The sequence below is a fragment of the Primulina huaijiensis genome, chromosome 2 (genome assembly GCF_012295235.1).
Source record: "Primulina huaijiensis isolate GDHJ02 chromosome 2, ASM1229523v2, whole genome shotgun sequence".
Classification (NCBI taxonomy): Eukaryota; Viridiplantae; Streptophyta; class Magnoliopsida; order Lamiales; family Gesneriaceae; genus Primulina; species Primulina huaijiensis.
The window spans coordinates 5,256,208-5,326,881 of record NC_133307.1 but is presented as its reverse complement, the minus strand read 5'-3'; the positions used below and the strand labels follow the sequence as shown (position 1 = coordinate 5,326,881).

General features: G+C 35.3%; 2 protein-coding genes and 1 long non-coding RNA gene across 8 annotated transcripts; 2 read left to right on the top strand and 1 right to left on the bottom strand.

The window, feature by feature from the left end:
- Positions 1-10,308: 10,308 nt before the first annotated feature.
- LOC140991595 (uncharacterized) lies at positions 10,309-12,539 on the bottom strand. The gene is made up of 2 exons (XM_073461645.1): positions 11,561-12,539; positions 10,309-10,946 (listed from the first exon to the last, which is right to left on the bottom strand). The coding sequence occupies exons 1-2, from the start codon at positions 12,537-12,539 to the stop codon at positions 10,309-10,311; spliced, it is 1,617 nt and encodes a 538-aa protein (XP_073317746.1).
- A 28,135-nt stretch (positions 12,540-40,674) lies between these two features.
- LOC140965620 (rho GTPase-activating protein REN1-like) lies at positions 40,675-59,968 on the top strand. Of its 6 annotated transcripts, none has more exons than XM_073425761.1 (24): positions 40,675-40,913; positions 41,012-41,096; positions 41,197-41,268; positions 41,940-41,976; positions 42,651-42,727; positions 43,284-43,354; positions 43,471-43,549; positions 45,112-45,256; positions 45,731-45,847; positions 47,337-47,414; positions 48,000-48,055; positions 48,143-48,212; positions 49,232-49,316; positions 50,984-51,227; positions 52,243-52,446; positions 52,976-53,275; positions 53,495-53,544; positions 54,967-55,027; positions 55,133-55,216; positions 55,651-55,764; positions 55,838-56,007; positions 57,580-57,652; positions 58,141-58,350; positions 59,352-59,968. In XM_073425761.1, exons 2-24 carry the CDS (start codon positions 41,067-41,069, stop codon positions 59,658-59,660), a joined length of 2,736 nt encoding a protein of 911 aa, XP_073281862.1. In that variant the 5' UTR covers positions 40,675-40,913; positions 41,012-41,066; the 3' UTR covers positions 59,661-59,968. The 6 variants fall into 6 exon arrangements, with proteins under 6 accessions (XP_073281862.1, XP_073281878.1, XP_073281872.1 ...); XM_073425777.1 differs by having other exon boundaries at positions 40,676-40,913; positions 55,934-56,007; positions 57,583-57,652; positions 59,292-59,968; XM_073425771.1 differs by having other exon boundaries at positions 40,676-40,913; positions 55,934-56,007; positions 59,292-59,968.
- Positions 59,969-61,617: 1,649 nt separating this feature from the next.
- On the top strand, positions 61,618-65,087 carry LOC140959115 (uncharacterized). The gene is made up of 3 exons (XR_012171919.1): positions 61,618-61,835; positions 62,407-62,475; positions 64,874-65,087. It is a non-coding gene; the product is annotated as an uncharacterized lncRNA (long non-coding RNA).
- The last annotated feature ends 5,587 nt before the right edge of the window (positions 65,088-70,674 follow it).

Below are 70,674 nucleotides of genomic sequence, written 5' to 3'. Positions count from 1 at the left end.
ATCATTATACGTAACTTATATAGACACACACACATACACACACATTTAGAGATTTTAAAGGTTTTATTTATTGTGCTTTTCATAACTAATCTTTCACATATATATGGAATTGATGATTTTGTTTAGTAGATAATTTAATTCAAAAAAAAAAAGATGGGGAAAGAGAAAATCAATATTAGGGGTATTTTCGTCATTATAAAAATACATAAAATTAATCCACATTATTATAAGGAAATTCCTCAAACTCAAACTTAATTTGATCATAACTCTCTACACCTAAAAAACTTTGTCTAAACTTTGTAAAAAGATAAAACTAACAAGAACACCCTTATATGTTTTAATGATTGATTTTCCTGGGAGAAAATGGTATCAGAGCTCAGGTTCGAGATTAATTATTTACAGGATTTACTCCCAATCTTTGGAATATTTGAAGCAAAAAGATCTAACCAATGTTAGATATCAAGAAAACATGGGAACTTATCAAAGTCCTAACGTAAACTTATGATTCAAAATAACAAGTTCCAAGAAATAGTACTGAATTCCTCTAAACTTTTCATAGATCTTAGAGAAATTCAAAAGACAATACAAAATTATGGCAATATGTTGTATTATGTACCATAAAATGTGGAGAAAATCCTTGGAAACCAGGAAGAAATTTTTAGAATACTAAAGGATATCCGAACAAGAGTTCAAAACCTAGAACAACACCCAAGTTCTAGTAGAAGGACTTCAGAAAGAAGGTTACCACCATCATTGGGTACTGAACCCTTATTACATCAAAGAGGGAAGGCCAAAGTGATGCCAAAACCTTTAACTGAAGAAGAAAAATAATCAATCTAATTAAAACAGTCTCAGAAAAGAAATTAATATGATGACAACTTTAGAAAAGATTGGTCTAGAAGATCTCCAAGACCTTGCCGAATCTTTTGAAAATATCAAGGTTGTAGATCTAAAGATGAACACAACTGGGGTTGAACAACCCACCATGACCTGGTCATCTTCGCAAGAACCACCAAGAGAAAGTGTGGGATCTCAGAATATAAATATGAGAGAATCCCAACCAGACTTCTACACTAGTAGAGAATCACATCCAGCGGGAACAAAATCAAGGAAGAGTCAAATTCCTTTGCACCAAACACCCTATAAGAAATCTGTTTTAGAACCTATACATCCTTATGGGGTTATGCTTAACCTAGATGTATTAAACTTCAAAAACAGAGAATATCTCGTGGATGATTGGACATCCGCTATGAGAATCGCAGTAGGTACATTTGATCTCAACAGAGAAGGATTAATTAAACTTTTAGACTTCGGTAGAAACCAAAGAATCAGTCCTAACAGGAGGATCTCTTAGTGAAATAGCTGGAAGAATGCCTACATTTTTTGAAGCATAATTTATAGGGGTAGACTATTTTAACAATCAAGATACAGAGAAGAAAAATAAATATATTCAATATTTGTATAGTTTTGAATTACATGACATATGTTTAGTGGATGAATATATTATGTTATTCACTAAATATAGATATAATTTAGGGGTAGAAGAAGATATAGCAATGCAACTTTTCTTCGCCAAAATCCCAAGTCTTTGGAGAAACATGCTAATAAGGGAATATGTCCCTGGCAATCGAGATACGTTGGCACGAAGAGCCTCTTTTCTCAAAGGAAAATTGACAGAATGTTGTTATCTGACAACATTACAAAAGAATTACAAATGATTAAGGGATATTAACAAACATACTCTTTTGTGTTGTAAAAAAACGATCTTCTAACAATTATTGGAAGTAAACCACAAAGGTAGAAGAGGAAAAATTTTAGGACTCATCTTTTTGCCAGAAGTGGAAGAAGTTCTTGGAAACCAATAATAGTTTGGTCCAGACAAAAGGCCAGATCTTACAAAACTGTGCAAAGAAGTGGACCATCAAGAAGTAGGATATCATCTCAAGTATCGAGTACATCTCGAAGCACAGGAAGACCACCTACAAAGAAAACTTTCAGAAAAGCTCACACTCGAAATAATGAAAGTTTTAAGGATTGTAACTTCTGGACATGTGGAGCAAGAGGTCATATCTCAACCAACTGTCCAGAAAATGAAAAAAGAGGTATTCAACGCTTCGATCCAACCCCAGATATTGAAGAAGCAGTTTATTATCAAGATCTTATTCAAGTATAATGATTTGAGGATATTGCCTCAGACGAAAGTATATATATGAAGAAGAGGAAGTCTTAAGTAAGGAAGGATATGATGGAACATAATCAGAATCTGACTGAAGACGAGGTGTTTCGACACGAAACACATGAAGATTTATCTGGTTTCTTTAGACAGATAACAATATCCCATAACATGGTCCGAAGGATCATTAGAGAAAATCTTAGTCTTCAGAGGTATCAGGGATTCTCTGCAGGACAGGTAGAAAATTCTTAGGAAGTCTTGGCCTAAGAAATAGAAATCATCAACTAATCTATAAAGTTCCTAGAAGGAAAATGACAATTCCAATGAAACTTACAGAAATAGAATGGAGATGCAGCTAATTTTTTCTGAAGAAATTAAGGAGGAATTACAAAAGCTAAATATAGAAGTAGCACGAACCATGTCCTGGATATTTAAAGAAGGAATATATTCACCTATTGATATCGCTATATGTGATAAACGAATAGGTAACCTTCAAGATTTAGTACTGGGAACAATATCAGGAAATCTCTGTGCAGGAAAAATTGTAGGAGTAATTTATCTAAGAATTGCTTACAACCTGGCAGATCGAGTTTTCAGCCGAGCTTTGACGTTACATCAGAACTCAAAGAAAAAAGGCTGATGAAAGATGGTAATAGACCATACTATATTGCCTATCAAATTTCATATGCTCTATCAAATATACATCATTCAGTACTGTTCATTAGAAATGAGTTTATTGAAATACCTGAGATATTTGAAAAATTGGCTCAGACAATTTATCCATAAAGAGTTGAGTTTCCCTTAATACAGGAAACAAATATCCAGATACAAGACAAACCGATTCTACAGAGGAATAAAAGTCTTAGATTGGAATCAAGGAGACTATCTTTTCAAAGAGATAGAATTACGAGCTACGGGTGGGAAAAAACACATGTCCAAGAAACCCAACAGGCACTAAAAAACTTTTCGACAATAAGAAAGCTTAGATGTCCTGAAGGGTGGAAGGAAGTAAAAATAGTATTTGATATTACGAAACGAAGAAATCAATTTCCTTGTAATACCATATACTATTTAGAACAACCTATGATAGGAACTTACCAAGTAATAATCAACATCAAAGGAATTCCAGGAAAAAGACCAGATCGATTGGTTCTTGGACTAGAGTTTCTCGAGAAATATAAACCTTGGAAACGTCTAGAATATGGAATGGAGTTTATGGCTGAGGATATAATGTCAAAAATTCAATGACCACAAGCTCATTCTCGATATACATTCCAGTAGGAATGTTTATACGAACAATATAAAGCAAAATATTTTGCTGCTTATATTGATTCAGGAGCTGGAATCTGTACAGCAAAAAAGAGGAGTTTTTTCAAATAATTTGGAAAAATATTTACCTAAGATTGCTGGGAGAGATTTCTCTAAAAGGATTTAATCTTATGTAAAAGGATTAAAATGACAGAAGTCGTGATTGGAGGTGTTGAACAAACACCTTGGTATAAGGTAAAAACAACACCAATTTTTTTTTTTTATGATACAGGAGCTGACATTTTGTTCGGAAATAATTTCCTACAAATGTTTAAGTCCTACATGCAAGAAAATGAGAATAGACGATTAGTGTTCACAACACTTTGTAATCACAAAATCATAGTCCAAAGACTAAGAGAGGCATTTTACAGAAAATTGCCAATTCATTTTCGTAGCAAGCGTGGGGATGAAGAAAAACTTCTGAACCCAAAAATGAAATATTCTAGACGGTTTGGAGAAACAATGCTCCAATTAAGAACAGATAAGAATCTCCAACCAGAAGAAATAGAATGCCTCAAGATAGCTCTACATCAAAATGAGGTAGAGTTTGAATCAAGGGTATTATTAGAAGATGTCAAGAAGAGGATCAAAAAAAATTACAATGAAGATCCCTTGGTACGGTGGGATAAAAATCAACTCAAAGTCTGCCTTAAAATTAAGTAAGGTAAAGAGTATGAATTTGTCCGATGCAAGCCTATCTCGCTGAACATAGTTGATCAAAGAGATATGCAAATTATAATCAAAGAACATCTGGACCTTGGCTTGATCAAAGCAGGAATTTCACCATACAACAGCTCAGGATTTCTTGTAAGAAATCATGGTGAGATAAAAAAGAACAAACCCAGACTAGTTATTAATGACCAATAAATTAATAAGATTCTGGAGTTTGATGTGTATTTTATACCTAGTAGAGAACATCTAATTAGTTGCATACATAATACAAAGATATTCTATAAATTTGATTGTAAGTCTGGGTTTTATCAAATTCGGATGAATGAAGAAAGCAAGAAATTCACAGCTTTCTTCACACCACAAGGACCCTATATTTGGGAAGTATTATCAATGAGATTGACTAATTCACCCCAGATATTTCAAAGGAAAATAGATAATCTCTTTAAATATTATTTCAGATTTATATTTGTCTATATTGATGATGTTTTAATCGCATTTAAAAATATGGAGGAACATATTAAGCATTTAGAGATTTTCTCTATGGTTTGTAAAAAAAGACTTGTTCTATCTGAAAAAAAAGCAGTCATTGCCACAAGAAAGATTGAATTCATCGGAATAGAAATCGATGAGTCTGGAATAATTTTGCAAGATCATATAGTAGAAAAAGTGCAAAATTTTCCAAACGAACTAAAAGAAAACAAACAACTTCAAAGTTTTCTGGGATTTGTTAATTTTGCTGGGATGTTTATTAAAAACCTAGAAAAACAGAGGAAAGTGTTCAGTCCATTACTGAAAAAAGATTCAAAATTTATATGGACAAAAGAACACACACATGAACTTAGTCAACTAAAGGAGATTTGTAAAAATCTTTCGAAAATGGCTATTCCTCAAGATGAAGATAATCTGGCATTATATACAGATGCTAGTGATCATTGGTGGGCGGCTGTAACGTCTACCATTTTAAAAGTGCGGAAATATATATATATTTTTAAAAGCTCGCAATTACAAAATAACATTTAAAATGATCGTATTTATTGGAAAATAAAAATAGTGCATTTTAAAATAACCAACATCATCCAAACATCAAACGTAAACATAAACAAGAAAAATCGTAATACCACCAACGTATAAAAATTTTTAACTCCTCTCAAAAACTCATAATCAAATGTGGAAAAACACGCGGTACTCGGGTCATGTCACCGCACCAGAGCTGCATACTCAGAGTTCAACACCTCCAGTCTCCTCAGCATCAAACTCACCTGCATCACACACGCCTAGTGAATCTAAAGACTCAACACACCTGTACTATGAATAACAAGTACTTATACGTAGCACACAACATTGAAAAATAGCATAATCAACATACATTTCATGTCTGCAGTAAAATCGTATGCATAAACGTGACCTGTCAAAACATAGTAATAATCATAGCATGTATCATCATATCAACATATATGTGTCAATTTTCTTAATTTGAATTCCGTTCATTAGTTGTGACTTTCGTATCATCATGTTTGTCGATGGATTCATCTACGTGTAACCGTGGTACCCGGAGGCGAGGACATCAGCGACGGCATTACCCGCCCATTGAGTCCCGGCCTACATGTCATCGTGTCATTGTGTTAGTTAAAACTATATCACTTCCTTCAAAACGTGTCAGCATATTCATCACTTAAATAAAAGCATGCATATACGTAATTTTTCCTTTAGACCAAGTATACAACATATTTATCGTAATTAAGTAAAAATCATAAACGTGATGCACAAACATTTAAAATGTCATAAATTTGTGTTCAGGGCGCTGTCATGACAAAAATCTCACCCCGGGTGCAAAATGACCATTTTGCCCATGAAAACTCAAAAATTATCGTTTTACCCCTAGACCTCTAAAATTGACCCGAAACTTACCAAACTCCTTAAAATATCCTAAAACATATTTAAAAGCATTCTTAGATGTAAATTTGAGCCCCATACATAACTTAACCGGTCTCGGTGTTAACCCGAATCGACTTGAAACTTAACCAAAAACTTCCCAACTTTTAACCACACCTTAAAAACACTCAAAAGGTCCTAAAACCATCAAGACTCAGCCCCTAAACCATTCTGAAAGGACCTAAAAGTTGCTGTACATTTTCAGCTATTCTCTTATCAAACCTTCATTGTACCATTCGAACTCTACCCAGCCACTTAGGACCTGGACCAGACCATAAGGAGCCTACCAGCACCACGGACCCAGCCCCATGCACCAGAGAAATCGCGCTCCCACGCTAGCACCCCAAGAATGCCAACTCCGTCCTAGGGGCGGCACCAGTAGCACTCAGGTCTTCCTCAGCCACGGCTCAGACCCCACATGGTCTGGTCCAGGCCTTAGTTCGGTCCCTGCACGTTAAAACCCAATAACAGAGCCACCCTCAAAGAAAACCCTTCTCTTGGTCCTCCCCTTGCAGCGTCCAGCAAACACTCTAAACCCCATGACAGCTTCTTGACACCACTAGCAGCCCCTAAGCAATCAAGAACCGCAGCCCCTTGCACCAAAATTTCAGAAAATTGTGAACAACAATCATGAGATGCAAGAAAACACATAGGAACCGAAAATCTTTCATGGAAAGGCTTAGATCGAAAATTTTAATACACGACCAATCAACAACGTATAAACGTGTATGATGCGAGAAAGGATTATACAAAGCATGCTTTTGATGTATTTGCGTGAGAGGACCGAAGAACGAGTGCTTGAGACTATTATTCCTTCAAGAAATGAGCTTGGATGTGGCCTCCTTGATGGGGTTTTGCTGAAACCGAGAGTGTTCTGATAGGGAGAGGGTGTCGGCTGGTTGGGGAGGGATTAGGTTTAGGTGGTTAATTATGTATTAGTTAAATAGTTAACAAATAACCTAATGGGCTCTATAGTATCATCTAAAATTTTAAAAAAAGTTTTTAAGCCCAACAAGCTTAAAATTAGGCCCATTAAATCCAAACACACTCCCAAAAAATATTTCGTGTTGGTAAGTTCTTGAAATAATTAGTCGAACTCTCAAAACGTCCCCCGATTCGATAAAATTTGCGTACCGTTAAAAATAAAATCATGCGAGTAAAAATACTCAATAAAATCTCATTTCTGAAAAATACCGTTAAAACATCTTATATTAATTAATAAAATTAATCGTGTAATAACAATAATTTTCCCGATAATTCTCCGATCTCCGTTTCTCATTTAAGCGCGAAATGCATCTAGAAACCCTAATGCATGAACTTATTAAAAATTTCATGAAATAAATCCTATCATGTATGAATTATGCATCAAATACATAAAAATAATTAAACACATAATTTAAAATAAAACCATAGATTTCATGCATTCAGGTTACGTGAATTAAATTTCTGGACCTTATAACTCTCTCCCCTTAAACAAAATTTCGTCCTTGAAATTAGAACGTACCGAATAACTCCGGATAGTGACTCATCATCTCGGTCTTGGTCTCGGTCTCCCAAGTAGGCTTCTCCTCGGAATGATTCAACCACTTGACCTTGACCATCTGGATCACCTTGTTCTGAAGCCTCTTATCCTGCCTGTCCAGTATCTAGGTGGGTTTTACCTCAAATGATAGGTGCGGTGTCAGTTGAAGTAGCTCATAGTTAACCACATGCAAAGGATTAGACATGTACTTCCGCAGCATGGAGACGTGGAACACATTATGAACTCCCGTCAGATTCGGCAGTAAAGTGACTCTGTAAGCGAGTGTCCCAACTCTCTCTAGGATCTCAAATGGTCCGATGAATCTAGGGCTGAGCTTGTCCTTCTTCACGCACCTCATCACACTCTTCATCTGTGAGACCTTCACAAATACATGATCCCTACTGCAAACTCAAGATCTCACCGCCTCTAGTCAGCATAACTCTTCTGACGGCTCTATGCAGTCTTCATCCTGTCCCTAATCTTGGTCACTAAATCCGCTGTCTGTCTGACAATATCCGAACCCAACTCGGATCGCTCACCTACATCATCCTAATAAACTGGCGACCTACACTTTCTCCCGTACAGTGCCTCGTATGGTGCCATGCCTATTGATGCCTGATAACTGTTGTTGTATGTGAACTCCAAAAGAGGCAACTTCGCCTCCTAGCTGCCCTAGAAGTCGATCATGCATGCTCGGAGTAGGTCCTCCATAATCTAAATCACCCTCTCTGACTGACCTTCTGTCTGAGGATGGAAAGCGGTACTGAACAGTAACTTTGTACCCAATGCTTGGTGAAGACTCTTTCAGAATGCAGACGTTAACCTCGGATCCCTGTCTGACATGATGGACACTGGAATCCCATGCAGTCTGACTATCTCTCTGGTGTACAGCTCTGCGTACCGAGTCATGGTGAATGTCTTCTTGATCGGTAAAAAATGAGCTGATTTAGTGAGCCGATCAACAATTACCCAGATGACATTGAATCTTCCAGTAGTCCTCGGAAGCCCTGTCACAAAATCCATAGTAATATTCTCCCATTTACACTCGGGAATAGGGAGCGGTCTCAGCTTCCCTACAGGTCTCTGATGCTCTGCCTTAACCTGCTGACAAGTCAAACACTCGGAGACGAAACGTAGAATATCCCGCTTCATGTCCGACCACCAGTAAAGGGTCTGTAAATCTTTATACATCTTCGTACTCTCTAGATTGATGGAGTAGGGGGTGTTGTGGGCCTCACTCAAGATATCTGCTCGAATGGAATCACTGTCAGGAACCCATAGGCGGTCCCTATATCTGACTATGACGTCCACAACTGTATACAATCTCTGGCCCTTAGCCTCGTCCCTCTGTCACCACTTCTGTAACTGCTCGTCAGAAGTCTGCCCTGTCCAGATTCCGTCCCTCAGAGTCGGCTGTACTGTCAGAGTAGCAAGATTCTGGGCCTCGCCCCTGGCATAAACTGCAAGATCAAATCTCTGAATCTCAGCCTGTAGCGGTCTCTGCACTGACAGATGAGCAATCACTGCGTGCTTCCTGCTCAGAGCGTCTGCGACCACATTAGCCTTACCCGGATGGTAGCTAATGTCGCAGTCATAGTCCTTTACCAGCTCAAGCCACCTTCTCTGTCGCATATTCAGTTCCTTCTGTGTGAAGAAGTACATCAAGCTCTTATGATCGGTGAAAATCCTGCACTTCTCCCCATACAGATAGTGTCTCCAGATCTTCAGGGCAAATACCACTGCTGCTAGCTCAAGGTCATGAGTCGGATAATTCTTTTCATGAACCTTCAGCTGTCTGGACGCGTAGGCTATCACTCTATCCTGCTGATCAAAACCCCGCCCAACCCAAGCTTAGATGCATCTGTATAGACCACAAACTCTCCCTGTCTTAATGGCATAGCTAGTGCTGGTGCAGTGGTCAAAGCCTACTTCAGTCTGTCAAAGCTCTCCTGACACTCAGATCCCCAAAAAAACTTGGCATTCTTTTTTGTCAAGGCGGTCATAGGTACCGCAATAGAAGAGAAGCCCTGTATGAACTTTCTGTAGTAACCTGCCAATCCCAAGAAGCTACAGATTTCTGTCACACTCTTAGGAACTGGTCAATCTCTGACTGCCTCCACTTTGCTGGGGTCGGCCTCTATGCCATCCTGCGATACAATGTGGCCCAAGAACGCCACTCTATCCAGCCAGAACTCACATTTACTGAACTTGGCATACAGTCGTCTATCCTGTAGAGTCTGCAATACTATCCTCAGATGCTGACTGTGCTCTTCCCTGCTCTTCGAATAGATCAGAATAATATCGTCAATGAAGACAATGAGGAACTGATCTAGATATGACTGAAACACGTGATTCATGAGATCCATGAAAATCGCTGGCGCGTTCGTCAGACCGAAGGGCATCACCATAAACTCATAGTGCCCGTAACGCGTCCGGAAAGCTGTCTTATGCAATCTGACTCTCTCACTTTCAGCTAATGGTATCCGGATCGAAGGTCTATCTTGGAGAACACTGAGGCTCCTTGAAGCCGATCAAATAAGTCATTGATCCTAGGCAATGGATACTTATTCTTAACTGTGACCCTGTTCAGCTCTCGGTAGTCAATGCACAGTCGTATGCTGCCATCCTTCTTCTTAACAAATAGCACTGGTGCGCCCCAAGAAGAAAAACTAGGGCGAATGAAACTCTTATCCAACAGATCTTAAACCTGATCCTTGAGCTCCTTCATCTTTGTAGGCGCTAATCGGTAGGGTGCCTTAGATATTGGCATTGTCCCTGGCATGAGCTCAATAGAGAAGTCCACCTCTCTGTCTGGTTGAATGCCTGAAACAACGTCAGAGAACACACTGGAAAACTCACTGACCACATCCTCATCCTCCAGCCTCTGACTGGCTGCCTCTGTCACTGACACAATGCATGCTAAGAATGCTGGGCAGCCTCTCTTGATAAGCTTCCTCGCACACATGCAGGAAATGATGTGTGGCATCTGCTGATGTCTAGCTGCCTCAAAAACAAACGGCTTCCCACTGGGTGGTCTGACAGAAACTGACCTCTGTCGAAAATCTATGATTTCACCATGAGAAGATAGCCAATCCATATCCAATATGATGTCAAACTCTGGCAACAGTAGTACTATCAGATCTGCCTGTACTGCCTTCTGTTGCAATTTAAGCTCCAATCCTCTCACTATCTGGGAAGTGAACATCTGATCCCCGGATGGAATCGATACTCTGAACACTGAATCCATCGCTAATAGTATAATTCCTAGTCGCTTCATGAAAGATTCGGATATAAACGAATGCGTAGCCCCTGAATCTAGCAATGCATGTGTGGCTACACCTGCAATATATTCCTTCATGCGACAAAACATACAATCAAATCTAATAAAGTTGAACTTAAGGGATTTCTTATCGGCAATTAACCCAAAATCCTCGAACAATCACTGAATTAACCCAAACATTGATTCCCAAAATTTGAACTTGACCCTCAGAAAATCAGAAATTGCAAATTAACCCCTTAGAGTTTAGAAAATTGCACCATGGTCCTTCAAATTTTTGAAAAATGTAACATGACCTTATTCTCATTTTCGAATTTAAACCCCATAAATTTACAAAATTTCAAAAAGTTCACCAATAAATCCTCTAAATTTCAGAACTTTCGAAAATAGTCCCAAAATCTAAATTTTTAGCAATTAAGTCCTCAATTTACCAGTTAATACAATTGGGTCCCTAAATTTTCCTAAATCAAACCATTAAATTCTCCATCCTAACTAGGTAGAGCATGCATCCTTATTCCTTCTATGTTATCAATACCAAAAATAAATTATCAAGAAAGCATTAAATCCATGCAATCAAGGCGGTAAACATATAAAACTTAGGTATAAGGGTTACCGGTGATCAAAGTAGAATCTGGCTCCACCTCTGCCTCCTAGGCATGCATCAAATATGTCCTACTGGTAGTGGGACCCTTGTTCTGAGGGCAATCTGCAGCCTTGTGCCCCTCCTGTTTGCATACGAAGCATCTATAGGTGCCCCACATGCATTTGACATAGTGATATTTGTTACACTGCTTGCATGGCGGTCCTCCCTCCTGTCTAGGAGCCCCTGGTGCTTGAGGTGGTCTCTGCTGTCCTAGCCCCCTATTATGTCCCTGGAACTTCTGCTGCCTATGCTGTCTCAGTGGCCCCGTAAACTTCTTTTTCTGCGGCTGAGAACTAGACTGGGCCTGATGTCGCTTCCGCTGCATCTGAAAATCTATGTCTCGGAGCGCCTGCTCCACCTGGAAAGCACAGGAAGTGGCCTCATCATAGCTCGCCGGCCTCATCAACATCATATCCCGGCGTAGGGTAGGTCTCAGTCCATCCAAAAAGTGCCGCAGCTTTTGATCGGCATCTCTGGCAATAAGTGGCACGAAGTGGCATCCTCTGTCAAACTTGTGGATAAGCTCCGCCACAGACAAGTCCCCCTGGCGGAGACTCATGAACTCTCTCGTCAGGTAGCCCCTGACGTCAGCTGGAAAGTATTTCTCGTAGAACAACTCCTTGAACCTGGCCCATGTAAGGGTGGCCAAGTCCACAGCATGGGCAGCTCCCTCCCACCACAAGGACTCATCGTCTCTCAACATATAGATGGCGCACCTGGCCCGGTCGCCATCCCTCACCTGAAGATACTCAAAGTGTAGCTCCAGCGATCTGATCCACCCCTCAGTTATGAACGGATCAGTAGTACCCCCGAACTCCTTCGGATTGAGCCGACAGAACTGCTCAAAAACATCAGTGTGCTGGCGAGGCGCCTGCTGGGCCTGCTCCATGAGCCTCACTATCCCCTCAAGTACTCGGGTAGTGGGGTCCTCTGGTGGTGGTGGTGGAGGGCCCCTGCCACTCTCGGGGATATCATCCTGTCTGTCCGCCCTGGGCTCGCGTCTGGGAGGCATATCTGAATATAGTCCAATTTAAAACGTAACCTCTCATGTAATTTATCTAGTTTTTAAAACAATAAACCTTGAAGCGTAAAAGCAATTAAACATGTACAGTAAATCATGAAAGCATACATGTGACAACAGTAAATCATTTTAAACATTTAAAACATAAAAGCTTACAGACTTGAGGCTTGAAGACTGAGAGGCAGAAGCTGGCGGTGGCACAACCCTATACAGGACCCTTGCTCTGATACCAACTGTAACGTCTATCTTTTAAAAGTGCGGAAATATTTTTTTTAAAAGCTAGCTATTACAAAATAACATTTAAAATGATCGTATTTATTGGAAAATAAAAATAACGCAGTTTAAAATAACTAACATCAAACGTAAACATAAACGAGTAAAAATCTTAATATCACCAACGTATAAAAATGTTTAACTCCTCTAAAACTCATAATCAAATGTGGAAAAACACGCGATCCTCGGGTCATGTCACCGCACCAGAGCTACCTACTCAGATTTCAGCAACTCCAGTCTCCTCAGCATCAAACTCACCTGCAGCACACATGCCTAGTGAGTCTAAAGACTCAACAAACCTGTACCATGAATAACAAGTACATATACATAGCACACAGCAGTGAAAAATAGCATAATCAACATACATTTCATGTCTGCACTAAAATTGTATGTGTAAACATGATCTGTCAAAACATTGTAATAATCATAGCATGTATCATCGTATCAACATATACGTGTCAATTTTCTTAATTTGAATTCCGTTCATTAGCTGTGACTTTCGTATCATCATGTAAGTCGATGGATCCATCTACGTGTAACCGTGGTACCCGGCGGCGAGGACATCAGCGACGGCATTACCCGCCCACTGATTCCCGGCCTATATGTCATCGTGTCATCGTGTTAGTCACAACTAAATCACTTCCTTCAAAACTTGTCATCATATTCATCACTTAAATAAAAGCATGCATATACGTAATTTTTCCTTTAGACCAAGCATGCAACGTATTTATCGTAATTATGTAAAAATTATAAACGTGATGCATAAACATTTAAAATGTCATAAATTTGTGCTCAGGACGCTGCCATGACCAAAATCTCACCTCGGGTGCGAAATGACCATTTTACCCATGGAAACCCAAAAATTACCGTTTTACCCCTGGACCTCTAAAATTGACCCGAAGCTTACCAAACCCCTTAAAATGTCCCAAAACATATTTAAAAGCATTCTTAGACGTAAACTCGAGCCCCATACATAACATAACCGATTCGTTTTAAAACACAGACCTGGGTCCCAGTTTTAACCCGAATCGACTCGAAACTTAACCAAATACTTCCCAACTTTTTACCACACCTTAAAAACACTCAAAAGGTCCTCAAACCATCAAGACTCAGCCCCTAAACCTTTTTGAAAGGACCTAAAAGTTGCTGTACATTTTCAGCTATTCTCTTATCAAACCTTCATTGTACCATTCGAACTCTACCCGCCCTAAGCTCGCACTTGTCACGAGACCAGCCACTTACTACCTAGACCAAACCCTAAGGAGCCTACCAGCACCACGGACCCAGCCCCATGCACCAGAGAAATCACGCTCCCTCGCTAGCACCCCAAGAATGCCAACTCGCGGCCCCTCCTCCTAGCCCACGCTCGGTCTATCCCAGGGGCGGCACTAGCTGCACTCAGGCCTTCCTCAGCCATGGCTCAGACCCCACATGGTCTGGTCCAGGCCTTGTTTCGGCCCCTGCACGCTAAAACCCAATAACCGAGCCACCTTCAAAGAAACCCTTCTCCCGGTCCTCCCCTTGAAGTGTCCAGCAACCACTCTAAACCCCATGACAACATCTTGACACCACTAGTAGCCCCTAAGCAATCAAGAACCGCAGCCTTTTGCACCAAAATTTCCGAAAATTGTGAACAACAATCATGAGATGCAAGAAAACACATGGGAACCAAAAATCTTTCATGGAAAGGCTTAGATCGAAATTTTTAACACCTAACAAAATCAACAACATATAAACGTGTATGATGCAAGAAAGGATGATACAAAACATGACTTTGATGTATTTGCGTGAGAGGACCGAAGAACGAGTGCCAGAGACTATTATTCCTTCAAGATATGAGCTTGGCCGTGGCCTCCTTGATGGGGTTTTTCCTGAAACCGAGAGTGTTCTGATAGGGGAAGAGTGTCGGCTGGTTGGGGAGGGATTATGTTTAGGTTAAGGTTAATTATGTATTAGTTAAATAGTTAACAAATAACCTAATGGGCCCTATAATATTATTTAAAAGTTAAAAAAAGGTTTTTAAGCCCAAAAAGCTTAAAAGTAGGCCCATTAAATCCAAACAAACTCCCGAAAAATATTTCGTGTTGGTAAGTTATTGAAAATATTATCGGAACCCTCAAAACATCCCCCGATTCGATAAAATTTTCGTACCGTTAAAAATAAAATCCTGCGAGTAAAAATACCTAATAAAATCTCATTTATGAAAAATACCTTTAAAACATCTTATATTAATTAATAAAAATTAATCATGTAATAAAAATAATTTTCTTGATAATTCTCCGATCTCCGTTCCTCGTTCAAGCGCGAAATGCATCTAGAAACCTAATGCATGAACTTTTTAAAAATTTCATGAAATAAATCTTATCATTCATGAATTATGCATAAAATGCATAAAAATAATTAAACACATATTTTAAAATAAAACTCTAGATTGCATGCATTCAGGTTATGTGAATTAAATTTCAGGACCTTACAGCGGCAGTTTTAACCAAGCTCACACTAGAAGGAGAACAGCCATGCAGATATTACAGTGGACTTTTCTCAGATGCAGAAGACAAAAGATGGCATATCAACGAAAAATAATTTTATGCAGTAAAAAAAACTTTTGAAAAATGACCATTATTTTTACTTGCAAAGAAATCTACTTTAAAAGTTGATAACACACAGGAAAAGCTTTCTTGAGGAATAGAATCTAAACCCGAGTAGGCCCAATTATTAAAATAACAAGCGTTATGTCAAAATTATATTTTTGATATTGTGATTATTAAATCTTATAAAAATATTCTTGCAAATTTTTTAACAAGAGAAGGACAGCAGTGATATCGATGCCATCATAAAAATAGAGAGGTATTTGTGGGAACACCTTGAAATGCTTCAAAACGAGTTCAATAAGCTTGCCCTAAATGCAGAACTTGCGGGTAGTCTACAACAAGCCGATAATATAATTGTCTCTGATCGAATCACATGATGTTTACAAGCTTATACTCAGCTATGGCCTGTAATACAAAGGCCTATCCTCCAAAGCATTGAGAAGCCACTGGTTTCTCAAATAGAGAGTTTTCGAGTACATGAATCTATACCTGGAGCAAGGGATTCAAATACCCCTAGCATAAGTGTTAAGTCGAGATCATCTCCAAATGAGTCGGCTGAAACAAAAATTGAAACTCCAGATTCAAATTTCAAGATTTCAAGTCAACCCTTCACCTCGGGGATCAAAGAGGGAAAGATCAACCTAGACTTAATACAGACAAGTGAAAATCTAAAGTTGATACTAGTGAAGCTACAATTTCTCCATTTATCAACAAATGTGGGAAAAATTAAAAACAAGAGTAGGCATTAACCCCGCTACAATCAAGGTTGATGTTTTAAGAAAATATCTTAAGTTATGGATGAAACCAAATTCATATTCAAAGGAAGCAAAAGCCAAGTACGAATTCGGGGCTCTTGCCTCGGTTTATACTACATCACCTAGCTTCCCCGAAATTTCAGGACTACCTAAATGGATTCAGGAAGCGGTTCATGAAACATGAGCAAATAACGATTATTTGTCCAGAGAAGACATTCTGGAGCTATACTTTTTTATTACAGCACCAGAACCAGCATGAAAAGGCAGATGGGGCATGCTAACCAGTAAGATATAGCCTTTTGTGTGCAACACCGGCTCACTATCATCCCATGTAACCCCCGCTAGGTGGCAGAGATCCGTGATGGTCAAAGAATAGGGCATGCTAACTGTGGAGGTGCCCGAGCAGCCTGCAAGATCGAAGTCACGATCACTCCGCCTGCATCCACTGTCTTGCCGGTGATAATACGGTAAACCAACGCTGCCTTCATTTTCGCCACATCCAAAACACGCCTAAATTGCATCAATCGCGAGGCTACAAAATGATAAAGTTATATGCCTCCCTTATCATGGATGTCGCTGGGAATGTGACAGGGCCTCGTTGATCATTGAGCTTCCAAACAGTGCCCGACTCACAAAGTGTGGTGATGATTTCCTCATAGGGGTAGGCCTTTCTCATAAACATCGTGTACTCGTCGGTGTCATAGTTCGGCATCGAGTGCAACGAATTGATCTTTTTACTGTCGAAGGCAACCATCTGCCCCTGATATTCACGTGATAGTCCTCATGCTTATCCTTTAAATTAGCGTAGAATTCCCGAACAAGTGACATCACAGCGTCTGCAGGTGGCTTCACAAACTCATCCCAATTCAAATGCCGAGCAAGAACTAATGTCTCACAACTCGGGATGCTCTGATCCATGCCCTTTTCCTGCTGCATATTATTTTCTTGCAATTTTGTATAATTCTCAGTGGCAACAACATCCCAAAACCACCGTCTATCAAAACCAGCAGCACACGACTCAACATCTCCAGACTGACCATGCTTACTTTTCTTTTTCGGTGGCATGACTCACTCGAATAATAAGCCTCGCTCGATAACAAATTTCCTACAATAACGCCTCACACAACGATCCAACAATATAGTCACCACAATATCAAGATAATCTATCGATCACTCAAATCTAGCAATCCAAAAGAACAAAATCACTTAGGCAATTTATCGAACATGTTATGTGCACAAACTCAAGAACTCTATTCCTTCGAATTCAAAGCATGAAAATCGAGAATTACGACACCAAAGACGATCACCTTGTGATAGGATTGAAAGTTGCTTGCAATCGACCCTGGATCAACTCGTTTTTGGAAACTCTCGATGAAATATATACGCCAAAGGAGACCTTGAAAGTGAGATGTGGAGATATAGTAGCCTAGAGGATGATTTGTCTTGTTTATTGTAGTGTTTTGAGGGTAAAACTTGTGGAGGAGGAGCGATTTCCGTCGATGGCTTGAGAGGAGAGGCGCGGCGCGACGCTGCTCTTGTGTTGGGGTGGAATGTGTTTCTCGAAGTCCTCTTTTTTTTTCCTTGTATATCGACCTAGCGCCGCGGCGCTGCTTCTTCAGCCCTTAAGCACTGCAGCGCTAAGTGTACAGCGTCCAGGCGCTTATCCCTTCGAAAGTTTGGCGCCACGACGCTGATTTTTGGCGCTTAGGCGCTAGTTCCTCGGGTAATTGGCGCTGCGGCGCTTGAATTATAACGCCTAGGCGCTTGTCTTGCTCAAAAAGTGACTCTGCAACGCTGAATACATGGCACCTAGGCGCCTGTTCTTCCGGAGTTACGACATTTGAGCTCCATTCCACGCCTCTTTTCAGCTCTTACCTACATAATAGAACATATATCAATGTCTAATCTTCATATGTTTAATTTAATAAAATAAACACGCAAAAAATTATAATACTAAAAATAAATAACATAATGAAAGCATAAAAAAAATACTTATTGGGTTGCCTCCCAATAAGTGCCTGGCTTAACGTCGTCAGCCTGACTGTCACCAGCTTATTCAAGGTGGGTCATGTAATCTCTTGGATGCCTTGATTTCCACCCTATGACCTTCAACCTCCATGGTCAACCTTTCTTGTTTCACGTCAATTATGGCTCCAGCAGTAGCCAAGAATGGTCGTCCTAGAATGACATGAACATTTTGACAATTCTACATGTCGAGCACAACGAAATCTGCTGGAAGTCACAGTTTGTCGATCTGAATTTCTACATCTTCCACAAAACCCAACGGTACCTTGACCGATTTATCTGTCAGCTGTAAGATTAGTTCTGTGGGTTTCATTCTACTCAGTCCAAGTTTCTCGTAGAGAGAACTTGGCATTATATTCACGCTCGCTCCTGAATCACAAATCATTTTTCCCACAATTTGGCCCCCTATTGCACATGGTACAACGAATTCCCCGAGGTCTTGCAGCTTCTGTGGAAGATTTCTTTGTATCCCCTCATCACCTCCTTCGGTAAGTGCCACTTCTTCTTGATATGCAGATTGAATGGTGGTGTGTAAGTTATTGAGATCTTCAAAACCTTTTTTCTTTTGAAACTCAGCATTCAATTGTATAAATCTTTGGGGGTAGAGAAGTAAAGAAATATCAATGCACTTATCTAAATCATAACTCTTACCTTTCTTATTTCAGATTCCTTTGCTTGGTGTTGGCTTATCTTCCCGGATGGACGTGGTATCAACCTTTTTCTCTTCTCTTTCTACCATTCCAATCTCCTCAAGATGTATGAAAATTGCGTTTACCTCTCTCAGATTTGGGTCTGCAGTCTTTGGTACCGTGCCTGACGGTTGAGACGTGAGTTGCCTCGTTATCTGCCCAACATGCGACTCAAGGATTTTCAAAGAAGCACCAATATTTGCCATGTGGGTCTCTAGGATATCAAGACTATTCTATATCCTAGCCATCCTCTTACCATAATCAGCAACAAATGCCCCAACTAAATCCTCAAATGATGGCTTCCCTTCCCCATTTGATATATTGAACCTCGGTGGAGGATTCAACATATTCATATTATTTGCGTAAGAAAAATTCTCATGGTTTCTTAAACCAGAATGATAAGTATTTCGGGGAGGGTTACCTCGATATCCTCCATAGCCACCAAAATTCTTGTTGTTGATGTATTGAGCTTCTTCATAAAGATGTGATTCTTCAACAACAACCGGTGCACCTTCACCCTCTGTTGTGTTCACATTATTTATAGCAGCTATCTGCGTAGTCAATGCAGATACTTGCGCAGTCAATGATGTAATAAGATCCACATCATAAACTCCAGTTGCCCTCTTTAATCCTAACCTTTCAGACGGCCACTGGTAGCTATTAATAGTCATCTGTTCAAGCAAGTCATAAGCTTGATCGGGAGATTTGGCAAAGATCGTGCCACCAGCAGCTGCGTCCACAGTTCCTCGTGTTTGCCCATTCAAACAGTTGTAGAATAATTCAATATGTACCCAGTCTTCAAAACCATGATTCGGGCACCTTCTCAGCAACTCATTATACCTTTCCCATGCCTCATACAATTGCTCAAAGTCAGTATGCCTAAAAGTGATGATCTCGATCTTCAACTGTGCAGACTTCGCAGGGGGAAAATATTTAGCAAGGAACTTTGTTGCCAACTACTGTCATGTCGTGATGCTCCCCAAGAGAAGCTATTGGAGCCATCCTCTTGCTTGGTCCCTGAGAGAAAACGAAAACAAACGCAGTCTAATAATATCATCAGGAACATTATTAAACTTTCCAGGAAAGTCCTCAAATGAACGTGAGGATCAGCAGTGGCAATTCCCGCAAATTGGTTCAGCTGAACCATATTTATCAGTGCAGGCTTTAACTCAAAATTGTTGGCTTCTATAGTCCCCCGAGCAATTCCAGAATAATGTGCATTGATCACTGGTCTGAAGTGATCTCTGATAGGTATAGCTTCTGGCGGGTTACATCTCGCGTCCTCTCTGTTTTCAGTCATTGCTTGGATCTCTTCTCTTCTTGCTTTTCTTAATCTCCGTGCAGTTCTTTCGATCTCAAGATCAAAGATAAGCAAGTCAGAACTTTGCGATCTTCGCATGCACCGTCAAACAAGGAAATCAACAAATCAGTGATTACAAAATAAAATAAAAACAACTCTAAATTAAAATCTAGACTAATTGGTAACAATACTGATATAAATTTAGATTTGACACTCCCCGAAAATGGCACCAAAAACTTGTTGCGTATTTTCCGCTCGCTAGCGCATGGTTGTCAAGTTTTCATATATAAGAGTAAAGTATCGTTCCTACTAGGAGTGTATTAATAAACGTATACCAGTGCTTGTAATTAGAATAATCACGATTTTATCTAGAAGAATCAATAAAAGGTTTGGTCTATTTAACACGAATTAATTGCAAATAAATAGTAATAGAATCACCGAATTGAGAAAATATCAATGAGAGAAAATATCTAGATGAGTGATTTCTCTAAGTTTCCACGATAATTATTCCCGGTTGAGTTTATATTCATGAATTCTAATTATTTAATGGTCAAGGACACTTAATTATTTTATTCCTTCTTTTCCAAGTGACGAATAAATTGTATCATTCAAACTTCGATCCAAACATTCCTAATAAGAATCTAAGTTTAAATGATAAATGCAAACGATATTCTTACCTAGGTCTCGTTAAAGTTATACGCCTTCCGAACAATATAAAAATTCAACGATGTGTCTCTAATGATCTATAATCCTAGTCTATTTCCCGAGTTGTAGAATTAATCAGACAACAAACAATTTATCGCTAGTAAACTGAAGTCGAATAAAAACAAAGAAACAAAATTAAACAAAAAGAATTCAATCATATAAACAACCGAGTCAGAATTATCGTGTTCACAAAGCTATGTCATTCTCTAGACTTGAAAAGTTAGTTCATAATGGAATCTAAACAAAAACAGCACATGTTCGATAGTTTAGACATCTCAATACAAGAAATAAAAAGGCAAAATATTAGATGGCAAATCAAAAGTGGCGTCTCTGTCCCCAGAATCATCGTTCTTCGTCTTCATGATCAATCCTTGTGCTCCAAATCGTCTTCAATGTGTGCTTCGTGTCTTCTCTCACCTTTTCTCCCCAAAAAACGGCTGTCCCTATTGTGAAACCCTTTTCCTTCTTTTATCTTTTAGTACGGGCCTGTAGATTGAAACCCATTTGATGAGTCTCCGCGTGTGCTAGTGCCGCGGCGCTGCTGGTGTTTCGGCGCTGTGGCGTCGCGGTGCTTGATGGTCAGCACCTAGGCGCTTTTATCTCGGCATTGTAGCGCCGCAGCGCTTGATGGTCAGCATCGCGGTGCTTGTTCTGGCCCTTGAAGTCCTTGCACTGCAGCGCTTGATCCTTGGCACTGCGGCTCTTTTCCACCAACATTTTACGCTAAAAAACACCTATAATCGCCATCAACCATCCAATAGTTGTTTATCTCCTGCACGACACAAAAACAACAAATTCCAAGCGTAATTATGTCCGAAACTAGCATAATTCAAATGGATTCTCATATAAATTAAGTGCAATTCTTGCACTTATTAGATGACACAAGGTAGAATATTTTGAGGATGACAGGGTTCCAACAAGGTTCTTATCCATTTAGATATTTGAATATCCCTTTGGCTACTACTAAGCTCAGAATTTTGGACTATAGCCCTCTCAATGAAAATCTGAAGAGTAAAATTTATTCGTGGCCAAGAAACTCCCTTTCGTATGATGGGAGATTGGAGTCGATCAGAACTGCCCTTCAAAGGGCTCAATCTTATTGGATGTCGATTTTGCCAATCCCTGATGGATTGATTGACAAAATTTCCGGTCTATGTCCTAACTTCTTTTGGTCATCTAAGCACTCATACATTTCGTGGAAAAAGATGTGCATGCCTATTGAAGCTAGTGGTTTGAGTCTACTGGATCTAAAGGCTTGGAAAAAAACATTGCAAACAAAGGTGTTGTGGAAGATTCATTGGAAGAAAGACACCTTGTGTATCAAATGGGTGAATCACTTCTACTTTGATGATTTTTGGACATGGATACCAAAGAGAGATGATCGTCGTTATTGAAATGCTTGGTGAAGATTCGAAATGAATTGAGGAATGGAATGGATTCTGAGGTAGACGTAGTATATCACATGCGTATGTGGTTTGATTGCAATCAAGGAATTCAAAAAGCATATAACTGGTTCTTTCCCAATCAAATGATTTGGCCATGGAAGCCTCTGATTTGGAAAATGGGAATGCTTCCAAAGCACAGACTGGCCCTTTGGATGTTTGCTCATGGAAAATTCCACACTAAAGACAGTCAGCTTGTGTTCAAGATAAAACTTGTGTTCTTTGCAATCAGTTCAATGAATCGTTTGAACATTTGTTCTTCTCTTACCAAAGAACAAAAGAAGTATGGATTAAGGTCAATGGCTGGTTGGATGTGAAGAAATTAATGGGATCTTCTCATGCTATGCTTCGTGCGATGGTGGTAAAGGTGAGAATAACATCAGTCGATGCTGTCATTTACCATATTTGTGATATGAGGAACCAGAAATGGTTTGATTATGAACTTGTTGAGGAAGAGGCCATATTGAGAAAAATACAGATTCTTGTGTTTCGACTTTACATCTAATGATGTGGATGAGATTGCGGAGTTGATTTTGGTGGGAGGGTAGCTGGTTTGTGTTGTTTTCTAGTGAGCCTAGAGCTCCGGGGTATGCCCCGAGTAGATGTAGCTCGGATCCAGGCTTATGCATCATGTACTTGTGTTTATTATTTTGGGGTATTTTGTTTTGTTTTAATTTTGTTTAATAGATTGCAGATTGTAAGGGACACCACCAGACTTGGAGGCATTGCGTGCTTACAATGCTTCTCGAATCAACTAATTTTATAACAGCATGTAGCACGCTGTGGCAGCTACTTCCTCACACAACAACATAACAATACAACAAAAACGCAAAATAATATCCGTTGTCGTAGCTTCCAAAAAACCGTTGTAACTGACAGTGTTGTTGAAAGTGCGTTCAACGACAATAGTTTTAAACTGTTGTGTTTTAGTACCAACGACAACAGTTTCGCAACGGGATTAAACCATTGTCTTTTAGCGATGGAAGGCTTTTACCGTCGCTAATTAGCGGCGATTTATGATATACCGTCGCTAAAATTAGCGACGGTTTTTGACTAAGTCGTCGTTAATTAGCGACGGTTTAGACATAATCTGTCGCTAATTTTTTTAGTAAAATAAAAAAAATTACTTTTATAATTTAATAAATCTACCAAAAAAACTTACAATCTGACTAAACTAACAATATTCATGATCTTAACTAACACTTAGAAATTTACCAAGAATTGAAGCGACTTACCTTAAATCGAAAATAAATCGTCTAAGAAAGAAAAATTTATCGTAGATGTGAAGCGGTGTAGAGGAAAATAGACCGAAAACGTGAATATTTATAGACAATTTGCGACGGTGTTTGGTAAAACCGTCGCTAATGTTTATTAAACTGTCGCTATAACAAAATTAGCAACGGTTTTTGTTTAAACCGTCGCTATTTAAAAAATTGCGACGCTTTTAATAAAACCATCGCTAAATATAGCGACGGTTTAAGCAAAACCGTCGTTAAGTAGCGACAGTTCTCTAAAATCGTCGCTAATTAACAACGGTTCGCTAAAAACGTTGTCGTTTCTCCAAAAAAAACACACTAATCACAAACTGTTAGCTAAAACCGTTGTTGTTTTCCACTAATCAACAACGGTTTGCTAACACCGTTGTTGTTTTCCAAAAAAACACGCTAATCAACAATGGTTAGCTAAAACCGTTGTTGTTTGTCCAAAAAACACGCTAATCCACAACAATTTTCTAAACCCGTTGTCGTTTGTCCAAAAAACACGCTAATCAATAAAGGTTTTTGTTAAAACTGTTGTAACAAAAACCGTTGTTAAAATATAAATTATAACGGTTTTCCGATAAAACCGTTGTTGTTTGACAGTTGTTGAATAACAAATTTGTTGTAGTGTAACCTTCACTGGTTTTCCCACCTCACCTTGATGTGGGGGCTGCGATTGACACCTGCATAACATGTTGTTGTCTAAGTTAGAATTTACCATCGTATGATATGATTCAAAGTTCCAAGGTATGCCTTATGTAATTTTTACTTATTCGGGGTTTACCCTGGGTTTGGGCACTGTATTTATCTGTTAGAATTTGAGGGTTAGTTTATGCTTTCCCCTGGACTTGTCCAGTGTATTTGTACCAAAATATTTTTAGCCTGTTTGAAAGTTGATGGTTCATTTTTAAATGAGTTTGAAGTGGTGTTTAGATCAAGTATGTTTTTGGGCATTGTAATATTGTTTCGTAGCCTGGTATTGTGAGGTTGATATTTTGTTATGAGAGGAGAATGAGATGGAAGAGGGGCTGAAGTAATTACTTGTAAAGATCTAAATGCATCCAAGGTTTAAGGCATATAATATAAGAAGAAGATGTTGATGTTGCATTGTTGCTGTTCGAGGGCTGGGAGTTGGTGGTATAGGAGTCATTGTATGAGCTGGAAAGAGATTTGTGAAGTGAGGAATGTGGCAGATTTGGAGAATGTGGGGAGCCAAGTTTAGTGGTGAAAGACTATCGGTGGCAAGCTCCTTACTATATAAGTAGGAAATATTCACATGCTATTTGTGTGACCATATGTTTGAGAAAGGAAAGTTTGAAATGGGAGTGGGACTACTAATTTTATTTTGAAAAGGAAAATAATTTTCTATAAAGATTACATGTTTAGAAGTGAAGATTTTATTTGAGATATATATCATCAAAAATATATATGCATGGTGGGAACTATATAGCCAACGAAAACACACGGCCGAGATCGTGGTTCGAGTAAATAGCCAATGAAAACAAAAGGTCGAGATCGTGGTTCGAGTTTATTATATGTGTATGGTCTTAACCATGGGTAACAAAGATAACCAAATATTTTTAAGTGTTGAATAATTTGGTGTCTCCCTAAAAAAATGTGAGAAAGGAGATTTAATTTTTGTAACAGGGTGATGAATACAATGGGTTTTTTTAAAAGTTTACAGCAAATTTTATAATAGTTTAATGAAATAAAGTTAGAAAAAATGGATTTGTGAAAGTAATGTGTCACGTCTCTTCAAGAGGCGTGACTTACATTTTTTTTAAATGCAAGTCATGCCGTGACTTGCTTAATATTGTTTTTTTAAAAAAGCAAGTCACGCCATTGACTTGCTTAATAATTTTTTTTTTTAAAGTAAGTCACGCCAATTGAATAGGCGTGACTTGCTTAATTTTTTTAAAAAAATATTTGCTGGACGCGGAGGAACTCTGTCATGTGATAGACTAACGACCCACTACAATCAATAATGCATACATCTTTCTTATCTTTTACAAAGAAGACGTTAAAAAAAATTACTTAAAATTCGCGTTGATGTGATGTATCACCGATCAGTACTAATATGGCGTGTTTTTTATCTGAAAATTTCTTATATATCATTTGCCTTCGTTACAAATGTATTATTTTTCTGCTTCTATCGTTCTTCATTTCTCTGGATTTAAATGTATCGTTAGTGTTTATTCCTGTGGTTTTTCATTCGATGTTTGATCAAGTAATTACACTCCAGCACATGAGGTTTGTTTGCTTTAAATTAAGTTTGTTCTTCAATGTTTGATTAAAACAGTTAATTTATTTATTTGTGCTTGTATATTTGCAGATAAAATTTTGATTTTTGAACTTCTATTTGAGGTAAGTGTTGTTATAAATTAATTTACTTGATTATTCTAATAAAAATTATGAATTTATCATAACCTTACGTTTCGATTTTATGATTAAAATATTCAATTATGTTTCTATGTATTATTAGTTATTCTTATTATTTTATATTATGCAAATGATAATAACAATACTTAAAATTATAATAATTATTATTGTTGTTGTTTTATATAGGTAGAATATAAAAAAATTAGTATAACAATTAAATTTTTTTACACAAATAATATAAATGCTTTTATTATAAATATTGTTAATTTTGTTTTTTAAGTACTTAAATACAAATAAATATTACAATTAATTTCATTTCTTATTATTTTATTTGACATGCGTAGTATCAAAACTTATTATTATAAAAATATTATTTAATTATCATTAACTTGTAAGATGCAAATAAGAAATATAATTTTTTATTTTAGAATAACAATAATACTAATAATTGTAATTATTATTATTTTTTTTGTTTTATTTAGGTATATTATAAAAAAATAAGTATTATAGTTGATTGATTTTACACAAGTAATATAAAATCTATTATTATAAATATTTTTTTGTTCTTAATTTATTAAATAAAAATAAGTGGTATGATTTTATTATTAACTTTATTCGTATTTAATATGACCGTTTATTTATTTTACAGAACTAATATAAAATTTATGTTGGGGATCGATATAGAGTTTAGAGAGGGGTTGAATAAACTATCTCCTTTGTTAATCTCTTTTTAAAGGGTGCTAAAATCCTGTTAGAGATTGTAGCTGATCTTGTTCAAATATATAACCAACAAATCACAAAATAGTGCGGAAACGATCTGATGGTTTGAGGGGTGAAAAAGATCAAAACAGTAGGCAGGAGACAATAGTTGTTTCTGGAAGTTCAAAGATAAAATCTTCTACGTCTCCTCTTTTTTCTGTTTCCAGAAGGTATCACTAAAAGACTTTAGATTTTACAGTACAACACTTGTACACACCCACTTCAGCAGGACTTACCCTTTGCCTACTGAAACTCTTACTTCTCAACACAATGTAAGTAACTACAACAAGGTTCTGGAAAAGAATCTTTTCCATATTACAAACTCTTCTCAACAAGATATAAATAATGTGAATAGCTTTTGAGGAGTGTTAGAAACAGCATCACAAGATGATCTAAATAGATCAGATATATGATATGAAGCATGTGCTACTTTTCTGTATATTGAGCTTGAATAAGATAAGTAGTTCTGAGTGCTCAAATCGATGTTTGTATAATAGAGAATGTGTTCGTTGTTGAGTCCAGGTGGGGTAACGTATAAACGTCGTTGATCTTGTGTATTTATAGAAGTATTGATTCCAACGTCTATAAAAAACGGCTTCTCAGACTTCTGAAAAAATCTACTTTAATACCTGAAAAGGGTCCTGCAGAAAGCTTTGATACAGTCAGTCTTGTTTTCATACTAAAACTGGTAAGTCGTAATAAATAACTTCGTATGGCATTAATAGTGCAATTAATGCTAGTACTAGGTACAGTAACGGTAACATTTAAGATTAGTTCCGTTTGCACAAAAGATGTTAAGTTACTCTAGTTTAGACTGAGTTCTGCTTCTGGTTTCCTAACTCTTTGAAGCTTAGTTCTGCTTCTGGTTTAGTGAGATGAAGACTTCTGCTTTTATATTGCCTGCTGATTTTAACTAATGATCTGCTGGTTATGATTCTCATTGTCACAATTTAAGTCTAACAATTTATTATTTTTTTAAAAAAATCTTTTAAAAAAGTATACATTTAAATGATTTTACTATTAATTTTGTTTGCCTATTTAGTATGAAATTGATTATCATAATTATTTTTATTATTATTAGATTATTAAATAAAAATTATTACTATTATTATTGATAGTAGTAGTATAGTAAAACAAATTTAGCATTATCATCATCATTATTATAATTAATCCTAATAAAAATGAAAGCATATGTAAATTAATTTTAGAGTGTATTATTTTATGATATTCCACATTTTGTTATTCAATTGTAATTTAAAAAAATTTATTATCACATTTTTATTTTGTGTGACCAATTGAATTTTTTTTTATAGGAATGGACAGTGTGCCGATGCTTTTATTCGTAGGTGGTAATGTTATTATAGGACATCATACTGTAAAATATAGTACCACTGCGTTGAGGGCAACACGAATACCAAGATCTATTAATTTGCATAAATTGAAAGAAATAGTGTACCGTCTGACAAATATTGAAAGTTCAAAATTTAAATTTAAATTGTCAACAAAATATTCCTACATGGATAAGTCACATTGTGTAGAAGTGCATCTGGACATCAATGATGACAATAATTTACAATTTATGCTGGATTCTATTAACGAAATGCGGTGTATTGAATTGTCTATCAAAACGGATTTCATCGAGCATAATGTACATGTTGAGGTTCCTGAATCATACATTTCATGTATAACTGAAGGGTTCAATTCGATGGGATTTAATGATGAAGCTGGTACTTCCGCTGCTGTTTTTTCCGAACCAATAGAAGAAAATCGATTTAATTCGGATGATTGGACTGGGGGATGGGATCGGTATATTACTGACACCGTAGAAGAAAATGTTAGTTGGCCGATTTCCGCACGAGGATGGGATTCTAGTGCAAAAAGATGGTACTCAGTTGACACAAATCATGCAGGTTTCAATTGTTCACTGAGTGCACATCCTACTGGATCGGGTCATGTATTGACACCTGTTGTACTTGATGAACAAATATCACGTGAGTTGTCATTAGATGTTCACCTTGACGCCACTGAAATATTTACTGAACCTGATACACCTACAAGTGAAACAGATGAAGATGAGCATGAAGACGAAAAATGCCACATTTGCTGATATTGGTCCATCTCATACCGACACCAATGATCATATGCATGCATATCATTTTGAAGGCATTTCAAGTCTTGAACACCGACCCGATGCATTACCATTATCTGTCCCGCCTGTTGGTGTATCTTTATATGACGTACATCAATTCTTTAGTACAATATATGATGTGCAATGCCCTAATTCTATTGGAATTCCATTTGCATCGAATTTGAGTTATTACAACGCAGATAGAGGAGAACTTTGCACAAACATGGTTTTTAAAGATAAAAAGCATTTGATAGCAGCATTTTAGGACTTTTCAATTAGAATTTCTTGACGTGAATATCAAGTTGTGGAGAGTACAAAGACTTTGTAGAAAGTTAGTTGTAAAAATAAACATTCAAATATCAACTGTAGGTGGGGTCTTCGTGCATCGTTAAAATAAAATTGGGGTATTTCAAGATCACGAATATGGTGGTTTACATACATGTATTTCTAGCCAGGTGGGGTTAGACCACCATAACTTGGACAAAAATATGATAACAAAAACACTTGTTGGTATTGTTCGGTGTGATTCTTCATATGGGATTAAATATGTTATCCAACTTGTGAAAGATTGATAAAATTATCAAATCTCATATGGTAAGGCACGGTACAGTTTAAAGCGGGCGGCGAAAAATGTATATGGTACATGGGATTGTTGCCTCGCCAACTCGAAGGTGGAAAGTATGAGTTTCTCGGCGCCATCTTTCGACAAGAGCAGTTATCAAATGATTATCGAAACAAAATCACTGCAGTAGAGGATGCCGTAAAAACCCATTTCTTGTAGACATAACCGAACACGATGGTGTATTAAATCACTTTTCGACAATTCCCAAATTAAATTATCTGATCTACGTACTCTTAGGGTGTTATCCAAGTTGTTAGACGTAATAAAACTAGATATATGTGTTTGTTGCTGATAAAGAACAGTACCATCAACAGATCCGGCATGTAATGACATCCTATAATTAATAACAAGAATAATAATATATCATTATCTAGCACAATATTCTCTAAAAATAATAACTACAAAATCAATTAACAAAACAATTATAATATATAAACATTAAATATAAGTAAACTAATTTTCAAAAAATTAAAAATTATATATTCATAATCTACGAGTTTTAGAAATACAAAATTCTTTTAATAATAAAAATTTATATACATATCTCGATTAAAAATCAAACAACAATTTTTGAATAATGCAATTTATTTAACACATGCATTATTATTTATAAAAATAATAATGCAAATTATTATTATTTTTTGGAAAAAATAATAATGGAATCACGCTTACTTGGTAGGCGTGACTTCCTTTTTGAAAATAATAACGTCACGCCAACTCACTTGGCGTAATACATTTTCATTTCATCACCAAATTATTACAATTAATACAATAAACCAATTAAAAAAAAATTATTGTATCTCATAATTATATGGGATAGTGTATTTTTTTCAAATAAATTATAAAACGTGATATTTTATTTTTAAACAGAAAACTACATGATTTTTATCTTCAAAATAATCTTTTATATTAATTGTGAAACAAATATATACATAAACAAATAAATTTAAAATTATTATTATCGTACTATACAATTATATAATTATTATAAAACAATAATAATAACTGAAAAAGATAGAATATAATATAAATTTTTTTAAAAAAATAATAATAAAAATGAAACTTTATCATAATAAATGATTTGGAAATTTCTTTATAAAAATTAGTAATAACTAAAAAATTACGTAATTTAATTAAAATTATAAAAAAATTAAATAACACGACAAAATTATTCAAACATAAATAATAATTTCATTTATAAATTTAATATTTAACATAAATAATTTATGTTAGTATACATACCTTAATATAAGTTGGAAAAAAATGTACCTGGAAAAAAAAAAAATCAAATTAATAAAAATTTACAGGAAGTGAAAAAATAAATTCAAACATTTACGAGAACTTACCGATGAAAAATATGAAAGGAATGAATGAAGTGAGACAATGAAGTATTCAATTTATAGAACAAAATATATTATATTATAATGAATTCGAAATTATTAAACCTATGTTGTTGCAATTTTTAATGCATGTGCCTGTTGCAGCTTTTAATGCATGTGCTTGTTGCAGCTTTTATTTCATGTTCTGAGGCGTACAACTTTAAAATAATTAAAGCAAGTCATTTATATTATAATTTTTTTAAAAAAAGGTAGATGCAAGTCACGCCTATTCAATTGACGTGACTTACTTTTAAAAATTTTAAAAAAATTATTAAGCAAGTCACGCCATATGAGATTGCATGACTTGCTTTTAAAAAAAATTGTAAGTCATGCCTCTTCAATGACACATTACTTTGACAAACTCAGTTTTTCTTACTTTATTTTATTAAATTATTAGAAAATTTGCTGTAAACGGTTAAAAAGCCCTGAATACAATTGATGAGATAACAGCTGCTTTAAAAGAAATAGACAATATTTGAGTGGCATAGCAACGTGATGCAGAAAGCTAAGCGAAGTTTCAAACATATGACGATGTTTGCGCTCAGCTGTACCAACATGCACAAGAGTATGACATAGTAATGATAATTATCAAAGTAGATGAGAGGTGCAGGTCCCCAACCATCTTGAAAAGTACTTCTAAAGGTTTAGAAGAAGAAAACGAAGAAATGCCAAAAAGAAGTTCATGAATTTTATTACACAGACAATTATTACAAAAATTAGGAGAGAAATTAAGTTTAGATAATGGTAGTTTATAAGAAGCGTTAATTTTTAGAGTAGGTGTCTAGCGAGCCAACTTGTGACTTGAACTTTATTGACTCTCATATTATAACAATTTTTATTCTAATAATATTTTACGATTTTACCTAATTATGGTGAAGATATCTTATGAGATCAAATGAGTTAATAGTACAAGGAATCTCTGACAGAGTAAAACACGTGCATTTTGGAAAGATGTTTCCTCGGTTGCACATATAATGTCACTTTTATTACTCAAAGATATTTCACATTCTTATCAAATTCATATAAAACTCTAGATATACCAATGGTTGCAGATTCGATTGGAATATATGAGTTGAAGGGACCGTAATGTACGCTAACTTAACTTAAGGTTCTTGCAGGTACTATCAGTTATACATAGGAGATTAGGGGGCAATATTACTAGATGCTCTTACCATGATCTGATAGGTGTAATCATACTTAAGTTCTGACGTTCTTGATCAAGAGGTTAATGAAAAGAATGAGGTTAATTAGGGTAAGTTCGGATAAGAATAAATGTTATTCTGAATCACATGAAGTTATGAACTCACGGCTAGCTGCATCCCTGAACTATTGAGGATCACACAAATATTGGATCATGTGTTCTCGTTGAGATAATCAAGTTCAAGTAGTTGAGTTTGACGACTGTTTTAATAAAGGAGTTCACAAAACTGACAGCTTCCAAAAATAAATCAATAAATATTTTGATACTTGAAATTTTCATTTTTCATTATATGAATGAGATTTGTACCATCGACACATCAGCAATGTAAATTTAGAATCCATTGATTAAATAATAATATTAGTAGTGATGACTATTAAGTGCAAAATTATCATAAAATATTCTAGAAGAGTTAATTAATTGAATGATTAAATAAAATTTATTTGATTTATATATATATATATATATATATATATATATTGAATTATCAAAAGTAGGTAATGATTTAATTATGTATTGTATTTTCAAGAGTCGAATATATATACATAAGAAATTTTAAAAAATGAAAACAAAGTGTCATGATCCAAGTAAGATTCCTAATTTGATTAAGAATCAATCAAAACTTATAAATATATCATGAAGGGTCATATGAAATAAGACAAGTTTTTACACACATTTTTGCAGCATTTTCCTCTCTCTCCATCATAAGAAAAATTCTGGCCACCCCTCTAATTTCACAAGAAATTTTCAGCCACCACCGAGGGCCACCCTATTGCCGCCGCAACACAACCAAATTTGTAAAATTCCCGCGATCCAGTCTCGACGCAAAATTCGTGTGGACTTCTAGTAATGTCTATACGAGGAACAAAACTTCTGATCGTGGATTTGATTAGGAGATTGAAGAAAATTTGTTGGTTATGAGAAAAAAGTAATCCAACGACAGTATTGTGGAGGATTCTAAAAGATGGATGACCAATTCGAACTGATATTTGGAACAGAGCGACCGGACTTGGTTGCCATGTGAGTTTAGTATATTGGTGAGAATGAGGATTTACCAGTCATTGAAATTGGCCACTCATAAACATTTACTCTATTCCGGCCTCGCACGAAGGATGCCCCCTTAGTTAGATCCTTCACAAAAAAGAAATCGGGAAAAATTCAATAGAAGTGTTATTGTCAGAGCAAAATTGAGAAACAGAAAGAAGATTTTTCTTGATTTTAGGAGCACACAAAACATTATTAAATTTTTGTTAGCCAAATTGCTAATAAAAAAATGTAGAAGTAGGGAATGAAAGTATATCGTAAAGATACAGATAGAGCGACATCTTCAGGAACCATCTTTATCTAATTATACTCAATATAACGATCTATAAATGAAGATTTTTCGAACCACTATCGATGAGTAAGTATATCCATTTTCGGTAGAGGGAATTCATCCTTTGGGCAGGCCTTGTTGAGGTCTAAGTAGTCGACAATCAAAAAAAATATATGAAAATGAGCATACTAATGAAAGTATGAATATCGTGTATAAAATAACAACAATAAAACAGTAAATCAAACCGAGTCCTGTACGAAATACAGTTTCTTTAAAACAGATTTGTCCCCTCCAACGGTGCTTCGAGGATCTCGACGGACAACTCTTTCCCGGGATACAACGGCAAAACTTTAAAGTAACTTAGCACGAAGTAACTACACAAGCGAACCGAAACCGTGCCTTCACTTAATCACCGAAATTTAACGGAGGCCGAAGGGAAAGCTGACAATATGAAATGCAAGAGAATGCTTGAAAGATATCTTGAGTGTTTGTAAAAATCATTTTTATGCATACAAAATGAGGAATTAATGAACACACTATTTATAAGCCCCAAAATGCATATCAAGAGTCATGCAAGATTAATTAACTCAATTAATCTTCCAATATAATTAACTTAAGAATATGAAAAGCCAAAAGTCTTCAATTAATTCAAGAATGTGGAAAGTCAAAAAACACTTCCACAATCATGAGCCACAATTAACTCAAGAATGTGGAGAGCCAAAAGACACTCTCACATTCATGAGACATAATTTTTATTCATACTCTAAATTTGATTCAAATTTTCAACAATCTCCCACATGAATGAAAATTGATACAAATCTTGGTGATAAGCGCTGCTGTTTTGAGCATATCCAATGAAAATGCAATCAACAGTTTTTTGTCTTATCTTTACTTTCTTCGGAGTGGGTACTGCAACCTTCGCAAGACACCCCCACACTCGCAAGTATTGGTAGGAAGGTCTTCTACCTTTCCATAACTCGTATGGACTTTTATCTTGCTTCTTTCGGGGCAACTTATTTAAAAGGTAATTTACTGTTAGAACAGCTTCCTCTCACATGTTCTGTGGTAAACCAAAACTTAATAACAACGCATTCATCTTTCAAGGTGCGATTCTTTCTCTCTACAGTGCCATTTTGCTGAGGAGAATAAGGTGCAGTTCTTTCATGTTTGATACCGTGTTGAGCACAAAACTCAGCAAATGGTGATTCATATTCACCTCCACGATCACTTCTTAGTACCTTAATTTTCTTGATAATTTGGTTTTCAACTCCACTCTTATATTGAAAAAATTTGTCAATAATTTCATCATTACTTTTAAGGAGATACACATAACAAAACTTTGTGATATCGTCAACAAAAGTAATAAAGTGTTTATTTCCCTCACGTGTTTGCACACCTTTTAAATCACATATATCACCGTGAATTAGATCAAATGGTTCACTATTTCTTTTTGTTGGAAGGAGAAAGTTTCTCCTTTACGAGCTTTGGCCGTGATCGACAACATTTGCCTTGGCAGCAACTAGAGATAACAATCGTCTTTTAGAACTCTTGTTGTCTTCCTCAATACGAAGTCGAACAATGAGTTCTTCAACATTCATCTCCTTTCGTTTGTATTTCAAATAGATTTCGAAATCCTTCCAGGCCGGTGGTAGCTTCTCAACAACAGCAGTCACTTGGAAATATTCGTTCAAAGTCATCCCCTCACTGTGAATCTCATGAAGAATCACTTGGATTTCTTGAACCTGCTGATCACCATTCACTACAAAAAATTTAACATACAATCACGCTCAAAAGAAAACGGTTTTTAAAAAACCGTTGTCTTTATGGGTCAACGACAACGGTTGACAACGATTTTAGCAAACCGTTGTCTATGGGCGTATTTTTTGGTTGCTAAAGACAACAGTTTTTGTTAAAACCGTTGTCGTATACCATATACGACAATGGTTTTAAACTGTTGTCTATTAGCGTGTTTTTTAGGACATACGACAACGGTGTTAGAAAACTGTTGTCGATTAGCGTGTTTTTTGGACAAACAACAACGTTTCATCAAAACCGTTACTTTATTTAGCAACGGTTTTGCTAAATCCGTCGCTAACTTTAGAGACGGTTTCAAAAACCGTCGCTAGTTTCCAATTAGCGACGGTTTTAATCAAAACCGTCGCTAAATTTAGCGACACTTTATAATCCGTTGCTATATTTAGCGACAGTTTTACTTAAAACCGTCGCGTATATAAAAATAGCGACGGTTTTACTAACACCGTCGCTACATATAGAGACGGATTACAACAACCGTCGCTAAATTTAGCGACCGTTTTTAAATACAACTGTCGCTATTTTAAATTTGCGACGGTTTATTGGAATAACTGTCGCTAATCGCGACTGTTTAACCAAAAAACCGTTGCAACGTGTCTATAAATATCAGTGTTTTCGTTCCATTTTCATTCACACCACTTCACAACATTTAAAATTTTTCTCTCTTACAATATTTTAATTTCGATTTAGCATAAATTTTTTTGTTTTATTTTTTGATAAATTTGTAAATGTTTAATTAAGTTCATGAATAATGTTAGGATTCTTGTCGAATTATAATTTTTTTTCGATTTGTTAAATTATTAAAAATATTTTTTTTTTATTTTACTGAAAACGTTAGCGACGGACTTTATGAATAAACTGTCGCTAATGTTAGCGAAGGGATGGAATATACCGTCGCTGATTTTAGCGACAGTATTTAAACCGTCGCTAAATAGTGACGGTGGTTTACATGATTTCCGTCGTTAATTAGCGACGGTTTTTAAAAAATCGTTGCAAATATTATTTGCGACGGATTTTCAAAAACTGTCGCCAATGTATCTACAACAACGGTTAAAAATCGTTGTCTTTGAGCGAACCCTTTAACCACAAGGGCTTTAACAACAGTTTTAAAATGGCTACGACAACGGTTAAAAACCGTTGTCATTTGGCATTATTTTGGTAGTGATTTTGTAGTTGATCATCTTGTAGTCCAAGAATTGACTAACGATAAATTTCTTGACCCAGACATCCTCGGTTTTGTGTCTCCGATCCAGAGACTCCCACAATTCCCGAGTCGTCTTCTTTTCACTATACATATTTTATAGCGAATCAGCAAACCATCCATTTTCTACACAAGAAATATGAGCGGTGACATGCATCAATAACACTAGTAGTCTGCTCATCTTCGTCAACCTCAGTTGGTTTGGGAGCATCCTCGGTGAGAAACCTGGCTAGATTCAAGACAGTTAGATGGAAAAACGTATTCTATTGCCACCTCATGAAATTTGAGCCATCAAATTTCTTTGCTGTATTAGCATGGCTCACAGGCACATCGACAACAAGAAGTTCATAATTAAGGACTATCTTTTAGCACATTCGAGTTATTCGAATCAGTAGTCATGTCTTCAAGAAACCATGTAATGAGTATAACAGAATCCGTTTTAAGATTGTTAGCCAAATTGATAATAACAAAAATATAGAAGTAGGGAACGAAAGCAATCTCGTAAAGATACAGACAGAGCGACATCTTCAGGAGCCATCTTTGTCTAATTATACTCAATATAACAATCTATAAATGAAAATTTTTCGAACCACTGTCAATGAGTAAGTATATTCATGTTCGACAGAGAGAATTCATTCTTTGGGCAAGCCTTGTTGATGTCTCGGTAGTCGACAATCAAAAATATATATGAAAATGAGCATACTAATGAAAGTATGAATATCATATATAAAATAACAACAATAAAACAGTAAATCAAATCGAGTCCCGTACGAAGTACAGTTTCATTAAAACAGATTTGTCCTCTCCGACGGTGCTTCGAGGATCTCGACGGACAACTGTTTCTCAGGATACAATGGCAAAACCTTGCAGCAACTTATCACGAAGTAACTACACCGTCGAACCGAAAACGTACCTTCACTTAATCACCGAAATTTAACGGAGGCCGAAGGGAAAGTTGACAATATGAAATGCAAGAGAATTCTTGAAAGATATCTTGAGTGTTTGTAAAAATCATTTTTATGCATACAAAATGATGAAATGAACACACTATTTATAAGCTCCAAAATGCATACCAAGAGTCATACAAGATTAATTAACTCAATTAATCTTTCAATATAATTAACTTAAGAATATGAAGAGCCAAAAGTCTTCAATTAACTAAAAAATGTGGAAAGTCAAAAAACACTTCCACAATCATGAGCCACAATCAACTCAAGAATGTGGAGAGCCAAAAGACACTCTCACATTCATGAGACATAATTTTTATTCAAACTCTAAATTTGATTCAAATTTCCACCAATTTAGAAGTCGAGTCACAAGATTTAATAGTAGGGAATCATGTATGAGAAATAGGAATATTATTACAATCTACAACCATTATATCTTCATCGTCACCATATTCAAAATGAATGTAGAGGTTTTGTAGATCTTAAGTGATATGATGGGAAGCTCTAGAGTAAAAAATAAAGCCTAGTTGATTACCCATAGTCTGTCGAGTGGTATGGTTTGCTTGTGGCTAATGGAGGGTGAGGGATGAGATCGATACACTTTTGCACCATCACCAGGTTGGCCACATCACTGGCAAATGAATCGGTATTGGCTATTATATATTGAATGGAGGTCTCCAATTATTATTTGATTGATCGGATATGAATCCTTGCTTTTGTGAGTTCTTGAGGTAGTTTCGGTTTCCACGGATTGGGGGCGTATTCCTTTGAAATTGAATTTCGGTGTTCCACTTGTGCCTGCTGTTGTTTGCTTCATAAGGAAACACATTGAAGTTGTTGTTTTTCCATTTCTCGTGTGATTTTCCTGTGTATACTGAGCCAAGATGGAAACGTTTTCTTTTGTTGGATTTGAGCACTAAAGACCACATCCATAGTCAAGTAGTTTTTCAACTTATTCTTCAAATGAAATGGGTGATTCTCTAGCACGTAGAGCGATCTTTATAATCATTCGTGAGACCATTGAGTGGATGAACTAAGATTTCTCCAGCACTTAATTCATGCCCAGTCATAGCAAGATCATCAATGATAGTTTCAATGGATTGCATGAACTCAGGATACATTTTTCCGTCTTGACTTACTTTTGTGAGAGGTTCAATGAGTCCAACCATGCGAGTATTAGATTTTTTGGCACAGGCAGCTTTGAGTTTGTTCCAAGCTTCCTCCGAATTTTCGCAACGTGAGACGAGAGTCCAGAAACAACAGTTAGGATGGCAAGGAGAAATAGTCAATCTTGACGGATCCAAGTTTTGTGCTCTGGATCATCATTTGGTAGGCATGGATGAGTTCCATCCACAAAACCCATGAGATCATACCAAAGGAGAAGATTCGTCATTTGCGAGTTCCAAATTGCATAGTTTCCTCATTTTGATAGTTTTTGAAGAATGAGTGCAGTTTTGTTGATAGAGAAAATTGGTGTGGGAGATAAGAATTTGTGTTAGTGGACATAACTTGATTCAGCCATGGTTGAGTATTAGGATTAAAAAAAAAGAAACTTAGGAAATTATAATAGAAATTTTATCTTGTTTATAAACAATTATAATAAATTTATACTAATAATAAATAAATATCACAAATAAGTAGCAAAAATAATAGTAGTATTAAAATGGTAACAATAATTTTATATAAGAACAATAAATATAAAAACTATATACTATTATTACTTGATTGATACCGATCACAAGAATAAAATAAATTTATTATTTCATTATCTCTCACATTTCATTTCCGAGGTTATTTCAATTTATTTTTTTATTTCATTCAAACGTATGAATCATGTCCTTAATATACTTAGGACTATGATACCATAAACGAACAACAAAAATATGGATTAAATTCTGTGTTGTACATCTCTTTATACAGTGGTGATTAAATAAATAAAATGAAAACCAATCTTAGAGACACAAATAATTGAATGTAAATATAATAAATTCAACATAAAATTGCTATAAACAGTATATTCGCAACCAAGAATCTGCCATGAACTGAGAGAATTATGGCTTTACATAAAGAGTAATAGATGGTGTTGACTTATCAATATGAATATAGATAATTTGAAAAGTTTTTTTTTAAAAAAATCTTTGATTCTCTATTTTTAGTGTTGTTAATTTGTTGGCAGAGACAAGTTGTTTCAATATGTGAGACGTTTTTTGTTTCAAAAGTTTGAACAAAATCATTAAAGAACACCATTGGATTGAAATAGATGCAGAAAATTTGAGAAAAGTTCACAACATTTGTGAAACAGGACTTCCAGCACCTAGGTGCCTAGCTCCAACGTGCATGGGCATTTGCCCAGGTAGTCTCTGGAGCGCTGGGGCGCCCAAGTACCTTCTTTTAATGTTTGATAATTTCTCAGACAGTTTGTGAGATTCTTTTATCTTAATCATGATTTATTAACATATAATCATATTTATTTTATAATCAACGGAAAACGAGTAAAAGTTTTCTTTGGACATGTAAAAATTTCGACAACCAACGAAGGATATATTGCCCGTCGAAGTTGCAGAGTTTGGTTGGAGAATTGGGAGAGAAATGACGATTGATAGACAGTATGTGCATGTCTTTTTTTATTTTTGGGTTAAAACTTCATCCGATTTGGTTTATTTCAACACTCGCATGCTATTAAACTCAAATATATATTTTAATATCATCTAAAAATCCGATATTTTCTAATATATTTTAAACACACAATTAACATATTTTACTTAAGTATTTAAACTTAGCACTTAAGTATGTGATTTTTATCTCCATTCGTATACATATTAGAGATCATTTGCATGCAACACGTACAAATGATCTCTAATATGCATATATGTGATTTTTATGTGTTGATTTTTGTATTATTTTTAATTTAATGCTTTCTTATAATAATTTTATATTAGGAAACATGAAAGATAACATCATTTAAAATTCAAAATTTTTGATTAAGATTAAAGAATATATTTTAGCAGTTTTAATTTTTTTTATTAAAATTGAGGACATGATAATAACCACTTAGGAAAAACACCAACATTTTCTTCCAATTTTACTCTTATATATACTAATATTATACTTTTGTTTTTTGTTTTGCTTTGTTTTTTTTTAAATTTTAACACATATTTTTAATTTTCAACAATTCAAATATCAACTTAGTTCATCTATAATTTATCAAATTTTACTTTAGTACATCGATAATGATAAAAAAAACCGTATAAACACATATCACGTTTGAAAAGTAACTAGTATATATTAATTGGCGATCAGCAGCAATTATTACATTGACATAAATGGCACGTGATGAAAATGTTGGCGTTGGTGGTCAAACGTGTAACAAATGCAACAGGCAAGAGCACTTATCCCCACGCTTGAACCTCGGCTTTCCGTTGTATCTTCGCTCCCTTCTCTACAAACAAACAAACACCCAAAAATATGCGTCAATTTTACGTCTCTCTCCCCAACACACGTGATCTTGAATTATTCTTCAGCATTCTTGATTTTCATGCTGCCCATTTCGTAAAATATTGATTTGATTATGTTATGCGCGAGAAAGGTGAATTTTTTCCCTTGTTTTGTTTGATCCGCGACGAATTTAAGCTCTTTGTTCTTGGGTTTGGATCTGATCAACGATTCGATGATACATTTTGGCAGGTTCCTTCAATGGGACACTGCTACTTTTGTAATGTGTTTCTTTCGTAATTAGGAAATGACAAACGTAAATGCCGATTCATCTCAGGTTCGTGCTCGATGATATATATCATTGCATGATCACTTCAAATTAGGATAATCATCTTAGTTTTCGTTTTGTAAAATGTGAATCTTGGGCGCTGTTTCAGGGGGAAGGTGGCATTAACGAGCCATCTCCGCCACCAGCACCACCGAGCCCCGCTTTTCATGGTGGCAGTAAGGTACATTTGTCGACAAATTGCAGTAGATAAATTTTGTGGCTTCCGATGCTTATCCTCAAAATTTAGTAGTGGGATTTCGTGGTATATCAAAGAGGACGCCTTACAATTTTATCGGCGTTGTGTATTTGCGCATGATTCAAGATATTTCAGCTTCTTATGGTAGTTTGAAATGGTAAACTTGTAAGAATAAGTGGAAAATATCCAAGCATTTGAATTGTGTATGGTCACAGAAGATTCAAGTTTTGTAGAAACACGAGTTGTAATGAAAAAAGAAACATATTTGGAAAAATCTGGGCGGTGAATCTTATAGTTAAATTGCATGAGAACTGATTTAGATGGTATGGACAAATTTAAAGGCAACGGTAATTGCCATACATAGCAGAATTTAAAGGCCCAGCCGTCCACGGTTAACCATGTACTTCAGAAAGAGGTTGCAGAGGCCTGAAGACGAGAAAGTATTTCACTTTTTGATGTTACAAAAGTGTCTCACATCAAAGAGTCAAGACAACATGCTCTATTGAACTTTCTGAGTCATTCCTTCCTAATATTCCCCCTAATTATCAAAATTGTTGTTTGACGTAATCTTTTATTTATAAGATCTTTAAACTTATGTTGATGCAATTATTGTAATAGACAGCTGATTCAAGCTTGATGTTGATATCATGCTGCAGGTCTATAAGAACGGCCCACTATTTTTATCCTCAAAAGGTCTGTTTGCTACTTGATTTGGTCCTTTTTCCTTTTCTGGAAAAACAGATGGCAATATATATACATGCTTCTTCTGGAAAAACAGATGGCAATATATATACATGCTTCTTTATCCCCTTGCATGTACGGGATCTGTTAAGAGACTTGCTGAATCCGAGTCATCTATTATATTGGGCTGTTTGATGGTGAATTTGGGTGCGCAGGTTTAATCCATGATAACATATATTATGCAGTATGTCTGTGTGTGCAGAAGCTTGAATGAAGCAGTGATTTTCGCGTGTTTCATGTGATTCTTTTGTAGAATATTTATAACATAAGCCTAATTGTTTGGCTTCCCATTCATCTGACGGATAAATTTGATATTCATTTTATTTCATTTACAAATATAAGTTCCTAATTTCCATACATCAACAGTTAGTGGCCCCTTCATTTCACCCATGAAATTTACATTTGCGGATTGACATTTTTACAAAATCCAGACAAGAAAAAATAATAAACACTTCTTTCTGGAGGACATGATATTCTTAGACTAAAATGCTTGTTATACAATGTTATACTAATCACCGTGCTATTATTGTTTAGTATTAAATGTGTAAAGAGACACATCATTTGTCAGAGCAAACGGTTTCTTCCTCATGTATTTACCCCATTAATTGTATTTACGCCATTAATAGGTATTGGATGGACATCATGGAAGAAAAGGTGGTTTATTTTAACTCAAACTTCCTTGGTCTTCTTCAGAACTGATCCAGTAAGTTGCCACTTTTTTTCAAAATCTCTTATATTTTAACACAGAGCTGGTCAACCAGATCTCTGTGACAGTTTTGAGTCAAATGTTACACATAGCTGTATTATGAGGTCTGATATTTTGATTGTTTTTCTGTTTCATATACCAATATTTATGTTTTACCGTTTGATGGCCTGAATGTTTTTTTTTAATGTATTATCATAGGTAGTAAATCTATAAGCTACTGTATGTTCATGTGGTGCAGTAAGAAATGAAGACGATAGCACACTTTTTAAAATATATTACAAAGAGAACTTTTTTGCAAAAGTATTTGATCAGAGATACGAGAAAAATTAACTGGCAAAGAAAAAAATTCTTATCCGAAGAAAATTTCTTTCATTTCATGAAATGTGCTGTATTCATGAAAATCTTTGAAGAAGTGTGAATTTCACAATAATAGATGCTGATTTGTTGATGGTTTTTTTTTTTATGGCTATACATTTAATTCACATTTAGTGCCATTTTTGAATTTTTATCCAAATTGCAAATGTTAAAGGTTTCTGGTTTAACTTTTTCTCAGAATGTGGTCCCTCAGAAAGGGAGTGAAGTCAATTTAACCCTTGGAGGAATTGACCTGAATAGTTCAGGCAGGTTGGCAATAAATACATTGATGTTAGAGTTTTGTGTTTCTGGTTGTATATCAACTGCGTCTTCCTACAATATCAATGGTTACAGTGGATGTTTGGCTTTTTTTATCCCACTCTCAGTGTTGTTGTCAAAGAAGATAAAAAATTGCTCACCGTACTCTTTCCTGATGGGCGCGATGGACGAGCGTTCACACTCAAGGTGCAATCCTGTTTAGATTTCTTTGTGTAACCAAAGCTTTGAATTAGTTGCTTTCATGCTATTTGTCTTCTGTGTTGAGTTTTATCATAAAACTCCATGCTTTGTTTTTCATTGGAATTCGGCACTCATTTAAATAGAAATTATGACTTGTGACAAGAGGTGTAAATGAGTCCGTGAAATTTCACGAGCTCGATTACAAAAAATTAGACTCGAGTTCAGCTAATGAGCTGGCTTTTAAGCTTAGATTATATCTGGAAAATTTGTTCATGAACATGTTAACGAGCTTAAATCATGAGTTTAGCTATGAACGTGAGCTCATGAACCCCAATCAATACAAATTACATATACATATATCATAGAATTTTAATTTTATATTATATTACTAAAATATAAAAATATTTAAGCATTGATTTTGAGCTCACAAACCTTGTGCGTTTAATTTTTGAGATTGAGCTAAAACATCCTTGGCTTGATTAGGATTGAATCAAGCTGGCTTGGTATATTTTACACCACTATTTGTAACATGGTTATATTTTGGGATGTGGATTCAGGATATTGGTGTTCGTTATAGCTATTGCTTTGGATTCTGCCATGGTCACACACTTTGAGTTTTTGTAATAACCATCTTCGTTGTGGTCCTCCATGACATACTCCTACTAGTGACACTGTTACTTTTTGCATGGTATTTGTGATGTTAATATTCGTTGTATCTAGTGCGATATCTTGATCACACAATTTTTGAAAAATTTAATATTTTAAAAACAATAACAACACTACTATCTTATATTTGTTTATTTTCTATAAACTTATTTTCCTATATTTTAGTTCAAATTTCACTTATCCCAAAATATACAACATTAGCACAATAAAATATATTTTACAATTTTTAAATACTCAAAATTTTATTTAGATGTTAATCATCAAACAAAATTTACAAGATTTGACGGCTAAAGTAAATATTTTTTTCATAAAAACAAAACCAAACTGACACATCCCTATCCATTATAATTTCAAAAAGTTATTTCCCTGAAAAAACACATTTGAAAACTCCAGAATATGGATGCAAGCGAGTCAAGCTACTCATGAGCGGCTCGATCAAACTCAACTCGAGCATGATTTGGCTGAGCTCGAGTAGCTCGACTCATCACTCATGTTGAGTAACATTCAAGGTTTAATTGTTTCGAAATACTCGAGTTACTGTATATAAAATTTTTTTTAGATGATATATAATTTAAGGGTATTTTTTTCAATATAAATGCAAAATTTAAACACAAAAATTAGAAGAACCTAAAATTTTCAAGCTCAAGCTCTATTATGCTACAAATACTTTAGAGCTTTTCAAGCACGAAATTCTGTAACTCGAAAACTTCACAGATCGAGCTTGAAATTGAATACTAGATCGAGTTCGAGTCGAGCTCGAGCCTACAAAAATCAAATCAGGTTGAGCTCGAGTAGTATCATGCACGAGCTCGACTTGACTCGGGTGCACCCTACTCCGGTAGCAAAACCAAATATACCTAAGCTTTTTATTTTTTCCATTTATTGGATTTTTTGTAACATAGGCAGAGACACTGGAAGATCTGCACGAGTGGAAGGCTGCTCTCGAGGAAGCTTTAAAAAATGCACCTAGTGCTGCTCTTGTTATCGGGCAAAATGGTAAACTCAAGAACGATCAGCCCAATGCAGCTGATGTTTCTTCAGAACAATGTAAGGTTCTTGATGCTTTGAACATTTGACTATGCTTTGAAATGAATTTCTTTTGCTTTAATACATCTCAAATATCTAGTTAGGTTTTTTAGGTTAAGTTCTACCAAATCACTTGCTGCTACTTTTTGTTATTTAGTCAGCTACAACATGTGATGCATCCTTAGGAACATGGAGACTAAAGAAAAGTTCCATCTTTTTCTTTAACCTTTCTAGCTGATGATTCTTTCTCCCCAGGAGCTTGAAATTCTCCAAATCTAGAGAGATTACCACCTTTTCCCTCTCCTAACCTATATTTTCTTGTCATTTCTTTTTTATCCGGTATGTGTTGTGGTGCGTTTACATGGGAGTATGTAGTAGAAATCAAGGGCGTTCTATTTTTTCAGTGTTTCACTTTTTGTTTGTTTTTTCTTCATAATGAAACTGATATAGGTCATTTTTTTCTCTCTCACTCGCTCTCTCTGTTTTTTTTGGCAGCTAAAGATAGACATGTTAAATCCTTGGTCATCGGTCGACCAATTTTACTTGCTCTAGAAGATATAGATGGCACTCCATCCTTTTTGGAAAAAGCTCTTAGATTTGTCGAGGAAAATGGTCAGTTTTTTTTATTTTTTATTGGGAAGATGCACATGGGATAACATGATTATTCTTGTTATGCTTCTTTACCAGTGTTTCCACATTAAAACCTCCTAATAAACAAGATCAAAGTTTTGAAAGAATTGTATATGCTACTGGGAAAAAAAGTAAGAGTGAGATTCATTTTTTAACAGATTGTAACATTCTTCTAGAAATTTCACTTCACGATTGTGAATTACAACAAAAGTATTTTTCTCGTGGATCATTCAAATTAAATCTACTTTAGTTCTCCTCCGAATGATGGAATATGGAGCTGGTCATCACAATGTGATGGTCCTAATTTGCATTTGAGAATAGTACTATGCTGTCAACTTTGTATTATAAATTATTATTTGGATCTCCTAGGGATGTCTTCACTATGGGGTGTATTATGCGGCTGTTATCTTTTACCAAATAACAATTGGAACAGTGTCGGAAAGAGGCAAATAGTAAATATCTGCAATGTTTTAACATGAAGACATCTAATTTTGTTTTCGAATGAGCGAAGGTAGGCTATTCTTTGTCATATCTCTACACCATATATGCAATAAAACTCATAAAATTTCCAATCCTTTGCTTGGGTTCTCTTTGGTTTCCATTGACCTTTTTATGGCTATGTTTGATAGAATTTCTCTTTCTTTCAGTTTTCTGCTTACCCTATATTCTCCATGTTACAAGGGCTATTCTCAGGTTGACAGCTGCAAGGCGAGATAATCCGTTTTTATATATGGAAAAAACTGGAAAAAAATGATAGAACAACACTCTTCTATGTGTTAAAAGAAAATTTCAACATTCATGTCATGTGGAATTGATTTAGATTTTTTCCCATTTGTCCATATGAAGGAAATTGAAATGTTTGCCAAATTCTTACCGACCTTTTTCCAAAAATATGACCTCTTCAATCCCGCTGTTCACTTCTGACATGTTTGCTCTCCCCTGAGAGTACTCTATCCACATCCTTGATTCTTTTCCTACAAATTCGGGGAAATTTAAATTAGCAATAATTATGAGCTCCTTTTTGTACTCAAAAGCCTAGTCTTTGAGTTTTTGCTAAGCTTATGTATCTGTCGAGGAGTCTGCAGCCCACTAGTTTGCATGAAACTCGCAGTGTCAGATAGATATAGGATGCATATGCAAGTGATTTCCCTTAAACATACTAACACTGTGCTTTCTTTTTTCTTTCTTTCTTTGTTTCCATTGTATGATCTAGTTTTCTTGGATTTGTCCGGTGACGGAATGTTTTTACTCTTCTCTCTTCTATATGGAATATTTATGTTTTTCGTATTGAATATAGTTCGGATCCTCTCCCTCGCTTAGCATGGTGTCTATTCTCATCTTTTTTACATCCCTAGCTTATATTATCTGTTTATTCTGTAGTATTTGTTTGTCTCTACAACTCATATACTTGACACCACTTTATCACTTTTCTGGTTTGTTTGGTCCTTTATCTTTGACAGTTTTTTGACAGGCGTTAAAACAGAAGGCATCTTGAGGCAAGCTGCTGATGTTGATGATGTGGAGCATCGAATAAGAGAGTTTGAAAAAGGTTGGTTTGTTTTAAAGCATAGTTTTGATCGTTTTGTATTTGATAATATATACAAATAAAAGCTACTTTGATTGTTTTGTGAAAGTCTCCTGGTTTGTTGATTAAGTCATCTAAGTCATCTAGAATATTATTCTGTACTTGATTGCTATGCATTCTCTCTCTATATTTTGTCACCATCACGTCATATTTAGTTGTCATAATCAAATCACCTAAATATTATTCAACAAACTATATTATGAATTCGTACTGTAAAATGCTATTTGGAAAACAAGGTTAATACATTTTCTTTCTAAGTATATTATGTAAGTGATAATGCAAATTATGCAGAAACAACAATTACTATATGTAAACAGATTTCTCTATCTTTAGACCTTATCAAAAGAGTATGGCCTTCACATGAAGGGGCACATTAGCACTAATAAGTACCAAACGTCGCACATGTTTATAGTGTAAGATATATTGGGGTGTTTTATCAATATATTTATATGAGATTTGTATTTACAAAGATTCAATTTATGTGCTTAAAATATGCTGCAAAGGGATCTATTTCCAGTAATCTGTAATATAACTTGAATCACTATTCAGGGAAATGTGAGTTTTCTCTGGACGAGGATCCACATGTTATTGCTGACTGCGTTAAGGTATTTTGTTAGAGAAACATATAACCTGTTTTGAAGACCTTTAGGTAATGTTTTAGGGGATGATTCCTTTTATTGATCTATTGCCAGTACGTTATTCGAGAGTTACCTTCATCGCCAGTTCCTGCATCTTGCTGCAAGGCCCTCCTTGAAGCATGCCGTAAGTTTGTTATGGTGTACTCTTTTTTATCATTGTATTTTGAATATGAGTACTAGAATAGAGAAGGAATATTTTTTGAATGAAAATGTTCGTATATATCTTGTTATGGAAGACTAACCTGCCTAATTAAATGCTTTCCCATTCAAAGATTGCATGGTAGACTCATTTCTCCAATTTGCTAGTGAAATATTATTAAGTCTGGCAAAACTGAGGTATCTTCGAGTTTTGAAATTGCGACCTTTTCACAAGCAGCATTTGTTTCATGAAGAGAGCATTCTATGAATTCAAATATTTTTTAAAAAACTTGTCGTATTTTGTGTATAGCTGGAGCGGAAATTTGGTATTTGAAGGAGAAAAATATATTTTCGGCTTGTTTGGTTTCGGCTTGTTAGTTTATGTTATTTTTATTCTTAATTTTCCTCAGGATAAAAACAAAAGTTAACATCTCATTTTCATTTGCATTTAATGTTATTTTCCCTTTTTTTCCGACTTCATCATTACTTTTAACTAAACTTTTGAATTTTTTAAAAAAATACTCTGTTAGTATATAAATACTCTCCTTCAAAATATAATGGTGTCAATTTTTCAAATAATCCAGTTTTGTTCCAACGTTCCATTGCAGGCTTGATATCTTTGTATTTGAAACATTGTGATATAATTGTACAATGCATCCGTGAAACAAATTACTTAGTATGGTTTAGTATATGGCTCTCTCATGTGAATTGCACTGAAGAAAAATTGCTTTTGTCTAGTTGGGACTTGATAATCTACATAATATTTTATTTGGGTTTGAACTAACAATAATTAGTCTTATTGTGTTAGCAATACTTGAGAACAAAAATTTTTCAGTTCATCACCTATCAATTCAATTCGGTGGAAAATTCCAAATGGTACATTCAAATTTGAATTATGAGAGTATTTTTATTAAAGAAACAGAGATTTTGAGTGTTGTTGCATGTGGAAAGTACCGCAGCGTAGATGCATTGATACTAATTCTTCCAAGCTATTATGATGACTAGGAACGGAGCGTGGGATGAGACTAAATGCTGTGCGTTTAGCAATATGTGAAACATTTCCGGAGCCCAATCGTCGCTTGTTACAAAGGTAATCCAATACGACCTCAAGACAATTGTTTCTATTTTAATTTTCTGATTCGTAATGATACTGGTTTGTGCGTGTTTGATGTATCTCATTTTTATTTAGTACTTAATCTTGCATTTTTATTAATTCTACTGTAGCTTCTGATTCTTTCAAATTTGTATGTTGTTATGATGATTATTGATTGGCAATGTATTTAATTCTAGATGTTCTTTCTTCTGAGCCATATCGTTGGATTATTGTATTCAATTTTTCAGTTGAAATTTTAAAATCATGAATCAATTATTTTAAAAATTTCTATCGCAAATTTACTATGTTTTGCTCTCGATGAAGTCATTTAATTTTCCTTTTGTCTTAACATGAATTATTTTTTCAAAAGAGAAATTAAAAGCAAATTCCAATGCAATCACATATTGCTTTAGTTCTTGAATTATTGCTTGTTTTGAAACACAAACAGCCCTCTGTGTGATTTTAGACAAATATTAAATCAAAACATGGGCGTTTTTCAGTTTTTGGATGGCTTTTTTCTTATTTCTTACATAAATTTCACCTTTCTCCATTGTCATTTTATTTTTATTTATTTCATATTTTTTTCAAACTCAATCGTACGATCATTTTGCAGAGTTAAAACGCAGAAGACATTGAAGAATAGTTTTGTTCACTTTTCTCATTTCCACTAACTATTATCTGTAGTACGAGCAATACATTTAATAAAAGTAATAATATCCTTAATTGCTAATTACAAGACTTTATATTGTCACTCCCTGAAATTATGTCCTAATTTATTCCTAAAAATACTGTTGATTTATTCACTGCCAGAATTACGTTTGTGAACACATTATTTTGATCCAATATCTTTCATAAACATTTAAATAATGACGATGGACATTTTGTGTCATCCCCATTCCTCCATAACTCCATTACACAGTAGAATGCGCAAGTGAAAAATTTAAGCAAGTTGTAAGGATCAAGTTAGTAACTAACATGCACAGTTGGATATCTAATATTTGGTTGTGGTTAGCATGATTAAAATTTTAGTTGTTTTGAGATGGAGTGCTATGCATAAGCAACCAACATCTTGAACCAACGGAATAAAGTGCTGTGTCTATTAACACATCTATTGAACCTATAGGAGACGCCTCTCAAATCCTAATGATATTGATATTAAACCGTGTTATGCTGTAGTGCTAAAGCATGATTATGATGCTTTATCTAGTTCTATGAAAGGAAAGTTTGAGCATGTTTAAGTGTTAGCTAAGGAACTTGTGCAATAATTATTTACTTGCAAGTCTGGCCTATGAACATATAAAGTATAACTAAGACATAGTCCAATAGACTACGTAAGTAACTACATATTTGTATTTGCTTTGCGAACTTGAAAACTAAGTTACTAGAAATTCTATTGCGCATCCTAGCAAATGATCAAATATTAATCTCATACTTGACGTGGGACATCATAATTGGATATCCAGTCTCTGTTGTTGTCTATGTAGTTGGAATTCATGTTGTACACGTACCCTAGGAGTTCAATTTTTTCATCCAACAGACTCCTGAGTTTAGCCATGGATATTAATGGGTGATTGAAGGCATTTTTGATGGTTTATATTAGACTTCTATCGTCGATATTTCATAAATTTTCTGCATTTCACACTGCTTTGTCACTTCTGTGTTAGAATTCTTATGATGATGCAAAAGGTGGCTTCTAACAAGGCTGTGAACAGAATGAGCACATCAGCTGTAGCAGCTTGCATGGCTCCCTTGCTTCTTCGCCCCCTTCTTGCTGGTGATTGTGATCTAGAAAATGATTTTGATGTGGGGGGTGATGGTTCTGTCCAACTTTTGCAAGCAGCTGCTGCGGCTAATCATGCACAGACCATTGTTATTACATTACTCGAGGAATACGATAATATCTTTGGGGTATGCTATGGTCATTTGCCTATTTATAACATTATTCGTGCTGTGTTTGCCTCTGCTATATTAAATATGGGGGTATTGATGCTGCCACTCTGCCTGTGAAATTTTTCATTAAATTTTGCATGAGTCTGTTTGTGCTTGTTTATTTTTGTTATCACATTGAAATTTTGCTTAGTATTTGTGTTCTAAAAGGATGCCCGAAATTCATAGTACTAGTCTCACTCTGAATGGTGTCCACATTACAGCAATTCTTAAAGCAACAAGTTACTTCAAGGGCCCTTAAGTTACATGATTGACCAACATAAGTTATTATATAAACAATTTACTTGTTGGTGTCAAACATTTTAGTTTCCCTTTAGCTGATCAGTTATCCAATCATCTAGTTATTCCATAACATTTGAGTCAATTTCAATCCGTAGACATGGCAGAAAGTTCAGATCATATGCATCCAACATTCATCTCATATAGTTTGGTTGAAATTGACTTGGTGTACGCCTGAGAGATCGAACTGGGTTGGCTACTAACTTTCTCACCTTCGGAATTCCACAGCTGCCACCATTGAAACCAGCAAACCAAATGACTGTTTACTGTTTAGATTCACGAGATCTTTAAACTGCACTTCAGTAATTTCTGTTGTTTTAAACATCACTCGACTTATTTGCATTTACTTGATTTTTTACATTATAAATATTGGTCAAAAGTGATTGTTTGCTGTGCAATATTCTATGGAGGAAGAAGCCTGAGATGGAGCAAACAGTTATTGCAAAATGACCTGGCTTTGAGACAGTTTAAATCTATATTATGTGCTCCTCATGAGCCAACTTTTGACACATTCTGTATCAATATCTTTATACCAGCCTATGGCAGTACTCTTCCATCAATAAAATAAATGGTTTAAAAGCGACAAGGCTTTTTACAATTTAATTATGCATATGGAATAAAGTAGTAAACTATCTTTTTATAGAATGCTTTTTCTTTGTAAGTTATTATGTGTTATTAACGCATAGAACTTTTGTAGGAATGTTCTGTAACCCCTGAACCCTATACTGATTCTGAAGAGAGTGGTAGTGAGAGTGAGGAAATTACAGATGATGATGAAGATAGCTTTGACGATGATGGGGATGATGCAACTGAAGACTCCCATGCAGATGCAGACGAAGATTTTGAGAATGAACTCAGTGCAACTAGTAGTGACACCTCTGAAAATGAATATCACAAAAAGGTAATACTTAGTTAACATCCATCTTCACCTTTCATTAACAAGGCACCACAACTATAGATAGCCACAAAGCCAACCATTTAAGCCAGCATCAAGTCTCCGAGTTTATGAAATTTAGTTGTTCGAAATAGTGGAACTTTTTTTCTGCGTCTCTTTTGTTGCTTTACCTTGTCATCTTCCATCATTTTGTCTCCGGTTATTTGTGAACTTCTCTTCCTTGGTGTACATGCTCAAGATCTCAGAACTGTAACAGTCTTGTGGTATTTTTTAGGTTTTACCTGGCAGTCTTTATTTCAAAGATATAAGTTCATTTTGTTCATGCTGTTTTCATTAAATGTATTTATGTCATTTTTTCAATATCCTGGTTTTCATTATTGCAAGCTCTTCCATTGTTAGGCTTAATTCCAGTATAATTTGAAATGTTTTTCGTGGCTACAGTTTCTTTTCTGTTTTACTTTGTAACTTTTTCCTCGTTCTCGTTTCTTATGCTCTATCAGTCGGTTTCAACGAATCTAATGACAGATATCTGAAGATGCAGATCTCTGGAAGTCACAGCTCAGGGTCCAAGTCTCATCAAGTAGATGATGTTCTTAAAGCCAGTCAAAATTACTTATCAAGTTCTTCTCAGAGTGAAATGCTTCAACATGGTTGCATAGAGAAAATTGATGAAGTTCAGAACCATTGTGATGATGATGCCAAAATTCAACTGAATGACTCCAATGAAATATTAGGAGCTTATCCTAGTGAATCATCAAGGTTGCAACACTCTTCTAAACCATCACATGAACCAGTTCGCAGCGTACGACGATCTGCTGTTTGGGGGCGCACACCTGTGAGTATATTGGTGCTTCTTTGTTGCATATATTGTGAAACTAAGTATGGCTGTGTTCCCCTTTTATCAGCCACAACCAAACTTATCTAGTTTTCGATAATCAGTCATTCAAAACGTGGTTCATTGATGCTTCCCTTTTTAAACTTTACACACACGTCATTGCGGCATTTTATGATCTTTGGTTATTTAGCAAAACTAACTTCATGAATTCGGGTTCAGGGAAAGAAGAACCTTTCCATGGAGTCTATTGACATTCCTTTTGAAGATGAGTAAGTCATAGGTTCATCCTCAATCAATATCTAAATTAAGCACATCCATTTCTCCTTTCAGTTTCCATAAATCCATGATCCTCTCTATTAGATGTGCTGGTGTTACCATTTCATTACTGATTTATTGCACAATCCTTCTTAACCATTTCCGAAGGAAGTAAGTTTGGAAGTCATTGTGCAACCATGTGAACTGGACTAACTGTTTAGATGATCTGATTGAATTTTGTTCTAGACTTGTTTTATTCATGTTTCTAGAGATTTCATATCAAAGTTAAATTCAAAATTTGTTGATTCTATTTAGAAGACAGTATCCATATGGTTTAAATTCCTTTGGTCATTTCAAGGTAGATTAATTGTAGACCACGACAGACTCCACAAAAAAAAAACCAAAGATTTTCGGTTCCATGTTCAGTGAGAAAAGTAACGTGCGAAAGTAATGATTTCTTTTACTTGGTTATACTTAAGAATTAAGAATAGAGGTTAAACTGATCATGTGACATGAATTAGTTTGAGCCTATTTATCATATAATTTCTCATTGAGAGATCTAGTTCTTTCTTACACGTTTGCCAGACCTTTTCTGTGTTAAATGTTGTCTAGAAATAGATGTGACATCTCAACTTTCTTTCAATCTGTCAAAATAACAAATTTATCTTCACGAAGAACGAATAAGTTTGTAAGATAGAAGCACAACGGTCATAAATTACTGAAATGACCTGAATTCTGCTTCCAACAATATTTTCTAATGAAGGTTTCCTTTCTCCCACAATTGAATAAATATAAAATAATTGAAGTTGAAGTTTATTAACCGAATCACTCAATCATAAGCTGTAAGGCATGAAAAAGGATAAATTAACAATTCTACCTTTAAAATTATGGCCTACCTTTTAAATTAACACCTTTTCTTTTAATTCTAGAATTTATAAGGCCTTTCCTGCAAATATTATTGGATCATTTTACTCCTATTCCAGCATATGATTGATTAGAACTGGTAGTTTTAGTTTTGGAACCATATTCTTTATTCTTAACACTATTTGTCAGCGAAGAGTCTGATCTGTCATCTCAGCCGTATGATGCTTCCAAATTATTGTACTAGGATATAAATCCTGGAATCCTGAGTCGCTTAAAATTTAGATGTCACTAGCTATAGCAGAATATTATGACTAACATGCATGCACTGACTAGAAGTGCGCAGTATTTCTCTTTTGCTTGAGGTACATCCCTTAATTCTTCTTGAGACTGATAGGGTCCATGCCAAACCTTCCATTCGAGGTACATAAAGCTTTATAGCAAGATGACAATTGAATCACATGCATCATATGCACTCTGTCCAAATTTTTCTACTGTCAGGAATCGTGCATTAGTTTCCTTGCATTGATGGAAATTTGTTTGAAATGATGCTCACATTAGCTTGTCATTTTTAGGGCTGAAATACAAAAGCTCGAGTCCATGAAATCTGATTTGCAGAACAAGATATCTAAGGAGGTATAATTTTTAAGTGTCTTCTCTCTTGAAGCATTCTTCTTCAAATTCAGTTTCAGGATTGAGCAATCTTTGAATTGTTGTTCACACACATCTTATTTGTTACAGGAAAAGGCAAACTTGCATCTGCAGGATGCCCTGGAGAAGCGAAAGCGTGATTTACACGAACGTCGTCTAGCTCTTGAGAAAGATGTAATTTCTGCACAAAGATTTTATAAATTTATTCATCTCGTTCAATCTTATTTCTTGACACAGATACACCAAGTATATTTATAATGTTATTGGGTGAAACTTGGGTTTTGATCTTCAAGGTGTTGCCCTTGGTCCTTGTGTAGTGGATATAAATTTGATTTTCTTCAGCCATCTTGCTGCAATTTTTAGCATGTTTTCTAGAACACATAGTTATGGAAAATTTGTGGGTTTATAGTTCTTGTAGTGCCTCTATTACGAAAAACTATTCCATCTCCTTTATTATCTGATGATTTAACAAGCATCACTTAACTTATTCTCTCTTTCCCTATATTAATCTTGCCTAAATTGTTATACACTTGTCACTTGTACTTTTAATATTTTTGTAGTTTCTTAGCCTTGTAACGCAGTAAGGACTCAAGGGAATTGCATTGCAGGTGGCAAGGCTACAAGAGCAGTTAAAGAAGGAGTTAGAGCTGAGGACAGCACTTGAAGCTGGACTCCGAATATCTGAACAACCTCATTCTGTTCCATCCATTGCTGATGAGAAGGTTAAGTGACTCTTGGTATATGATCATTACTTCTACCATATTCTGTAAGTAATCAACTTTGAATTTGCAATAGATTAAGGCAGAGCTGGATGAAATTGTTCTAACAGAGGCAGATATTTTAAGTTTAAAGCAGCGGGCTGCTGATCTTGAACTGCATCTTATTCAACAGCGTGAACAAAACTCTAGGATTGGGTATGATGTAGGGAATCAGCTCAATCAAAGTCCAAATGATCAGTCAAAGTTGTAAGAAATACTTTTGCTCTCTGCATTTCTTGTGCAAGATTGTTTCCTGTTAGCCTTCTTGCATCTGTCCTTTCTGATACCCAGTCCCTTGTTCAATACTACTGTACAAGAAAATAATCCAATGAAATCATTTCTTGATTGTTACATTTGGAGTCTTCAAGTCAAACTTGACACTCCCCCAATCCTGTTGTGATCACATGAAAATGTTTAGAATAAAAAAATATTGATATTATTATATTCTGAACCATGGTACCATAGCACTTTTGGACCTCAAGACAATTAACCTCCAACCATACGCCGTCCAATTCTGAATTATCACACATTTTGTATTGTGTTTATGCCAAGAAACCATTAATAACATGCTATGCATTTCCGAAATTTATAAAAAAACCAATATAAAAGTGAGTTTTAACTAATTTTTCCTTGAACTGAACTCTGTCTACTATTAAAACTGTTCAACTTATGATAAATAAACTAATAAATCATAAGTAACAATCAAGAATAGAATGTCCTTATATAACACAATGCTTGTATGATAAACCATGACATGTATATATACAAAAAATCTTTTGTCCAAAACACACTAATCATGTTTAAAACCACCCTTCATTACTCCTATTGGAAGCAGCCAAATATTTGTATCTGAAAGTAATCAAATAAGTCCAACATCCAGGTAATTCAAACTGGCTGAATCGAGTAGATCAATATAAATATTAAAGTTTTGCATAATCGGTTGGCATAAGCAACATCTCCCAAATTAGCAGTCGAACAACAGATGTGAATATTTGTTGAGAAATAACATGAAATATCGTTTACAATGAAAAAAATTCCATAATCCAACAAATTCGTATATCACTTTATATCTGTAGTGAAAAATGTCTTCTTCATAATACATAACCAGACATACATCACATTCCTCAGTTCAACTTTTGGAAGTACATTTTCAATACCAATTTTCCAAAGAAAGCCGGAAACATCATCAAACGTACCACACATTTTTTGTGTATGACTCGGTATGAGGTTCACCATATAGATTGCCATAACTAAAAAAAAGGTGGGTCTGCGTCCTATGCCAAGCTCTACTCCCTTTTCATAAGTATGAGACAAGTTTCATTGTTCACTGTTGTCCAATATCATAAACACATTACATGACAATCATAAAATACCTCTTCAAGAATGTTGGATGTTATCATTGATCAAAACAACTGGCACAACTACAGACATTAAGAAGTAATCAGGAAAACACATTCTCTTGCTGAATCTTCCACAACATTTATCAATAAGATTTGTTGATGGCATCAGGAGATATATTTCCTTGCTTGCACGTTCCATAATATAGTCAGATTAACGATGATATATTCCAAACTAAACCTTGATGGAAAGAACACACATGCACTCTCCCTCTCCCTCTCGTCCCTTTCTTCTGAGACAATGCACCTGCACCCTTGAATCCTTCCTTGGTTATTGGACAAGTTTTGAACAAGGTTTTGTTTATTTATTTACATAGAACAGCTACTTTGTGCTTTTGATTTATAAGTATGCAAGCCGTTTTTTCTTTTTATTGTCTTGCAGCAGGAAAAAGAAACAGTTAGATTTTGGAGCGTTAATTATCTCAGGTGCTCCAGATAATTCTTCAAGAAGTAAGGTACGCAACTTCACAGTGGCATGGAACTGTCGTGTCTTAACATTGATTCCATGGTATAGACATGTAAATCTAAGTTTGACTGGTACTAAGATTAGATTTTCTCTTATTACACTGAGTTACACTTGTGATTGTTGATTGCTCTTGCGATGTAATATTGAGTTTTAAGATGAATTAATATTCTTAACACTTAATTAATCTCTTCAATAAAAAGGTTATGATAAATCTTCGGTAAATTAATATTCTTGATTAAAGATAAATTAATATTATTAATACTTAATTAATCTCTTCAATAAAAAGGTTATGATAAATCTTCGGTAAATTAATATTCTTGATTAATCTCTCCTGTTAAAAAAAGCAATAACAAATCTTCTGTTGATACACTAGAACGAAGTAATTATCTTTTATCATTATCTTTATTTGGTGATGTTTGTGAGGATTCTTGCGAAGAAAATCTCAAAAAATTTCATAGATGTCTTTCTTATGTACAGCATGAGTACAACTTGGATAAGACAGACGGCTTCCAAGACAGGAAATTAGACTCTCCATCTTCCACAAGAAAATCATTGCCTCTGATTCCGCAAGCAGACTCCTTTCGAAATCCAAAAGCCACTGGAGCTTTGAATTTGTCACCTAACACAGAGTTAGGCACGAATACGCCCAGCACAACCAGTTCTAGAAAGTCTAATACGAGGGGAGAGGTGCAGTTTTCTTTTTTCTTTTTACTATTTATTTCATGCATGCTATTTATTTTATAATATATTAGTTAGATTGTCTTGTCATTAAACTTCGTATGGATCTAGGAGTTTATGGAGTAATAATTTGGAAAATTTTGAAATCTACCGAATATGTGAAAGAGCCAAGTATCTCTCACTGTTTATATTTTTTTATAACCAAACAAAGAAAACAAATTCCTTTCACCCTTTTCTCGCTCATTGAAATTTCAACTATGGCATTTAACATGTCAATTGAGCTGTTTAAAGATTTTGATTCTAATGCTTTTATTTTTTAAAAAATAAAATGAAATGCAGAAAAGAGTCAGGATTTAAGAATCAGGACTAATAAATTTTAAGCATTACATTTGTCTAGTTTGGATTTGGATAATATTTTCTGATTCTGAAGCAAAATGGGTAGTTAAACTACAGCGAATAAATTGACTTTTGTGTTGCATGTGAACGTGCATCTCTATGGTCCTATTCATATTTCTAATAGATTTTAGAGTCATCAATTGAGCTGTTTGTAGGTTTTGATTCTAATGTTTGCTTATTTGTTTAAACAAAAAGAAAAAAGTAGAAGAATGGTGACCGATGAATTTGCTTGGGCTTCTGGGTTTCAAAACACTAAAAAGTATGTCTAGTTTGGTTAATATAATTGTGATTCTGAAGTAAAATGAGGCAGTTAAAGTTCTGGTGTGATTAAATCGAAATTTTTGTTTCATTTAAACATACATCTATATGGTCCTATTAGTATTACGTATATGTGATATATGGCTTGCCTATTTCTATCGGAAGACAAGATTTTTAACACAAAATGAATATTTTCCTGTTCATTGATTATGTTTATTAACATTGTTATGGATACTTCAAAATTATATTTGAGTATAATTTTTTGCTTATAAAATGTATTCATGTTTGTATGATAGGGATCTAATTCCACCACTTCTGCTCTGTCAAAGCTGACAAACCGACTTAATTTCTTAAAGGAACGACGTTCACAAATTGCGACTGAGCTCCGAAATTTGGACAAAGGTGAAAATTCATCTCAGCCCATCCAAAACCTTGGACAAAGTGGAGGATCAGAGCATTCCCACTCCAATCAAGACTCCAAAGAACAATCCTTGGAAAAAATCCAAGAACTGGAGAACTTTGAATCATCCCACAAGTCTGGTGACCAAAATGATAGGGGAACAAGATTGGAAGTGTTCCCAAATCTAGACCGGGGAAAATCAGAAAGCTTCCCAGTAGATGACAAAGTTCGAACAAGAATTCCTCCAAGAACCTACTCTAGATGATGGATTGCATGCTCACATTTTGAACCTTCTTCCATCATGCCTTCTGCATTATGGAGAATGATCTGATATAAGATAACAAAATCTAGATAACAAAGATGGTGACCAAGCGTCTTATATGAATTCATATGGGTCAGGTTCACTGTTTCACGCTCGTATAGAGGCAAAATTTGGTTCTCATGTACAGCTTCCTTGCAAACACAAAAAACAGTCTTTTTTGCATTTAGGGATAGCAAGTGGCATGTTGAAACTTATGTTTGGACACAATGGTTTTAAGCACCGTTAATCACTATGAAGGAATGTTGATTCTACGTGTTATGTTGTTTATTGCCAACTTGTAAGGTTATGTAATAGTTTCACCAGCATATCCTGTCACCATAATTAGGTAGGTTCTGTTTCAATCTTGCAGTTCTAGCTTGGGTCCGTCCATCTATAAATCTCTTCGCGGAATGTGATGAGACGAGTCGAAAGGATGGAGTTGGGTTAGTTCATCAATCTTCTAGAGTGCCGTGACCTAGGACCTCGGCCCGAAGGTAAGAGATTTGAATTGTACTCGATAATAAATGTGTTCTGTCCGATGACTAGAATCCTATGCTTTGATCTGAACTCAATTGCTTCTTCTTTTTGCATGTTTTACTATGATACATGCATTCATATTGAAACCACAATGAGTAAAGTTGGACTATGTTCTTACAAATGCATGAATTTTGTGTTACATAAAATTGTTTTAACTGAAAAAAGAAACCAAATTTGTTTCCATTGCATCACATGAGCTACTTCACACGTCATTTTACATGTGTGGAGAAAATTTAAAAAAAAAACTAAAATATATAGTCTCACATATTGCTGTAAAAAAAATTATGTACAAATAATACATATCAACAAAAACTATATGCATGGTCATTTGCATGCAAATGATTTTCAATCTAATCAATGCTTTATAATTTTTATAATTAAAACTAAACATAATTAATCAGATTTTTTTTAGTAATTTTCAAAAAAATGTATGATAGTTATACGCGACACATAAATTTATTAAACTATTTTTTTACTAATTTATACAATTAAAGGAAAAAAAATTCTGTAATTTAAAATGACCAAAAAAATACTCAAAAGATTGATAATTAATAATATTCTACTAGCGATTTGCATGCGAATATGTTTATGTATATATATCACAAATTCATAAAAATAAACAATCCGCATATATAATTTTTTTTATAAAATATCATTTTGTTAGAACAATTCTTTAGAAATATACAATTAGCATATATAATTTTTTTATAAAATATAATTGTATTAGAATATTCTTTAACTAAATTTTCTGTCAATTTATATACATTTATACTATCTATACTACATCTATACTATATTATTAAGTTTGAGATCTTTAGAGTAACTAACTTTTTGTGTCACGGTCCGTTTGAATAATTATATATATATTAATAAAGTGTTAAAATTTTAATGCAAGTCACATGTAGCTTAGCGGATAGATTTTTGGTTCTTAAGCATCAAGTCGTATGTTAAATTTCTACTTTGATTTTTTTTCTTTCTTTTTTCTATTTATTTTTTTAATTCATACATCAAAATTAGAATGTAGTCTCTCACTATTTCTTATAATTATATTTTGATCATTATTTAAAATAAACCAAATGAATTATAAAAAATATTATACATACACAAAATACGTACGTCAGTGTACTAGTATATATAATTTTTTTCCCAACATAGAATAAGTGAGGATTCAGGGACGAAGGTTATTTTGGGAAATATATGATACTTTTTTACCAAAAAATAATAAACAGTTAATCTAGAACCTACGGGATGGAGCCCAAATGTAAGCCCATTAGAAGTTTAGCCCAATTAGTACGCACAAGTGAGACACCTCGAGGACGACACGTGTTCCATTTCTACAAACATATATATACACGATCGACCTGCCTCTCTCCCCTTAGCGTTGCTTTGCGTTGCGTTGCGTTGTACAGTGGGTGGGAATTGTGGAGAAAAGATGTTCGCGAGCGTTTCTGGGCAAACTAATGTGTCACGTAAACGGAGAATTGACGGTAAACCGGCGGCGGATTGTTGTTTCTTTAGGCTTGTTGAATGGGGTCCTCAATCTGCTTTCACGACAGCAGCATCACAAGTTTCATCAACAGTCGAACAATCGGGGTTCAACATGTTTGTTCTGTCATTATTGGTTTTTTTTTTTTATCTGGTCTAACTGCTCTGTGTTTGTCACTAATTTATACCGAATGTACCTTTCTTTATATGTTTTATATACTTTGATGATGTGTGGCAACGATAGGATTTCGATTCTGGGTCCGGTTATAAGTTGTCACTGGTCTGCTAAGATTTGGTTATTAATTTTTTCAGTGATAGGAGGAATTTTATCATCTATAATTGATCAAAGTTTCTTGATTTCCTGTCTTTGAATATATTTTGTTCCAATTTGGAAAATTTACCACTACGTATGAGGTTCTCATTGAAATGAAGTAATCTGAATGTGTGGTTGAAAATATTGAACAAGCATGCTGCCATTTGAAATACTCAGGAAGAAGGTTATCTTGAATTTGTGAGAGGTGTGACTTGTGGTTCTGGTGTTTGAATGGAAAGAAGCTAGAAGAATATTTTTGTTGAAATCGTTCAAAAACCTATCTTTTTAGATACAATTATGGTGTGTTGATTTTTTAAACTAGGGTACTTGGGCAGAGAATATAGTATGATTACTCTTCCTCAATTTTTTGTTCAGGATTTTAATAAAGATGTGCAAACACATTCCTCCCTATTGCGAAGGCTGTCACTGGAAAGAGAACTGGAGGTATATCATATACACTTTCCTTATATTTTGACAGCTTTATTGGTTTGATCTTTATGAAAAATGTGTCATTTATTTTATGGTGCTTTGAGTGGGAGAAACAGGTACTAACATGAATTTCTAACGGCGTAGCCTAATAATAAAATGTTCTTATAACGTGAACACAATACCTAAACGGCATTTCCTGAAAATTTTGTTCTTACTTGGGAATTGAGTCCTTGTTTCTGGTCTCTCTTTGACTGGCCATAATCAATGTTCTTCATGTCAAATCAATCAACACAATTAGAATTCTATTATTTTTTTGGGTTAATTTACAAGTCTACTGAACAAGCAGCCAAATTCCTCAAGTAACATGAATAAGGCAAAATAACTACTGAATATTTTAAGAGTAGCTCATTCTTTGAGAGTTTAATAGGTAGTCACTTTTTTATAATTAGCACCAAATCTAATCTTTATTTATTTGTCTGGTTCAAGAAGGAAGCCTTGTTCTGATCAGCCTATATTAAATGTAACGTCCCGAAAATTTGAAAGTCCACGTGAACTACATGCATGCAAATTATTAAATTTCTTTAGTATTTTATTAAATTCTTTTAAAACATAAAATGCATGTTTATTTCATAAATTATGTGTTTAATTATTTTTATGCATTTTATAGATAATTCATGCATGATAGAGTTTATTTCATGAAATTTTTAAAGGATTATGTATTAAAGATTTTTAAGTTTCATTTCGCGTTTAAACGAGGATCGGAGACCGGAGAATTATCAGGAAAATTATTTTAATTACCTGATTTATTTTTATAAATTAATATAAGACGTTTTTAAGTGTATTTTTCAAAAATGAGATTTTATTGGGTATTTTTACCCGCAAGATTTTATTTTTAAAGGTACGGAAATTTTATCCAATCGGGGGACTTTTTAATGGTTCGGTAATTATTTTCAAAATCTTTCCAACACGAAATATTTTGCGGGGGTGTGTTTGAATTTAACGGGCCTACTTTTAAGTTTATTGGACTTAAAACTCTTTTTAAAAAGTTAATTAGACCCATTAAGTTATTTGTTAACCATTTAAATAATACATAAATTACCATTTACCTAAACCTAATCATTAGTCACTCCCCACCAGCCGACACCCACCATTTCAGAAACATTTCTCTCGATTTTCAGAGTATTTCATCAAGACAGCTTCGATCTCCTCTATTCTTGCAAAGAATAATTCTTCCCGCGTTCGTTCTTCAATCTCCTTGTGTTTATACATCATCAGGCACGCCCCGTACCCTTATTTCTGCATCATATATGTCATATACATGCTGTGGTGATTTTATGTGTGCGTAAGTCCCGATCCAGCCATGCACAGGGAAGATTTTCGGCTTTTTGTTTATATACATGCATTCTTTATTTTTGACTCACGGTTATTGCTCCTGTTTGTGCAAGGGGACTGTCATGTGGTGCGTTGAGGTCTGTGAGCACTGAGAAGAAGAGAAATTGTAGGCTGGAAACGAGACCACACTGCGTTGAGGAAGAGTGGTTCACGTTTTTTGAGGTTTTGGAGTTCGTAGAGGGTAGATCGGTGGAGTGGTGGGGGACCAGCGTTGCAGGGGCCATACCAAGCCATGGACCAGACCCTGAGGGGTCTGAACCACGGCCTGGAAAGGCTCGGCCAGTGCTGGAACGAGCCACGAAGCCGATCGAGCACGGGGTAGGAGAGTTAGCCGTGGTAGGAGTCTTTTGATGAGTTTCGGTTCTTAGCAGCCAGCGGTGTGCTTGGGGCTAGTGGTGTGGTTCTAATAGGTTCCTTAGGGTCTGGTCTAGGTCNGATATTTTAAATGATTATGCATCATGTTTACGGTTTTTACGCAAGTATGATAAATACGGTGCATGCTTGGTTTAAAGGAAAAATTATGTATATGCATGTTTTTATTAAGTGATGAATATGATGACACGTTTTGAAGGAAGTGATTTAGTTGTGACTAACACGATGACACGATGACATGTAAGGCCCGGACTCAGTGGGCGGGTAATGCCGTCGCTGATGATCCTCGCCGTCGGGTACCGCGGTTACACGTAGATGGATCCATCGACTGACATGATGACATGATGATACGAAAGTCACAGCTAATGAACGGAATTCAAATTAAGATTTTAACACGTATATGCTGATACGATGATACATGCTATTACCATGTTTTGACAGGTCACGGTTACGCATACGATATGATAACATGATGAGACATGTTTTGACACGTTACGATTTTACACGACACGTTCATGTTCATGTTTTTAAGCTCATGAAATGTATGTTTATTATGCTATTTTTCACTATTGTGTGCTACGTATATGTACTTGCTATTACTGGTACAGGTGTGTTGAGTCTTTAGACTCACTAGGCGTGTGTGATGCAGGTGAGCATTTTGATGAGGGAACCAGAGGTGCCGAAGACTGAGTAGGCAGGCGGCATGTGCGGTGATACGACCCGAGGACCATTAATTTTTTCGCATATTGATTCATGTGTTTTGAGAGGAGTTACTCATTTTTATATGTTGATGATTTTACGATTTTTACACGTTTACGTTTACGTTGATTTTGGATGACGTTAGTTATTTTTAAACTGCCCTACTTTTATTGGCAAATAAATACGATTATTTTAAATGTCATTTTGTAATTGCGAGCTTTTAAAAAAAAAATATTCCGCACTTTTAAAATTAGTAGACGTTTCATTAAATATGCCGTTTAGTTTATCAACAAAACATTTGTACAAGAGGTTTTATTTTCATGTGGCCCCAAATATTTGGGGGTTCATACTCATGTGGTTCTATGGGTTGTATGGGTTGAAACAATTATTTAAGAACTCATATTTTGTGAAATATCAGAGTTTGATTGTGTGGGCTTTGATACTGCATGTTTATTTTCTGGATTAGCCATGTACAATGATGCTTGTATTTAAATATGTCTGATGTGTTTTGAATTTGTTTCATCACTTTTTAGACATCTTAGCGTATTGTGTACTTTAATATACAAGTGAAGTGGTAGATTTTTATGAATAGTTAAAAGGTTTTTTTGGTTTGACAGGGGCACCATGGTTGTGTAAATGCTTTGGCATGGAATTCAAAGGGTTCGCTGTTGGTATCAGGGTCTGATGATACTCGAGTATGATTCTAATAAAGTGTATAAATAATCACAGGATCAAGTGGTGAGGGACCACAATCACGTTTTCCTCTGGGACATAAAAAATTTAAGATTCCTCGACAAAAATAAGTGGACATGTGACCCTAATCACTTTTCCTTGAGATAACAAAAGATAAAGATTCCCCGACAAAAGCAAAGTATGCATGTGATTTGCCCACAAACAAAAAGTCTCGGACCAAAAAACACCTATAAATATAGAGTAAATGGGAACAAGAAAATCACACAAGAATTAAAACGAAGTTTGGAACCAAAGAAAATGTATTATACATATCTCAAGGTTTCCAAAAATCGGATAAAGGTAACAAGAAAGCAGCTGGTGATCTTTAAAGATCTATAAAACTTCTGAAAGAAGCAGGTAATGAAATCTCAACTGATATGATCCAGACCCATATCTACTATTTATGCCAGGAGAAAAAAACTGGAAGAACAAGCTGTTTCTAGATTAATGATTTAGGAAAAAGACAACTCAAAGTGGAGGGACTACTCAACCACCCACTTGACACACTCAAGAGATAGTGACAACCACAGCTAGAAGAAATTAAAGAAAAGTTATGGCAAGAGTTTGAAATCCAAAAAACAAATCGCAAGGGCCTCTATAAATAAGAAGGCAGAAGGAAGATGAAGCTACATTCAACCTCTTCATTTTCTTTCAAAATAAGTTGTAATATTTCGTCTTTCAAATTTATGTGTGTTTAGCTAAACAAGTTCCTCCTCCTCTACAGAAGGTTACTATGTAATAAGAGTCTGTATGTTTGAATAAAAGAACCAAGGCTTTTGCTCCTATCATGTATTATTTTCAAATTAACTACTTTACTATACATCATGAGGTAGGAAACGAAACATAGTTGTGCTAAGTGATGTTGAAAGAATCTATGTAAGGAACCATCTGTTGCGACTGCGTGGTTAGGCTGTGAAGAACAGTCTGTAAAATCCGGTGGATATAACCCGACGACACTCCGGTCAAAGAGTTAAATAGTTCAATTTATTATACGGAAGCATGATGGGCCATTTATAAAAAAAAAATCATTTGAGCATGGTATATAGGCTGAAAACTTTGCTTAGCTGTATGTCTTGAAGCTATATGTCTTTAAGAACATGTTCGATAGGTAAAACAATGCAACGTACCATATTTGGAGGAGTAAGGGTATTCTTGGAAAATTTAGAAAATGGGGAGTTAAAACAAAGATTTGAAGGGATGAGGAGTAAAAAGAAAGTTGAGAAGGGAGATGGAGATTTATTAACAAGTCCCATAAATAATAATAATAATAATAATAAATAAATAAATAAAAATATGAGTTTACAAACAAAGAAACTATTGAATGGCAAATTCCAGGCACTCAATACAATAAACAAATGAAGCTATGGCAAAGATTTCTTAATGGCATCCATGAAGATATCATACACGTCGTGCACAAACGAAGTTTTACTTTGGCAATAACTTGTTGAATCTCTCTCTCTTTCCACTTCTCTATCACAAGTAGAAAAACACTGGGCCCTCCATGGTAGGCTAGGATGGACAAATGTTTCTGTCATTCATATTATTGGATAGCCATTTTTAGTTCATGTATTATTTGATAGATGCCTGAATTATATGGTATCTAGAGATGCCACAGCTGTTTGTATAATTTTAATGTCTCACACCATCAGGTGTTTGATGTCTCTATTCCATGCTGCAAAAGCAAATCTTATCTTTGCTTGAGCCATAATCATAATTTCCAGGCATGCAAGTCAAGATTCTTAAGAAATTAAGGCCGAAAGGAGATGGTGAATTTTTCAAAGGAACGATTAACAACACAGAGGAGGAGATCAATCCAAGAGAAAGAAACTTTGAGTTTGTTTATCAGAGGCAGATTGTGAAGTCAAAGGAAGAGGTAGATAAGTACACACCGCGAGGAGATTCAATTCTTACAGTTATCGAGAATGGGATTCAAACTCTTGAGGAAAATGATGGGAAATGGGAGCGAACAATATTAAAAGATGCAATCGACGACAAGTCAGAGGAAGAAAGCGACATCAGTGATGGCAGTACTCATATTTCAGTAACTTCAGATGAGTCAACTCCGAATTCAATGGAACTCGAAGGTTTAAGTGACTTTTTTGAATTATCTCCGAGGAAGGTTTGCACTATACCCAACTCTTCTTCTGTTTTTCTTGATCACAATTCTTTTTACTCTATTTCTGTGTCAGTCTCGGTTGAGGGGTTGGTGGGAGGGGTGGGGACATCGCATTTAGCTGAGAAGTCGGGTATGTCGGGGGAAAATTTCCTTAGGGCAGCAATTAGGGCAGGAAGCAGGAGAAGGAAATAAGGGTTTCGAGAAGGAAAAAAATGAGTGGGCGGTTGAAAATGCGTGTCTAATGAAGATGGGGGTAGAAAAAGTCGATTTCTCGAATGCACAAGAAGTAAAAAAGGTCGGTGGAGAGATAAAGAGGTAGTTTGACTAGGATTGAGGAGGGTGATGAGGTGAATCAATGAAATTATTTTCATGGAATATTAGGGGTGGGGGTTCAGCTAGACGTAGGGGGTTGATACGTGCTGTCATTTTTAAAGAAAAACCAGATTTAATCGTGTTGCAGGAAATTAAAAGGGAGGTGGTGGATAGGAGATTTATTTCAAGTATATGGAAATCAAGGTTTGTGGAGTGGGTTACTTTACCTGCATTTGGTTGGTCAGGGGGAATTTTGATTATGTGGGATCCTAGATTCATCTCGGTTAAGGATAGGTGAATTTTCGGCTTCAATAAAAATTTAAAAGGATGAGTACAATGATTGGTGGTTTACGGCTGTTTATGGGCCATGTAAACCAAGCTTGAGAAATAATATCTGGGATGAAGTGGCAGGGCTAAGGGTTTTATGTGGAGAGAGATGGTGTTTGGGGGGTGACTTCAATGTGGTTAGAACTTCAAGTGAGAAAATGAACAGTCGTTCACAAACTTCAAGCATGCGGTTCGATTCATTGATACAAGAGTTGGAGTTATGTGATCCACCTTTACTGAATGGAAAGTTCACGTGGTCGAACTTAAGGGATATACCTATTTGCTGTAGATTGGATAGATTCTTGTTCACGACAGGATGGACTGAATTTTATCCATTTTACAGGCAAACAATCTTGCCACGAATCACATCAGATCATTTCTCAGTGGTTTTGGATTTGGAAAAAATTAAGTTGGGTCCGACACCTTTTAGATTCGAGAATGTGTGGTTAAGGGACAAAAGTTTTAAAACTTCAGCATCAACTTGGTGGAATAGTGCGGCGGTTCAAGGATGGGAGGGATATAAATTTATGATGAAACTTAAGGCGATCAAGGTGGAAATTAAGAGATGGAATGAAGAGGTTTATGGGATGGTGGATATGAAAATGGAGGAGTTAAGACAAAAAATCAGCATGTTGGATGAGTTAGAGAGTGAGGAACTGGGGTCGGAAGAGGTAGCGAATGAAAGAAAATAAAAAATTTTTTAGAAGAATTGATATGTCGAAAGAATCAAATACATTATCAAAAAAGCAAGATTAAATGGGTTAAAGAGGGGGATCAGAATACAAAGTTTTTCCATTCACTTTTAAATCAGCGGAGGAGTAAGGCTACCATTAACAGATTGGAAATGGAGGATGGATCGATTACAAGTAATGAAGATGAAATTGTATCCATTGTTTTGAAGTTTTTTGAGGAGTTGTATGGTAAGACAAATGTGAGAAGTTGGGGGATTGAAGGTGTAGAGTGGTGCCTCATTGATGAAGTTTTGAGCTGAGAATTAGAGAAACTTTTTTCAGAAGATGAAATAAAGAAAGCTGTTTTCGAGTGTGATGGTGGTAAAAGTCCAGGGGCTGACGGATTTACTTTGGCTTTTTTCCAGAAATGTTGGGATATAGTTAAGGGAGATATTAAAGAGAGTTTTTGATGAATGTTATCATACAGGAATCATAAATGGTGTTACCAACGAAACTTATATTTGTTTGATACGGAAAAAAAGTGAATCTATCAAAGTTAAGGATTTCAGACCGATTAGCCTCACAATAAGCTTGTATAAGATACTAGCAAAAGTCTTAACTACAAGGATCAAGAATGTTATATCAGATACAATTTCAGAATCCCAAAATGCTTTTGTCAAAGGAAGATAGATACTCGATTGTGGTCTTATAGCGAATGAATTGCTTGAAGAGGGAAGGACAAAGAAGAAGAAAGGGTGGTTGTTTAAGGTGTATTTCGAAAAAGCTTACGACAATGTGAATTGGGAATTCCTAGATTTTGTGTTGATGAAAAAGGGGTTCGGAGAGAGATGGAGAAAGTGGATCAAAGGATGTGTGTCGAACGTTTCATTTTTGGTTATGATTAACGGGAGGCCAAGGGGCAAATTTAGGGCGCATAAAGCGCTTAGACAGGGAGATCCATTGTCTCCATTACTGTTTAACTTGGTAGTGGATGTTTTGGGAAGATTTATTGATAAGGCTAAGGTAACAAATATGATAAAGGGGATTGAGGTAGGTAGAGACAAGATAGAGATTTCTCACATTCAGTTTGTGAACGACACACTATTCTTTGTGAGGAATGATGATCATATCAGGTTTTTGGTTCTAGTTGTGAGATCATTCGGTATTATGTCTGGATTAAAAATTAATTTGGAAAAAAGTGCATTGTTGGGAATCAACTGTGAACCAAGTGAGGTTGATTTGTTGGCACGAGAAATTGGATGTGGGAAGGAGAGTTGGCCTATTAAATATTTGGGAATGTCTTTAGGTGGAAATCCATTAAAAGTAACGTTTTGGGAACCCATTGTGGCTAAGATGTCCAAAAAATTAGCAAGTTGGAAAAAAGCTTTTTTGTCAAGAGGGGGAAGATTAACTTTGATATCATCAGTTTTGAATTCTATTCCGATATATTACTTGTCTCTTTTTAGAATGCCTAAATCTATTGCGGAGTTGATTGAGAAGATTTCAAGAAATTTTTTATGGGATGGAGCGGATGGAGATGTGCATAGCCACTTGGTCGCGTGGAAGCAAGTGTGCAAACCTAAGGACAAGGGA

Bases quoted from the DNA above. Each gene is read 5' to 3' on its own strand.
- LOC140965620 (XM_073425737.1), top strand. From the start codon at position 41,067: ATGACAAACGTAAATGCCGATTCATCTCAG. The intron at 48,213-49,231 runs GTAAGTTTGTTA...TATGATGACTAG, and splicing joins GGCCCTCCTTGAAGCATGCC to GAACGGAGCGTGGGATGAGA. The intron at 52,447-52,975 runs GTAATACTTAGT...AGATATCTGAAG, and splicing joins AAAATGAATATCACAAAAAG to ATGCAGATCTCTGGAAGTCA.
- LOC140991595 (XM_073461645.1), bottom strand. From the start codon at position 12,539: ATGCCTCCCAGACGCGAGCCCAGGGCGGACAGACAGGATGATATCCCC. The intron at 10,947-11,560 runs GTAGGACATATT...AATATATTGCAG, and splicing joins GAACAAGGGTCCCACTACCA to GTGTAGCCACACATGCATTG.